Source organism: Stegodyphus dumicola, chromosome 4 (assembly GCF_044657685.1).
Source record: "Stegodyphus dumicola isolate Sdum_Otavi_A_Nest chromosome 4, ASM4465768v1".
Lineage (NCBI taxonomy): Eukaryota > Metazoa > Arthropoda > Arachnida > Araneae > Eresidae > Stegodyphus > Stegodyphus dumicola.
Window position 1 is genome coordinate 76915322 of NC_140771.1, and position 72089 is coordinate 76987410.

The 72089-nt window shown below is 31.7% G+C and overlaps 2 protein-coding genes across 2 annotated transcripts; both read right to left on the bottom strand.

Annotated features, from left to right (window-relative positions):
• Positions 1–18456: 18456 nt before the first annotated feature.
• Positions 18457–37924, bottom strand: LOC118179483 (nuclear factor NF-kappa-B p105 subunit-like). Its single transcript, XM_085814253.1, has 5 exons — positions 37808–37924; positions 28115–28292; positions 26424–26615; positions 22246–22493; positions 18457–19147 (listed from the first exon to the last, which is right to left on the bottom strand). Exons 1-5 carry the CDS (start codon positions 37808–37810, stop codon positions 18581–18583), a joined length of 1188 nt encoding a protein of 395 aa, XP_085670379.1. The 5' UTR covers positions 37811–37924; the 3' UTR covers positions 18457–18580.
• Positions 37925–52931: 15007 nt separating this feature from the next.
• Positions 52932–57913, bottom strand: LOC146997584 (uncharacterized). Its single transcript, XM_085814351.1, has 3 exons — positions 57680–57913; positions 56826–57020; positions 52932–53724 (listed from the first exon to the last, which is right to left on the bottom strand). The coding sequence occupies exons 1-3, from the start codon at positions 57911–57913 to the stop codon at positions 53194–53196; spliced, it is 960 nt and encodes a 319-aa protein (XP_085670477.1). The 3' UTR covers positions 52932–53193.
• Between the last annotated feature and the right edge of the window lie 14176 nt (positions 57914–72089).

Sequence of the window (72089 nt, forward strand, 5' to 3'; positions counted from 1 at the left end):
GAAAGAGTTACAGAAATGATAATTACTTATGCCAAAGTAAGAAAAGATATATTTATAATTTATTTAAATCTTTTATTAAAGAGACAGAGTCGTAGGTAGGGTTTTATAAATTATAAAATTTTTTAAAGTTTGAAAACTAACAGCCTCTTAATGAAGAAAGAGTTACAGAAATGATAATTACTTATGTCAAAGTAAGAAAAGATATATTTATAATTTATTTAAATCTTTTATTAAAGAGATAGAATCGTAGCTAGGGTTTTCAGCACCCAGGGACAACTGAAGATATACCTCCCCCTACTGCTTGTCAAGGATGGAAAATATTTAATTCTAAAATGTTGTAAAATCAGTTTGGCGCCCCTTGGATTCTGCGCCCGGGGACAGATGCCCCCCTCTAGCTACGTCCCTGTAAAGGGATAGTAATAATCAATTACTCAAATATATGTTAAAATCTAAAATAAACCTAACACTTATAAATGTAATAATTACTTAACATGATCTTTCAAAATATATTACCTATGTTCCTTCTGATTAACATTTCTTACATGATAAAATATTTCTCAGATTGAATTTTTCTTTAAAACTTAAATACATATTTTGAATATAATGCTACTCATGATATGTCCCCATATACAGTGGCTCCCAAAAGTGTTCCTACACTTGTGATTTTCATTGAAATAAGGCTCTATCAATTAATTAAAAGTAAACTTTCTGAATGAGATTTTAATAATACGATCTATAATCTATACGTAACAAAATTACATGAAACATTTTTAAAATATAGCAAAACTTTATTTTTAAGTATTTAATATTAAAAAAATGACAAACATATTATTTCACAAAAATCTTCGTACACTTCAAAAAAATCTTGACATAATAGTAAATATTTTCATTTTTCATAAAATTAATATTTAGTAGGATATCCTTTAGCATCCACAACAGCTTATAAACGTCTGGGAATAGATTTTACTAGTTTTTTTGTAACTTCTGTATCAATGTTCATTTATTCTTCCATTATGACTGTTTTGAAACGCTTTTCATTTTGATGTCGTGTTTCCATACTCTAACCTCCAGTTCTTTCCAAATTTGTTCTATGGGGTTTAAATCTGGCGACTGAGTTGGTGATTTCAAAACCTATGGACAATTATAGAGACACCACAGCCGAACGTTGAGCTTAGGATCGTTATCATGATTAAAAATAAAGTTGTTTCCAATACCCAAATTTTGGGCTGATAATTTTAAATTGTCTCTTAAAATATTTAAATTAAGAGAATGATTCATTATGCCATCAAGAAATACCAAATTAGATAGTCCTGATGCTGCCATGCACCCCCACACAAGAACACCTCCACCGCCATGCTTAAATGTTCCAATTAAGTTATTAGATTGAAGTTCCTCATTTTTTCTTCTCCATACAGTTATTCGACCATCAGAACCCAAAATATTAAATTTCCTTTCGTCAGCAAATAGGGCATTATTCCAGTACGTTTCGGGTGTATTTATCATCGATTTTTTGAATGAAAGCCTAAGCTTTCTGTTTTTCTCACAAGCAGAACGCCCATGTAATCCAGCTATTCTGAGAACTCGTCAAACAGTTTCAGGTAAAATTGAAGGAGGAAACTTTGCATTAAATTCTGCAGAAACTTTTACAGCACTCAAACATGGGTTTTCCACAAATTTTCTAATAATAAATCTCTCATCACGTTTAGTTAACTTTCTGGGTCGACATTTTCTTACCTTGTTTTCAATCCAATTTTCTTCTTTAAAGCATTTTATCGCATACTGCATTGTAGAATGGGATAAATGAACTAATTTAGCGATATTTCGAATTGATTTACCACTACTATGGTGAAAAATTATCAATTTTCAAATGCTGTTTGTAATTTCTTTACGACTGCGACCCATTTTTCAATAATAAATAGAATATTATGAAGTAAAAAATAAAAAATTAAAGCAAATGATTTTTTAAATGCCACCACAATGCAAAAATTTAAAAAAAGCGGCGAACAATAATTCTAATTTTGATTTTATCTAAATATATTTCAGTGTACGAAGACTTTTGTGAGATAAAATGTTTGTCATTTTTTTATTATTAATTTCTTAAAAATAAAGTTTCGCTATATTTAAAAAATATTTCATGTAATTTTGTTACAAATAGATTATAGATCTTATTATTAAAATCTTTACTTTTAATTAATGGATAGAGTCCCATTTCAATAAAAAATCATAAGTGTACGAACACTTTTTGGAGCCACTGTATATATATATAAAGGAAAATATATCTCATTTAGTAAGTGTTTGTATATGTTACAAATTAGACAACAGAAGCAAAGGAAGATGAAATGAGTTAAATAAAAACTGTTAAAATGAATAAATTATTAACTTTTATGCATCCACTTGATGTTTTATAAGAAACAATACAAATCTTAACAGAATTATTTAATAGGTAAATATATACATTTATAGTTACAGAGTTATTAATACTGAACTATATAGGGTAAACTAAGAATAGTCATTATTAAATTAGGAAAAAAATATTATTATTTTATTGTTCACTTTCAACCAAATAGAATCATTATTAAATATCATGAAGATGTAATAACACAGGTGCTGAGATATGAGCACTCCATAAGCGAAAAAAAAGCACTTCTACCTACATTGCTATCATATCATATAAGCTCCTGCTCAGCTGAAGGAGATTCCCCCCCCCGTATATACTTAATACATATCTTTATTATAATGCGAGGACGCTAACTATATGCAGTGCTAGTAACTGCCAATAGCTCGACGCCATAGTCAAGTCATAAAAAAATGCACCATAAGTACACTCTGTTGAAAAATGAACTGCCATTTTTCTGTATTTAATACCCCCCACTAATCACATATGAAGTTTGCTGCCTCAGTAATTACGTTTGACCACATGCACAATTAATTACACATAAGCCGCCATAACGAAATATCGGCGATCAAGTATCACGCTAGTAAATAAATACAGCATATCTCACGATAGTTCGTCCATCTCTGCGCATGCGCTAGCCACACAATTTCGCCAAAACCTGATTAAATCGCCAAATTTAGTCGCGAGTTGCGTTTCCTATGGAAGAAGTAAAAATACGCGGCAGGACTTGAGTATAAGTTGGCCTTGTGTAAACGAACATCTGAGGTCGAGGCTTGCGCGCTTTGGCTAGCTGCCAAATTCGAACAAGTCAGTTAACAGCACAATAATTTCAAACTGTGTTTTATTTTCAGAAATATTTTCTTCACGGTTTTGTAATTCACCGTCGGAATTAAATACTGGAGAGCTTCAATACAGAAAGAGAATGACGTGTAAAAATATAATGATGGCAGTTTATTTTTAATTGAGGAGGAGAAATCTTAGTGGTAATGCCGAATTTCTGCTTCTTTTGTTTGTGAATATCTGCTTGCAACGTGCTAACATCGTCTATATAGTTAAATAGTGTTCTGTTTTCGTGTTTTATGACTTTCCGGTGATTAAATTTATATTTTCCAATCTTCAGTGGCTCCAGCAGTGCAATATTTGGATACACGGATTATCGTTATATTTGGATACACAGATTCGGTTATAACGTCCTAAGTGCTATAGTCGATTAATATCATTCATATTAATCGATTATTGTGTTCATGATGCAGGTTGGTGCTCAGACTTTGCGCATATAATCGAAAAAAAAAAGTGTTAAGGAAACACTAGCATTACTATGAAATATTGTAATCTACAATTATGCCATACTTAATTGTATAGTATAACACTAAATATTTTTTTATTACTTGTCGTTTGGTATCTATTTTCCAAACACTGTGTAATTCGCGTTTTTTTTTAAATATTGCCGTTACGTATGTCTATTAGATTATCTCAATAAATGAATGTTGGAAATTAAGTTTTGTTCTTTATTAAATTTAAGTATATTAAGTAAGTCATTTAAGTATATTCTTCGCTTACATTTGTGCTTGTGATAACAAAGCAATTAATAATAAATAGAAACAGAAAGTTTCATCCTGTGCTATTTAACGAAGAGCTTACTCTAACATACTTGCTTATTGTCGTATACTATATTATTTAAATTATTGCTGTACAGTATCAAAAGGAAAGTTATTGATTATAAAAAGTGCCTGAAATGATCATCGTAATCTAGCATTATTCTAAAATGTAGAAACTAAAAATAGGTAAATACATTTATATATGATCGAAAGAAATGGTGTTAAAAACATCAGCATTACTAGTAAATACTGCAATCCATAATTATTGCACTTTTAATTGCTTACTATTTAAAAAACACAAATATTTTTTTATTAATTGGAAATTTTAGTTCTGTTACCTTCCTACTGCTATTTTTACTTTCAAACACTACTAGTTCATGTTTTTTCTTAATAGTGCTGTCATGTATGTTGTTTGTTAGGTTATTACTTCATTTTAGATATGAATATGGGAAGTTATTAGATTTAGGTATATTTTTGATCACATTTATTAACTACTTTCTACTGCCTTTCATTTGCATGTATTGGAGATATAGAAGTTAATGGTTATATTTTTTACTGTGAAACGCGAATAAATTTATACTTAAGTTCAGGTAAAATACTGATTATGTTACCTTAAGAACCGCTTCCTAATTTATCATGACAGGGCCAATTTTTAATTTCTCTGAGATTTAACAGAAATAAATGTGATAATTCTGTTTTGTGCTGATCAACACAGCATTTTGATAGTAGGATGTAATTATTCCTTTGACTGCTCAAAAAGTCCTTTCGGTTTTCATCCGCAGAGAACCCATTGGCGCTTCGGGAAAGAACCCGTTGGCGCCGTTGCATTTTTACTCGCCAAGGTCGCGGTTCATCGACGATGAGCCGAGCCGTAAGCATGATATTTTGAAAACGTGATTTTTAGTGCATGTAAATTCAAGTTAGCAGATAAAACAATATATTAAGCATATGGTAGTAAAAATTCACAGATAATAAGCATGTAGGTGTAAAACTAACCGGTTAAACGTGATATACGAAAATAAATTTGTATTAAATTCAAGTTAGCACAGAAAAGAATATATTATTAAGCATAAGCCAATATATAAGCATTTACAACGGGCATAAAAATTCATTTAAAAAATATAAATTAGTATTAATATACTGAAATTTACCGGTTAAACGTGATATATGAGAAAAATTTCTCATAAATTCCAGTTAACACAGAAAACAATGTATTCCTTACACCAGCAGTGGTTTGCTAATTTTGATGACCATGGTGATGCATCAAACTATTCTGTCATCTTAGATAATCAGAAATATTTTTTAATTTCAATTTAATCATCTATTTATGTCTTACCTGCCATCCTTTGAAAGATTATTGTTAGAAAAGCATTAACAATATATTATCTTGTTAAAATTTTACGCCATAAAAATTGATTTATTCTCATAATTTTAGATGTCAATAATATAAATAAAAGCATTACTTGATTATTTAAAATGCACATGCACATTTTTGCGGTCTACGAAAACAAATTATTTTAGACCTTGGAAACCTCATGGTTCTTAGAGCTGTTAATAATTAAGAACACAACGTGAACAGCCGTGTTACAAATTAGCATTCACCCCTCCTTTCATCCCGAACCGAGAACCGGCATCTATCTACGAAAATATTTCTATCTATTCGTTGTTAAAAAATTCAGAAAAAATAATAATAAATAAGAGAAAAAGGTTTAATCCTAGTATCCGGTGCACACGGGATTTGGCGACTTTATGATTAGCAGTAAAAACGGGACATTTACGATGAGTAGTAAACTGGTCATTGAAAGAATATATATAGTTATACATAGTATTTACTATGTATATAGTGATAGTACAAAGCGTTTAGTATATACCTAGACGTTCTTTGGGTCATTTTTGGTGTTGGCGATAATTTTCAAAATCGCGCCAAGGCTGCACCGTATACTAGGATTTTACCGAGAAGAATAATATAAATCTGCAAATGCGAAAAACGACAGTGATAATTCAACAAAATAATGCAAGAGGAATGATTGCAAACTTCGAACAAGCGAATAGGATAAATCCGATCAGTTTGAGCTATTATCGCCAAAGTTGGCGATGTTTACATTTACCGGGTTTTCTGCGGAAGTGCTTCCAGTCCTTTGTTGAGGCATACTACATATCAATACGAAAGTCACATGCCCAATGTATAATATATTTTTAAGATTTTTCAGCTATTTCATTTAGTAGGTCCTAGGATCTATAAATAGTGTTTAAACATTGCTATGAAGGCAGTAAGAAGTAAAATGTATATTCTCAGAAGTGACTACTGAAGATTTTTCATAACTGAGCCTTAGTAACAATAATTGTTGCATGAACTAGAATTATTTATTATGCAAATGTTATGCTTTTACATTATAAACTGTGTAAAATTATGCTAATTTTAAACTTTAACTGATGAGAGAGCAGTAAAATATGTTTATTAAATACAGAAATATTTAAACTAAGTGATTCAAATTAAGAAGTAATAAAACGAATTAAATAGTGTTTTTATTTAATATATTGATGATATTATTTATTTAATATATTGATGATATTTATTTAATATATTGATGATATGCAGGGTAAGAAAAATATTTTTAACTTGTAAATTAAATATAGCATAAATTTGTAATTGTTCAATGAAGAAGCAATGGTGAAAGCAAATGCATGTTTTATGTTACATTATATATAAATTTGCGATTTATTTTTGACGACCATATTTTGGATCCACTTATTTTTTCTTACCCACAGCTATTTGTTCTTTATTCCAGATTAAGCCTCATATTGCTAATTTTAAGTCTAATATTTTATTGAAAGATTGTGTTGATTTATAAAAAGGTTTTTTATTCAAAACATAGCATTTTGTCATACAAGAAATTATTCAAATAGGTATATATTGTGTCTTTATGTAGTATTAATATCTCTAATCTAATTGTCAAGTCTAATAATTCTATTCATTTTCTGGAAGAAAAAGCAATTAAGGAAGAGAGAAACGCAGAAGGCAAAATTGTAGAAAGCCAAACAATTAAAAATATACAGTGCAAACTAGAATACTAGAATTTTTGAAATATATCTATTTGTCAAGAAAGGGGGGAGGCATTAAATTAAGAAATATAATATTTTTAATAAGCTCTTATAAGAACTCCGACTTTTAATACAGTATCGAAATTTTGAAAAAAATATAAGTGTCTTTAAATATTAAATTCTAAGGAAAGAAAGCAAAGTTTTGCTTCTTCTGGACAGGTGTAATACTCATAAGTCTTTACAATGTGTAAAATGCTTAGGAAATGACCATATGATCACTTTTGGATCATACATTCATCTAGTCATCTAATTTGCATTTGAAGGCATACGCTATGTTTTACATAAAAATGTAAGTAAATAATGTAAATCATAAATGCATCACAGTTATATAACTTCAATTATAATTAGATATAATAGTAATCATTGAAAAAATTTCATATGATTATGTTGAATATTATCAATAATTTAAAAATTTCGAAGATTCTGGTAAGATTTTAATAACTTGAAGAGTATAACTTCTTACTGGATAAATAAAACATTCTGCATTTTTTGTATACTCTAGTTTACAGTTATATAACCTCAATAGGATGAGATACAACCTCACTAAGAGGAGAAAATTTCGGCTGATCTTTGGAATATGTTAACAGGCAGTTTGGCGACATTTTGGAGGCGATAAAGATTACTACCTAGGACTTTGGTAATAATGTGAGAAGTACTCAGTTCCGATTACACATTATTTTGTGTGAGGGAAATGAGAGATCATGAGATATGTCATGTGACATTAATGGACGAATTACAGTTCTTTAATTGGAAAAGGGGGGTAAAATTTGGAAAAATATCTGTAGTAATATATTATTTTGTATTAAGCTTCATTGTGTGTTGTGTGAAATAGTGTTGATTAAGTTTCGGATTGCATGGCGCTATGTAAAGTGAATTCTAAATTTTTAATGTGTTTATCTGATAATAATAATAAGTTGAGATTGTGTGAAAGGAAGGATATTACAGATAAGTTTGAATGGCGGTGCAAGAAATCTGGTGAAAATTGACATTTTGTGAAACGGAGTGTAAGGAAGGGTACGTGGTTTGCTGAAAGTAGTTTGAGTATGGGTAAAATTCTATTAATTTCTTATTACTAGGTGAATAGACTGCCAGTTGACTACTTGATTTCGGATTTAGAAATTAGCAGTAGTACTGCAGCCGATTGGTACTCTTTCTGTAGGGAAGTGTGCGTGCCACGTAATGAAGATTCTGAAGAAGATTAGGTAAGTTAGTATTTTTAATCATTTGAGTATATTATTTTTATGCATTGTTCTAAATGTAAGGAGTAAATAAATTAATATGGTATTATGGAAAATTGTTATTAGCAATGATTTAGTTTAAAGTAATTAGGATTGTAATCTAATTTTTATTAATTTAATGTATGTGCTTATTTATATTTTAAGTAGTGTTTTTAAATTTAATTATATTTTAATTTAATGATCATGATTTTGTGAGTTATGTGTTTGTAGTATTTTGGAATATGTTTGAGTAGAATACGTTGAATATTTTCATGCATTTTCGTGAAATTTTTTTAATTTATGAGAAAAAAGCAGTGTACATGGATATAGTGAAGAGTGTGCGCAATGCCATTTTTGTGCAATTTTGGGATGTTTTTTTAAGTAAAAATAAGTCGACGTGTACATGGTTTAGTTATATTTTAATTAAATGATAGTTATTTTGTGAATTATATGTTTGTAGCAATTTGGTATACATTTCAGTTGAAGTAAACATGTATGGAAATAATTTAAATATTTGACACTAAGTATTTGTAACTATTTTTAATGTTTGCGGTAAAAATTCGTTGGTAACGTTTATAATATAATACATAATTTAGAGGTAAAAGTTTTTAGATATTTTATTTATTTAATATGTGGAAATTTTCATCCTTGGAAAGGGTATATACTTTTTCACGATCAGGTAATTTCGTATATGTGCTTTTTTTACAAAAACTTGCACGAAAATGCAGGAAAATTTTGTGAATCTTTAAACTCGGTAAAAAGCACATATATGAAATTACCTGATCGCGAAAAAATATATACCCTTTCCAAGGATGAACATTACCACGTATAAAATAAATAAAATATCCAAAAACTTTTACCTCTAAATTATCCATTATAAACGTCACTAACGAATTTATAACACAAACTTTAAAAATGGTTGCAAATACTTAAGTGTCAAATATTTAAATTATTTCCATGCACGTTTACTTCCACTGAAACGTATACCATACTGCTACAAACATATAATTCACAAAATAACTATCATTTAATTAAAATATAATTAATCCATGTACACGTCGACTTATTTTTACTTAAAAAAAATCCCAGAATTGCACAAAAATGGCATCGTGCACACTCTTCACTATATCCATGGACACTGCTTTTTTCTCATAAATTAGAAAAATTTCACGAAAATGCATGAATCTTTAAATTCAGTAAAAAGAACATATATCAAATTACCTGATCGTGAAAAAGTATATACCCTTTCCAAGGATGAACATTTGCACGTATAAAAAAAATAAAATATCCAAAAACTTTTCCCTCTAAATTATCTATTATAAACATCACCTGCCAATTTATAACGGAAACATTAAAAATTGTTGCAAATACTTAGTGGCAAATATTTAAATTATTTCCATGCACGTTTACTTCTATTGAAACGTATTCCAAAATGCTACAAACGTATAATTCGCAAAATAACTATCATTTAATTAAAATATAATTAAATTAAAAAACACTACTTAAAATATAAATAAACACGTACATTAAATTAATAAAAATTAGCTTCAAATCTTAATTACTTTAAACTAATTCATTGCTAATAACAATTTTCCAATAATACCATATTAATTTATTTCCTTACATTTAGAACAATGCATAAAAATAATATCCTCAAATGATTAAAAATACTAACTTACCTAATCTCTTCAGAATCTTGAGTGCATAGCGGATAAATGCTTTTTATGGATTTAATAAAATCATTGAATGATTTTTTCTGGTAATTTTTCCGCCATACTTCCTCTGCTAAATAAAAAGCAAAATTCTCCTATCATAATACTTCCAAACAGCTCTGTTTAAAGCACCCCAGGTGCCCTCAATCGTATTCGTATATCCATTTTCACCAGATTTCTTGCACCGCCATTCAAACTTATCAGTAATATCCTTCCTCGAATTCACTCTACATAGGGCCATGAGATCCAAAAATTAATCAACACTGTTTCACACAACACACAATGAAGCTAAATACCAAATGCTAAACGCAATAAAAATTTCAAATTCACTTTACATAGGGCCATGGGATCCAAAAATTAAGGAACACTCTTTCACACAACACACAATGAACCTAATACAAAATGCTATAAAGAACTGCAGATATTTTTCCAAATTTTCCCCCTTTTCCGATTAAACAACTGTGATTCGTCCATAAATGTCACACGACATATCTCATGATCTCTCATTTCTCTCACCCAAAATAATGCGTAATTGGAACTCAGTACTTCTCACATTATTGCCAAAATCCTAGGTAGTAACCTTTATCGCCTACCAAAATGTCGCCAAACCGCCTGTTACCATATTCCAAAGATTAGCCAAACATGGTTGTAGTTACCTGTTCTTTAAAATAGGAGTTCATCTTTCTAAACATTTAGAAAGTAATCCAGAGTTGCGTGACATGCATTTACATCTTTAGTGACATTATATTCATGGCACTTTATTATGCTGCATTCATGTCACTCTGTGGCTTTATATTAAAGTTGAAATGAGTTGTTACACGAATGTCGCAATGCAACTTCACAACAATTTCACATTGTAATTTCATGAAAACGTTTGCAATGTGACGTTGCAAAAAGCGGACATTAAGCCATTCCTACAACATTAGTGTGACATTGAGGTCGTCACAATGCGACAGGTTTGCAATGTTGCAGCGACATGCCGTGCTGTTGGGAGAAGACCGAGCAATCGTCAGAGCGGCACTCACAGCCCAGATGCATCATTATCGCCGATTGTACGTGCAACTAGTGCTTCAGGGACCGCAAGGACCTTTCATAGACAGCTCACAGAAAGGGGGCTGAGGTCACGGCGCCCCTTGCGCCGACTACTATTGATCTCTGTACAACGTCAAGCCCGTTTGCAGTGGTGTCGGGCTCATTCGCACTGTGTGGAATAGAATAGTCTTCAGTGATAAGTCCCGCTCTGAACTGAGCCCCGATGATCAGCGAAGGTGAGTCTGGAGACGCCCCGGACAGTGGTGTGATACCAACTTGACTGTCTTCCAGCAGACAGGCCGACAAACAGGAGTGATGATTTGGGGTGCCATTTCATTTCATAGTAGGACCCCTTTGGTTGTCGTCCGTTGCACCCTTACAACACAGCAGTACGTCAGCGAAGTTCTAAGGCCCGTTGTGTTGTCCTTCATGTTACGCCGCCCTGGGCTTACATTTCAGCAAGATGATGCCCGCCAACACACTGCACATGTTTCTACTGCTTGCCTTAGTGCTTACCGAACATTACCTTGGCCAGCAAGGTTGCTGGATCTCTCTCCTATTGAGCAGTATGGGCTAGTTGAACAAGTACACCTTAAAAATGTGGTGGGCCAATTGCCTTTGTTGATCACACTTAATCACTAATAATTACACCAATCACACACAAAAAACGGTATTCAAGAGTGTAGAATCACTTTGTGCAAATTTCTACAAAAAATCAGCTTTTTGTATCCAATATTTCCGCAGATAGATGGGGACTTTTTTGAAGAGCTCGACAAAACGACGTCCTGATCCACACTTTACAAGGATTCTAAAATCCTACCAATAGGAAAAAACAAAAATTACAGGGAGTGACATGGTGGACAAGGGAACTTCGACAACGTCAAAAATGCAGAGCCTTTCCAAAAGTACCACGGCCAGCATAGCAGCTAACACCGCCAGTATTCTTCTCCAGGCCCTCTTCGTAACAGTGACAAAGACACGGATATGCCTACTCAATGCACCATCAGAGAAGACACCACCGGATACTGCCTTTAATTCCAAAGAGATTTCGCAAATTTTCAAATATCTCCCACGGAAAAAAGCCCCAGGCCCTGATGGACTTGATTGATTATACAATAATCAAAGTGACAAACCATGTATTAATATGTAATTGTATTTTTTGTTCATAATTTTTTGTGTGTGTTGTATAATATGGGTGTAGCTCCGAGCTTCGCTCCTCAGGCCGGCTGGACTGCGTGACAAATAAACCTAGAGCCATCCAATTTTGTATAAAGTAAACTTCCTCCGAATATGGTCACGTAAAAGCCCAAATTTGGAATTTGTTTTCTAATCGATTTTGTCTTTTGTAACACTTAAACGAATTTTTGATAACAAACAAAACTATTTCAAAGCGAGCTACAGCAACACCATACGAAAAAAAAAAAACATTTTTATCTCCACGCGCGAAACTGTGTATCGGAAATTCTAAAGATATTTTCATTTTAAAGTTATTTTGCGATATTGCTGCTGAATCGAGTTTTATGGTTAAAGTACGAAAAACATGATATTTAATAAATAACGGTAACACACAAAACGTTAAAAAATGCCCTTTTGGCTGTAATGTAAAATCTGAAAGCTTTCAGATATTTTTTTATTTATTCTCTTTTTGCAAGGTAATTAATTATAATTTATGCAACAGCATTCATAAATCTTTCAAAAATATTCCCTATATTGCCTATGCGACAGTCTATCTCTTGCTATGAAGCGAACAGACATTTTCTTCAATGGTAGATTTTAAATGAGTTCAGCTCGGTGGTTTGAAAAAATACACCTAAAACTAACCGTGCATGCATGTGTCCGGTTGTTAGTACACGCCTGTGTGCAGACATGAAATTTTTTCTTCTTTATTGTTGCAGATGTACAGACGGTATAGTGTTTAGGGAAGCCTGACTGCTACACCGAAGGGCCTGGATTCGAATCCCGGAGAAGGCATGGTTATAACCATCCATCCCTTCATAGAAGGCGATGGTGGCCCACTATTAGGTGCCTCCGTAATAGAGAGACCACCACATCTAGCCTTGTATACATTAATGGACTGTGTTACACTGTAACTGTTCGCAGTCTGCAATTGAAAAAAAAGAAAAAAAAAAAAAAAAAGTTGCAGATTTTTTTTTTTCTTTAACAGTGCAAAACACTGGACACTGTTTAAGCCTCTGTTTGAGGGCTGCTTTAAGTGGAACTTGGATTTTGCTCTTCCGGTTTATATAGATTTAATTCTAAGAAAACGGCTGTCAAATTTTATTTTCTGCTCAAAATATTTTGTAATAAAAGAGTCTGATAGTGGATTAAAGATTCTAACGCTATCAAAAGCTAGTATAAGAGTCTTTTGAAATCTTTGTAATTATTCTTTAAATTTTATGCAAATTGCACTGAATCTTGTTTGCTTCAGTATCTCCACCATTTATTCTTCGGTGGGCTATTTTATTGAATAGCCAGTCAGATAGTCTTTTTATTGTTTTCAAAATCTATAGATTTTCATTTGTGAAATGCTTTGCTGTTGTAAATCTATAATAGGGAAGCCAGGGGACTGGTTTTGACAGTAAATAATAACAAGCAACTTATCCTGTGGTTTTAAAATTTTTTATCAGAATTTTCATTTATCACTATTTTTATGACAGATGCCTTTTAGAGATGGACGATCCGCTCTGGAACCTATTCACTTTAAAAAACAAATGATTAGGGCTCAGACAAAAACGGAACGGCAGTTCTGTGACGGCTAACTGAGAGATGTTGCTGTGGAGCCTTACTCTTAATGTAAACATTAGCATTCTTTCCTTTATTATTTACTGAAAACGTCTCTGACCTGGTTTTTATGTGTGTTATGCATGTATATATATGTGTGCATTGGGTTTGCTTCTGTTCCATCTAGTATTTTAAACACAAGACATTAAATATACCGTTTCATCTCAGCGAAACTGTCTACCCTTGTTTTCAAATTGTTGTAGCTTATTTTTCCCATCTGGCACGGCGAAGATCTGTTTAAAGCAACGATTCTCAGGCGGTGGTGTGTAAGAGAAAAATAGATGATACGTAAAGAAGCAAAGTATTTTTAACTATTAAATTCAAAAATTAAGTAGCCCAACAACCTGTTTAGGTTTATCTCTAACACTTGTACATTTATGCGATCTGAGCAATGTTCAAAGCCTGTTGTTGCTTCTGTTTTCACAAGCATTCTTTTAGCCATAGACATAACATTTATCATAAATTATGTTTTGAAATGAATAATAGAATTGGATGTTGTATTTAATAAGAAATAAAAATAAGTTCCTATAAAAATATAATAGTATCTCATTAATTTATATAAGAGGAGTCGATTTATTCTCATGTCTACTTTTTATGTTGCCACTAATTCCGGCATCACATTGCTCTATTTTGAATTAGAATAATTTTTTACTTCGATTTGATGTCTCTAACAGCAGTTATTTTATCTCCTTGTTGCTTTGTGTTCCTTACTTTTCTACGTAGTTTGAGAATATCGTCGTTTATTTTTGAAGAACTCATAATTTATTGTGCATTTAAATATTTGTGAAAAATTAACGAAACAAAAGTAGATTTTCGAAATGGAGAAATGGCCAGGTTGGATTAAGAGGAAAAGTGATGATTCACAGGTGATGGATACAGGACAATCTACTAGCAGTACTACAGTCAAAAGTCGTTAATTCGGACCTCAAAGCTAAAAACTTTCTGTGCATGCGCCGCATTGACACATGCGCATAGGCGTTTACGTGTGAGCGTAAGACCTTTTACGTCTGTGCATATGCGTGTGCGCAAGTGCAGAATATGTTTTCACGTGCGCATTTTATGTATAAGCTAAAATTATCTAATTATCTATTTCAGTTAATGTTGATGATTGCATTGGTCCTTAATTTTCGAATTGGATCCGGCTTATTATTTTTTGCAGACTGTAAGAGTAATACTATTAAAAGTAAACTTGAACTTTCGATTATGTCAAATAGAATTTCCAATTCCAGAGCTCCCAACGGATCGTACAAAACGAAAGTATGTTTCGATGTCCATCAAACAAAAAGTAGAATTGCTGAAAAAAATGGATAAAAACATGAAGAATGTGACAGAGAGGTTAGTGAAAACGAAAAAATTTTGATTGACAAGTTAGTCGGTATTCTCGGCACAGCAATTAACGGGACTTGAACAGCGGAACTTTGTAACTGATTAAGAAATTATGCCTGTTTATAGAATTAAAAAGAAAGTATTATCACATAAACCGAAGCAACTTAAACAAATTACATTGAAAGAAATGTTTAATAAAGTAAACAAATAAATATTAAGCTTTTTTTTTTTTTTTTTTAATTTTGATACCCTTTAAATCATAATTGTTCTTTATTTCATAAATTACGGTTTCATATTTTTAATTTTAGAATTTCTGCATGCCATCTTACAAGATTTAAACTGATGACCTATAATCCGGAATTGCCGAAGTCCCAACGAGTCCGGATTAACGACTTTTGACTGTATTATAAAATAGTTCTTTCTAGCTTCCTAGAGAGTCCGCGAAAGGCATGACAAAAGTGAGAGGTCCTTAAATGAATTTCCAAGGGAAAATCACAGAAATAAATTTCATGGAATGTTTTGGAATTCAAGTATTATAACTTAAATTTGGATAATTAAAATGGTAACAATTTTTAATCTAGTGTTTTTTTACGTGTGCATATTTAATACAAATAGCCAATAGGTTGTGCAAATGGCAAAATATATATTGTTTTAATATTTCAAGTGAGAAACTGAAAACTACTCATTTAAAATGTAGTACAGGTACTAAAAATTTTTAATTTTTATTTAGGTGGTACGAGATAGTCAAAAGGTTGAAAACAAACTGCTGGTTAAATTATGTAGATTATATGAACTAGTTCTTCAGACTTTCAGCTGTCAGCACTCGACGCTAATCGCAGACCTGTGTCCATTCGAGTCGTGATTATTCCCTTTTTTATTGCTCCTGCATAGCCGCAAATCTGGGTCCTACGGAATGTTGACTATTTGTACTTTTCGCTTCCTCGGAGCTGTTACTTTGAGTTTCATTTCGATTCTTTAAACACTGTGTCGCAGAATAGCTATCTGTATTAGGTATTACCTTTCTTATTCAATATTACTGTAATATTTATGTAAAATAATAAATTATGCTTTTATTTATTTACTTATTTTATTAACATCTTGCGAACAAGAGCTGTGAATTTCTCTTCAGTCTTCTTAAGAATTATTATATAGTATTTATAAACATAAATTCTTCCATCTAATGTATTTTTTCAAGGTTACAAAACAAAATGGGGACCCCCACTGAATAGAAGAACCTTAGCAATATTTGCTTTCTTTTTGTCAAATTAGAAAAAAGGAAATCGCCGATACTGTCAGCTGACAAGTTCCTGTTCTCTGGGATCTGCCTCCTATCTAAAAATTTTCAGTCTGTACTTTGTAGTAGCAACAAAATATCAATTACAGTAATAAAATAATGTAATCTCTAACGAAAGTGAGTTTAGTTTTCAATATTTTTCAACTTTTACCACTTTTTTATTCCAGATTTTTATTGTGCTATGTACAAAGGTTTTTTTAGGAAATCTTAAAAGTACAGTTGAAAGAAATCAGCCCAGGAAGTGAGCGGTTTGGTTGAGTTGATTCCTCCTCGTTCATTTCTCTCTGCTTCCCCCCCCCCCTTGATCCACGCCAGTTCCGAGCGCATTCATGAAAGTCATTGTTAGTGACCAATGACTTATTAAAAGAACTGATTCACTTCAGTGAGTGAACAAGTCCCTTCTAATACCTTAAAGGAGAGGATTTATCCATCTCTAGTCCTTTTACATAAGTCCAGCCAATACCTGTTGAATTGAATACTGAGAGCATTTTGTTTCACCATTAACTACCTAAAAAATATTTCGTAAATTTTTGTTTAAGGTAAGATTTTTGGTTTTTCCTAAAAAATTTTATCTATTTATTTTTCTATACATTAAATTTTAGAACGGTGTTTTAATTTCTTCTATTAATAGTAATATTTTTCATACATGTGGAAGCGCTAAGTTTTGCAGCCATCAAAGGGCCCTACACGACACGCAGAACATTGCTTTCTTACCTGAAAGACGATGCCAACGACAAGAGAGACTAGTCGAACCACATGCATGTGGTGGCTATTGATTTTTGTTCTGATTCCGTTAGTGCAAGAAGGTGCCAATTAACTGTAATTAAGCATCAAGTGATGCAAATTTGTGTTTAAGTAGCCCGAAGAAGCGATAAACAACTGCCTTATTTTACTCTAATCTGCTGTAGTTACTATACGTTCTGTGGGTGAAAAGAACGATCCTCATTCTTTACCGAGTGAAGGTAGTTAACTTCTCCACATAAATCTTTAAATTAAGTCCGAACCGTACGATGGGGCAAGTTGTAACATATTGCAGCTTGCGCCGAGATGTCCATGTAGTTTAATATATATTTTCTTTAAATAATAGTTTAATTCTTTCTTCTTTAAATATCAGCATTCAGATTATTCGAATTACTTTATTCTATCTAGTTTTCTTTCCCAAAATAGAAAAATTGATTTTTGACCATCAAAGAGGAAACCTCTTTTTAAGTTTTAACTTCGGAAACAGTCTAATAGTGGCCGATGCAAAAGGAATTCTGCCGTTGTAACTCATACACCCAAAACCGAAATGTTGGTAAAAGAAAATGAAAAAATAATAAAAAAAAAGAAAAGATGAAAAAAATCAACATAAATAAATAAAGAAAGAAAGACATAAAATGAGGAAAGGGAGGAATTTGAGCTCAGATACAAAGTGTGAAACACATAAGCGGTTATGAGTTGACTACTGTCAGCGTTGCTGATGAAGAAGAACGGGTGTAATGCTCAATTTGCAAAATGTGGACACAGTTTTAATTGTATGTTAACAAATAATCTATCCTATGTTTGTGTTGACTTCATTTCTGATGAAAACTGACTTTTATGTTGATTGGTTAAATAATTTAACTTTTGTTTGCTATTAACCAATTGACATCATTCATTGTCGTTATAGCAAGTAATAATAATCACCAAATGTTCATCGTTACTCTTTGTTTCAAGTCTGCCAGAATTTACCTAAGTAACTATACTAGTACACATTAATATAATATACTATATATTTTTATACTATAAAATACAGCAATTATAGTTGTGGAATAATAAATATATTTAAAAATACAAACATTTTCCCAAAAAGTGTTAAACACTGTCTCTAGCTCCACTACACGCACTTCGTTATTATTGCTTGTTTTTGTTGGCTTAGTAGAAAAACTTACGGAAAAGAGCAATAAATATTATTTGAATGACAAACAATAAATTAAAAAAAGTTCTCGTTTATGTGAAAAACGAAAATGGACATTTAAGATATATCAACCCTTTTATTAAATATTTCATCTTATACAAAAAATTTACACATAATTAGAATTGAGGTAACGAGTCCTCTTTTCTAAGACTTTATGCATAAGCCAAAAAATCAATGCATTTTTCCATCAGTCTTTAAGCTGTAGTTCTTTAAGCAGTAACGAGGGTAATCTCAGTTTAATAGTATCTTTCTCCACATTTCTTACGTGTTTTCTAATTGTTATGTTGCACAAGTGTTCCAACGTAAGGCACATCTTTGATGCATAAATAACGTAATTAAACAACTCAAGATTTTGCTCATTGAGTAACTGCGAACTTCTCAACAGCTCGATGACTGTTTCCCAATTTTGGGCCCTTAAACTAGCGCCGCAAATAATAAGTAGATTAACCAATCTCATTCTACCATATAAACACGCATAGAACATTGGAGTAAAACCCACTACATCATGTCTGTCGATGTCACTTCCACAAATAAGTAATTTGCGAACCAATTTTTCTTGATTTGTTTCAATGGCAATGTGGAGAGCTGTTCGACCATCGGAAACAGCAGCATTAACATCACATCCACGTTCTATCAACAGCACACATAAATCTCTGTATGAACAATTTTGTCCTATATTTGAATTTTCTTCGGAGGCAGACATTTCTATAGCAGCTATCAGTGCAGTTTTCTCAAAAATGTGGGTATGGTTGATCTGCGAAAGAAAGAGGATATAAGATATCACATAATTCAAAATATTTGAATAACAAGAGTTAAAAAAAACTATCCCAAATAGTTAATGAACCATAAAATCACTATTAAACACTCATACAGAAAACTAATCCCTTCACCTGAATGAATGTTTAAAGATGCAAAAGTAAATGAAAGAATGTCAAAAGTTTAAAATCACTTAATCCATTATTGAATTAAGTAAACTACTGAGGCAACATTTCCCGTACTAATCATTATGAACATGATTTTTTATAAGAAATTACGTATATATAAATTATTGACAAAATTTATTACTTTTTGTCTATAATTTATATATATATATATATTATAGGCAAAAACGTAATAAATTTAGTTTAGTTAAATTAGTTGTGAATTTATTACTAGATTTATTACTTTTTTCATTATTAATTAATATTTCAGCAGCATTTTGTGTGGAAATGAATTGGGATATCTTTGTTGTAAGAATTTCTATGATACTATACATACATATGTATATACTTGTGTGTGTAAGACATAAAACATGACGAAACGTTATTAACAAATTAAACTTAAATGTAACAAATTGGAATAGTCCTTTAAAGTCCTCATTGTAATCCTAAACAACCCCCTTCAGTATATCTACAGTGAATCATTGAAGTCTACAATGAGTCTTTTCCTGCAGTTTCTCAGCATTTCTGCAAACGTTTGCCCAATCGTAGTCCAAAACTCAAACAACTCGCTTGCTTGCTGCAAAGTCTCTCTCTTCACAGTACTTCTTTTTCCTACTAAGACGTAAGCTGCATATACAAAACTGTGGAGTGCGTACATTTAGATTACAATGATATGGGTTGTCATTGCCTACTTCGCTGATGTTTTCATGCTACATTTTAATATTTCATAATGGCATGCACATAAGTTTAACTCATTCACCAAACACGTAAATCTTTAATTGAGCCCCCTTTTGTTCTTACGTGTACTGTATCTTCTATTTTCTTTAATATATTGTTTAGCCTAATTTCAATCTTATGATCAAGCTGAAAAGTCACTAAACATTAGTAGTTCGACCCGGGTTTCTAATCCCAGGAATTTCCTAGCACCTTTCTTTTTTTATACTTATTTACTGTGTAAAAATGTCTTATAAAAATTTCAGTTCATGAAGCGAAAATATTTTAAAATTTATTTTTTAAAAATATTGCAAAAATTTTCATCTTCACCTTAGCATATCTTTTTACAAATCCCTTTAATAAGGAAAGAAATCAACTAGGATTCGATGATTGATACCTTGCCCCATATTATACGTAACTTTTTCCAAAGGCATAGAGTTTATATGGATATCAGTAACTTAAGGATTATTTCTCCATCTAATTTTTTTAACGTGTTTATTCCAGAATTTTCTTTTCACACTGTAGCACTTAACTTTATGAGTTTTCTAAAATCATTCAATTCCTGTAGTTATGATAACTTTGCATACCTTCTAACAAGTAGTTATATTTTTAACCACTGTATTTTAATTCCTGTTGACTATGAGTGTACAATTATTCACTTGTTTCACGAGTGCAAATATTTATTTTGTACGCAAATCTACGTAAAATAGCAATAAAGCTTGAGTTATGCGGAGCTTCTGATCGATTGCTTGTTTCAGATTGAATGAAATTAAGCTTAATGTTACTGTTAATTAGCTTGTTATTAATTTAATTGTACATTTCTAATTAATTATATGTTCAGATATTTCCAAGCATATTACACAAACTTTTGCATACCAAATTTTAGTTTTTAGTTATTAGCTTTTATTTATTGAGAGTACTGATTGATTATATTAATTTGGAGTACTGTTTATCTAATTCTTTTGTTCTAGATAAATTTTAGTAAAAACGTCTTGGCATAACAATTTAAACTTATTTGCAATTTATACGTCAGTGTTCCAAACGCATAGTAATATTGTTACAATGGATTTCATGCTAAGCTTTTTTTAAATTTAACTAATAATTTCTGAAAATATTTACACGATAACTTTAATTAACAAAAAATATTTCTAACACACTTTGATTCGGAATAATCTTTTGCACGCCATATTAAATTTTTGAGTCTAGTTCAGACATCTTGACTATTATTGATGCAATTTATAAAAAAATATAATTGGTATGCTGTATAATTATTTAATTTATGATATTATTATAATACTCTTTGCTCTAATATTGTAATTAATGAAAGATGTTTGTAATGCTAATATGTATGTTTACCAAAACTTTTATTTTCTTTGTTAGCTCTCCCATTTATTACTTTCATTCAAGTAATTAACCTGCTTGTTAGATATTCTTTACTTGTTCTTCTGATTATTGATATGTAAATCTATTTCTTTATTTTTATTTTCCTCGTGGCTACAGTTGACTTCGAAAAGTTAAATTGTAACCCTGTAGGCAATGGGGGATAGAAATTTTGATTCGCGCAGTTGGACTATAGCGTTACGAGGAGAGGATTTTCATTCGCTCAGTTGAAGCCCACGCGTTCTATGTACAGTTGAAAAGAAAATGTATAAATATATTTCAATATAAATGAAATGAATTCGCTCTTTCCATGCAACATACAATTTATAAATATTTTTTTTTTTTTTTTGTTGTTGTTGTTAAACTAGGAAACAAAAACATTTGACACTTTAGGTTAATACCATGACGTCATGACTTATATTTAATATAATATAACAACTTTTACTCAATATCAATACAAGAATTAATGTGAAAATAACATATCGTGCCAATTATCCTAACCCGAAACAAAATTTAAAAGACATTTTAAAAGTATAGATGACAGCTTTACTCCTAAAATTAGTTACATTAATTTCTGCAGTTTCTTTTAAATATAAAAATTAGTGAATTGCTGAAATTCGTGCCAGAAAAATAAGATTATATATTTATTTAGAAAAAAATTTTTTTTAATTCAATACTAAGAATAAACTGGCTAAAGTTGCTCTGATCATCATTAAATTTACATGTCAAAATGTAAATTTTGAATTGTGTAGTGGTATGCAAAAAATTTATATATTTTGCTTAAAAATTAATACTAAATATTTTTCATTTAAAACACTGGTTTGATTCTGTTACTTACGTTTGCACCGGCATCTAAAAGAAGAGATGCAATTGGCGTTGCGTATTCTGCAACGTTAAATGCAGCATTTAGGAAAGGATCATATCGCAGGTCTTCGTGAACAACCACACTACTGCCTTTTTGCAAGAGAAACTGAATAACATCTGGAGAACAATATCTACAAGCTTCGTCTAAGGGAGTCTGTCCAAGATTGTTAGGCAGGTTAAGAATATATGCTGGTGAGCACTCCGTTAATAACTTTATAGTTTCTGAAAAAAAAATTGCATACATTAGCTTTGATCATATAATAAATTCAAAAACATGAAAAATATCATCGATAATAATATCACATGTGAATTGGGTTCCTTTTTATGGAGTAGCAACATAAAATTTAGAAATGTTTTATGCATTAGCCTCAACTTATATGGGGAGGAATTGCCAAGTAAGTGCACCTTTCATAAACAAAATGGGCATACTATTCTATATCTCAAGTTCTACTTTGCTGAATTACGATATTAAACTTACTTTTTTCATGTCTCGAAACGTTGATATGTAGCATTGTTCTAACATAGGTATAAAATCGTACTTTTTCTGAAATTGCATACCGATTTTTTTCCATATTTCGATTCTACGATTCAGATTATGCCTAAAAAATCACACGAATAGTTTTTAAAAAATTAGCTCTCAATGTTTCAGCAGGGCAATTTTAATTGAAATTTCTATGTATTTATTAATATCTCTTTTTTGATTAACCCTATTTGATTCTTTTTCACAGTTCAAGATTTAGGTTCAATCCAAATAAAATTCGCAGTTATTTTCTGATTTGTTTTTGAAATTTGTATTTCAGAGTAATTAAAAAAATTTTCAGAACAATTTTTCAATTATAATCCATCAAATTTTTGCCATCATCTTAAAGTAGATGCATTTCTAGGCATACCTGCAAAAGATTGGTTTTTCATTCAAAATTTCCAAAGATATACAAGAATTTATACATTGTGTACATATTGAAATGTGGCATATTTGTAATAATATCAAATGTGATTTACGCACGTTGTTAAAATTATTTGAAAGTATGAACGATGCATCCCCTTTTTACGCTTGCGCATAAAGAAAAAATCTGATGTGTACACCACATGACTTCCTTGTACGGAATATTAAATTATATGCATTTTTTCTTGCATTTTATTTAAACTTATTGAATTAAACGTACTTCTCCGACAGCGCATAAACCACAATAGAATAAATGCATTCTTTAAAATTCACTTTGTTTACCATAGCGACACTCTGGCGCTAGGTTTACTTAACAGTATTATATTTCATTCCTATTATAACTCAGAATGCATAAAATGTATATCATTTAAAGAATTATCTAATCATTGCCACATGCTCTATTCAAATACTATAATAAAGCTAGAAATATGTATAAAAGAAATTAAACAAATAAAACAAAAAAGAAACCATTTTTCACAGACGATTGAGTATTTCTCATTTAATTTACTCAGTTCTTACTTCGCGAGAAGGCAAAAATACATAAAAACTCAAAATATCTGTATTAAAAATTACGAAGTAAATATCAAACGCTTATTTCCTCGAAAAAATTCCAGAAAGAATTAAGCATGATTTAATTGGCAATAATAAATGAATGCGTTATCTTTGTTGTCGCGAAGCTAAGTTTCTCTAGATTGGCAACAAATCCTTCAAATGTAAATATCAAAGGCCGCCATTAAAAACAGGCTTAGCGGCAATTAAACAACTTTAAAATTGCTGATAATTCTAAAAATATTGCACACAGATTTACTAAAGGCATAAAATCCTTAACCGGAAGATAAAAACAACATAATTCAATCATTTTTAAAGAAAAAAATGTACAATTTACAAACATATAAGAGTAAAGAAACTGAGATCGTTGAGCCGGGTAACAAAGTGGATATATATACGATGGTTGAAACTTTAATAGTGGCAACTATTTATTTATAAGGAATACAAAAGTGTTTCATGTCGCCATGTTTTACAGTCCTTCAATATAGTCGCCAGCATTGTGTACAACCCGTTTCCAATGATGTGGAAGTCGCAGAATACCTGTAGCAGCACCTGTTTTGTTGATAGTTTGAATGGACCGGTCTACTGCCACAAGAATCTCAGGAACAGTTTGGAAGCGAGTGCCACGAAGCGGTTCCTTCATCTTAGGAATTAAGTCATAGTCACAAGGGCATAGATCTGGGGAGTATGGTGGATGGTAAAGCACTTCGCAGCCCCATCACTTGAACAAATCAGTCACAGCTTGCGCTGCATGCGGCCGAGCATTGTCATGCAAAATGAGAGGAGAGCTCTGCAGAAAGTGTCGCCGTTTTTTTCTCAAAGCTGGTCGGAGATTGTGCTCCAAAAATGAGTAGTAATACTGCGCAGTGATGGTCTGCTGTGGGGGAACGGTATGCGTTAGGATGACACCATCACAGCCGTACACGAGAATCACCATAACTTTCACATTGCTGGGATTCTGACAAAATTTCGAACGTCGTGATGACCCGTGATGACGCCATTCGTTTGATTAGCGTTTCAGTTCTGGCTGGTACGATCGGGCTTAAGTCTCATCCAATGTAATGATACGGCGTAAAAAAGCATCTCCTTCGCGCTCCAGGTTGATTCGGGCAGCATCGTATTGTAGCCGTTTCTGCATTTCCGTCAATTGATGTGGAACCCATCGTGAAGCAATTTTTCTCATGGACAGGCGTTCGTTCAAGAATGTGCAGCACAGTCGTATGCGCTAATCCTGTTTGTCCGGCCAGCTGACGAATCGTTTGGCGGCGATCACTGTCCATTAAAGCGGCAACAGCTTGCATGTCTGCATCGCTGACATTAAGACGACCTGGCCGCAGCATGTCTGCCACGTTTTGGCGTCCTTCATTGAATGCTTTCACCCATCTTACTACGGTTCTGTAAGGCAATGCAGATTCCCCGCAAGCCTCTTGAAGCCCTTGATGACACTGTCGTGCTGTACGACCTCTGGCACATTCAATTTTTATCCAACATCGTTGTTCTTGTTTTGAAAACATCCTGACAACACATACTTTAGACCGCGAGCTAATACAAGGATCCGTTCTTCGCGTCACTCTGCATGCGCATGACGTAGGCAGGACGAGTCTTTTTGCTGAGAGGTAAGGTAGGTATGTAATTTACGTGTGGTATATGCGATATTCTTTGGTTTTGTTGCGCAGCATTTTTTTCAGCTGTGTTGCCACTATTAAAGTTTCAACTCTCGTATATAAATATATTTATATATGTTTGGTGCGGTTGATTGCAACCAAAATACGAGGTGCACATCTACATGTTATAACAGTTCTATATACAAAATTTCAACGTTCTGAGGCTACTCGTTTTTGAGTTATGCGAGATATATACGTACGCACAAACGTATGTACGTACTTACAGACGCCACGAAAAATTCTCCTCAGAATTAATTTTAAAGCAGTTTTATAATTTTTTGAAGGAAAAGAGTTTTTTATTCTGTCCTTACATACAGATATCGCGCAAAAACACCCTGCACACACAACACTATTCATACTGCGTTTTTTCCTCTGTTTACACCCTTGCGGTTTCAGATTCTCGCTCTTAGACTTCCTCAGAGGCACACGAACAAAAATGCATGTTCACATCTTTAGAGATTAAATTATCTGAATTTTTCCAAAGAAATCAAGTTTTCAGCCATATTTGCGTTAGATTTGAAGAAAACCTCTAAACCAGTTCATTTTCCACGATTTGAACGCTGCTCGAACAACTACAGTTTAATGATCTCACTGCTCAGCAGCTGGTACGCTCCATCTATGTTGGTGAGTAAATGCCCTTGTTAAAGTTGTTTGATTACTTTCTTGTATGATTAAAAAATGACTCCTTTACAAATAAATAATCCATATTATAATTTGTTTTATTTCTGAGCTTTTTGAATTCGTATTTTCTAATGGAGATATTTTAAAATAACATATGATAACATAAATTACATGCAAAATGGCAATAAGGTTAAGAAAACTGAAATTTCTTATTGATGTAAGTATAATAGTAACAGTATAACATTCCACAAAATTAATTCTTTACTCTTCTGTTAATTAGGTACTCGGTATATTAATTGCTCTTCCAACGTACGATTTATTTCATTGTGTTAATGAGGGGAAAATGTAAACATATTCAAAATATTTTAACCTTACCTATAGAATTTTCTTGGCAAGCAATATGCAGAGCTGTACGTCCTTGTATGTCAATGCTGGTTACATTTGCTCCTTTTTCTAGAAGCAACTTAGTTAAATCGTAATCAAAAATAATTACGGCCAGTTGGAGGAGAATGTTCCCCAAGGCGTCGTCATAATTGAAACTCCAGTAATCGGGATATGTGAAGTTTTCTGAAAATAAAAATTGCCCAATATGAAAACATCTAGATAGTACGTAAATATGAATTCATACATGATTTATTAAAAGATTATAAAAAAGTTCATATCAAAGTACAGCAATTTCTGAAGTCTTTGTAGCTCTTTTACATAAATATTACATTAGAAAGGACGATTTTACGATACTTTCTTTTGTTCCTGATCACAAACATTTATAAGAAAATGTTATTTAAGATCTGTAAAATTATTAACACAAATAATATTTTTGTCTTGATTTTATGGGGGGAAAAGAGAATACCTCTCCCCCTCACACACAAAAGGAAAATGGAATAAACTCGAGAGGCACAATTAGAGTTTTCTTAATACAAAATAAACTCACGGAATCTTCTTATAAAAATTCTAAATGAGAGCAGTTCATCATGTTCATGCAGAATGTATTTTCATATTACGTGCAAAAGTGTATTAGAATAAAATATAGAATTTTTTTTTAAATCGAATATCGGGCACTTCCCTTTTTGCTGCATTGGCCACTCCTAAGGACAGAAGTGGTGGTCATTTTATTGTGGAGTAACCTAATATGCGGCCACCGTTACCTATTATGAAGGATCAGACAACTTATGTTTATGCCTTCTCCGGGTGTGAAATGTGTAATTTTTGCCAAAGGATGTCTAGCGAAATATTGTATATCCCGTTATTTTCAGGTTTTCATGAAATATCAGCTGCTTGTTCAAAATGTCCAAATATACGTGTGTGAGTTTATTTTCAGAAATTTTTTAATAGACAATTTTCCTTTTTAAAATAAAAATCCTTTTGAATAACTTTTTCGAAAACAGATTTAAAAAAAAAGTGTTCAACACTATACCCAAAAGAAAAACAAAGATTATTTTGCTAATATTTAGTAATTGGTATTTGCATTTAAAACTGGAAAACGCAAGTGTCCAAAAACAAATGTGAGTGCTATAAATCAAATTTATTAACTAAACGAAAATCCAAAATTTAGGTTTCGTAGAAAACAAATTTAAAAAACATTATTTTTAAAAAGTGTATTTAATTAAATGCATGTAAAAGAAATTAGTAAATTAAGCTCACAATTAAATTTTTGAGACCTTAATTTCATTTTTTCATTAAAACTCGAAAAACATTATCTGAGCAACATTTCCACATTTTTAACTTTTTCTAGAATGCTTCTGATGCTAGATGAAAGAGATAATTTTAAAAATGAAAATAGATGAACACTAAACGTGGACCATTCAATTCACTCTCAAATGGTAAAGAATGTAGCCTTCAAGGCTAAAGCAAGTTGAGAACAAGTGATGAAAATGTACTAAAGTTGCAAAAATCACAAATGTTTCTGCTGGACATCAGGGAGTTGGTAACAATCTCAAATCTTGATTATTAATTTTACTTAAGAAACTGCTTTCATTAATTTACAGCAACAAATATATTTTTAAATTTATTGGCTCTTTTGCATCATGAAACATTGTAAACTACATATGCAAATCAATTCAGTTTACCTGGTACAGGACATTTAAATCGTAAGAACAGACTCCGAGCGGATTGTCGAACATTACCAGTTGTCGCTGAAATGAAGATATAATTCGCATGGGACCCTCTTCTTAAATACTGTTTGATAGCTGTAGTGTCTCTATTCTTCAAAGCATGGATCGCTGCGTCAACAAGATTCTTTATAGCCTGCAAAAAGTGATGTGTTTTAAAAAAATGGTTTCATTTACATTAACTAAGAAAAACCTGTTATTGATAGATAAACCTACAAAATTCCCTTAAATCTGAACCAATAGCAGCAAAAAGAAATAGATGGCTCACGTCACTATTATCTGGATATACACACTTTATCTTTCTTGTTATTGTTTACAATCCATATTACTTTTAATATGCTACCATATTAAATAAACAATTTCATGCATATTATTGAACATAGTATATCACTAATAATAATGTATTTAATTACCTGTTTTTATTTTATTATTAATATACTATTTTGAAGTAATGAACATTTTTATGCCTTTATTCCATTATTAACTGAAATAAAATGTATCAAAGAATTCGTTTGCTTATACTTAGCACAAGTAGAATGCCCAACGTATTTCTAATTAGACCATATTTACTTATGATGCAGTAGCAATACGTAGAAGAAATCTGAAAGTATGGGTCACTATTTAAATGAGATATTAGGAACTCCAGAAGAATTACTTTTGCGGCTATCTAATTAGCATTACTTTCAACATTTATGTTCATGAATAGATAATGGAGGTTTTTTTTTTTTTTTTTTTTTTTTTTTTTTTTTTTTTTTCACGGCAGTCTTTGAAACCCAAAGGAATAATCTGTGAAAAACTAGGAATTTAATTCTTGATGAATTTGGGCAAACAGAAATTTTCGCGCATTCCTCTTACATGCGAACAAGAATATAGATTGACATATTGCTGCTCCTGGAAAAAGGATTGAGCTATCTATATCTATAAAGAGCGTATTCTTTCTTACTGTTTTCCTGGTTCTTTTTATCACTTCTAACAAAACACGCATGCGAATATCAATTCATACCAGTGTAGTTAACCGAACTTTAAAATACAGTCAAAAGTCGTTAATTCGGACACCCATAATCCGGAATGATCTGTAATCCGGACTTCAAAGCTAAAATCTTTCTGCGCGTGCGCCGCGTTGACACATGTCATAGGCGTTTACGCTTGCGCATAAGACCTTTACGACTGCGCATATGTGTGTGCACAAGCGCAGAATACGTTTTCATGTGCGCGTTTTATGTATAACGAACGGTATATGCTAAAATTATCTTTTTCAGTTAATGTTGATGATTGCGTTGTTCCTTAATCTTCGAATTATTTCCGGCTTATTATTTTTTGTAGACTGTAAGAGCAATTTTATAAAAGTAAACTTGAACATTCGATTATGTCAAATAGAATTTCCGATACTGGAGCTCCCAAAGGATCTACAAAACGAAAGTATGTTCCGATGTCCATCAAACAAAAAGTGGAATTACTGCAAAAAATGGACAAAGACATGAAGAAGGTGACAGAGAGGTTAGTGAAAACGAAAAAATTTCGATTGACAAGTTAGTCGGTATTCTCGGCACAGCAATGACGGGACTTGAACAGCGGAACTTTGTAACTGAACAAGAAATTATGTCTGTTTATGGAATTAAAGACAAAGTATTATCTCATAAAACGAAGCAACTTAAACAACTTACATTGAAAGAAATGTTTAATAAAGTAAACAAATAAATATTAAGCTTTTTTTTTTTCTAAATTTTGATACCCTTTAGATCATAATTGTTCTTTATTTCATAAATTACGGTTTCATATTTTTAATTTTAGAATTTCTGCGTGCCATCTTACGAGATTTAAACTGATGATCTATAATCCGGAATCGCCAAAGTCCCGACGAGTCCGGATTAACGACTTTTGACTGTATGTTAAGGACCCATGCAATAAATACATAACTACTTCTTGACTTCGAAAATAACTTAAAATGTGATTATAATATCTTAAATGGCTAACTAGATTGTGTGTGTCTGAATAGTTACAATTTTCTCAATGGAATTTCTCTAAATTTATTTAGCTAACTATAATTTACTTATACGTAATAATGCAATTTAATGTTAATATATGAAAATAAATTTAGTGAAATTATACATGAAATTTTACTGTGCATTCTACTGCCCGAATTTTAAACTACATTATTCGAAGAATTCATGCAAATTAATTTTTTTTAATAAAATGTGCTGAATATGTTCCAATCTACACGTCTAACCACACATGATAAACAACTCACCAGACATCCTACGTTTCCCAAAATGCTGGCAAAGAATCATCGTTTCGGTAAATATGAGCAAAGGAATTTAATTATTGGATGATGACATAGTAAGCTGAGTTTTCTCCACTAAATTTTGATAAGCACGTATGAAGATGGATAATAAAAGTATTCTATTCTTTTCCTAATGATAAACTCTAAAGTATAACGATTAAAATGCAGTTCTCGGGCTTTGTATCTTCACATTAATGCAATTCTCCAATTGTAAAGCACAATTCATGTGCTTAGAATTCAAACGTATTTGATAAGACATGCAAAATTTCTGCAGTTAAAGAATTACTGAAGTTCTCTTATAGGGTCCTTGTTTTTTTTTTTTTTTTTTTTTTTTGAAAAAAGAAAGAAAAGCAAAGCTGGAGAAGAATTCCCAGCCGGGACTCGAACAGTGATTTGCTCGAATACATGCTGAGTATATAAAGAATTATTTTCAATCATATTTTACCTCGGGTGCCAGTGTAAAGTCATTAGATTATTTTGAAGCAGGATAACATGAAAAATGAACAATTGCCTCGCCGTGCTTCGAACCTGGATTTCTCAAATACGCACAGAGTGTGTTACTATTACACCACGAAGGCATTCTGGAAGGACGGAGATATTATCTTACAGCTTAATTTTTTTAAATATACAGGGACTACTTTTACGTAACTTATCACTCAAAAAACGTATCAAACGAGAAGCTGTAGTTATCGAAAACTTAAGCTATAATAATCGTTAAGAGTAATGTAAGAACAAGTAGTGTGGCAAAAAAAACAGAACATGGATTAATGCATTTTCTTTTCTTTCATCCTTCCACAACCTAATATCATTTTTTACTACTATTTTCATCTTGCTAGCACTTGATATTATTTAATATTTGCAATATAATTTTTTATTCGTTTCTAATGTATTTTATTCCATTCAACTTAACCTTTGCTATAAATCACTCTATTTTGCGTATGTGTTTTTAGGTGTGGTGTATTTAATTATGGCAAAGCACACGAGGGCTATCTGCCTAAAGGGAGGGATGCCTTTCGTGGAGGACTTCCTAAGGAAAACTGGCTCGTATACACATTACACATGGGGAAAACCACGAAAACACCCATGCAGCCAGCCCGTTCGCGGGATTCGAACCTCAGACCGAACTACCAGTGTTCAGTGTCTTTACCGCTCGGCCGCTGGTGGGCCGTATGTGTTTTTAGAATCTTTTTATTTCTTTTCGACCTTTCATGGTGCTCTGCCTCTTCGAAATGTATGATCGAGTATTATACCATACTGGATTATTATGCAATACTTCACAGGTGCATTAAAGAAGTTAAACAATAAAGAATCTGCATAAATGTGTGTATGTATCTCGGATTGTAAAAGACGTTGGTACCTACAGCAATAAAATTTCGAATAACGCAATTCCTCACCAGAACACGGGTACATGGAAGAACGAAATCTGAATTTAATTTATTACCTATTTAATATTTTGTAAAAAATTAACGAATTTTTTATTTACAAAGTGAACGATCTCAAAACGAACAATAGCGACACTGTTCGGGATAAAAACTTTCGCACCAGGGCGCGAGTCTGTCTATCGGAAATTCTAAAATATATAAGACATGCTGATTTTAAATATTTTTTAGTATTTCTGTTGAAGTCAATTTTATGCGTTTTATGTGAGAAGAACATATTTAAGAAATAAAGCTCAAAATGTTAAAAAAATGCCCATCTAGGCGTAAATATAAAATTTTAAAGCTTCCAGATTTTTTTTATTTAATTTTTTAAATTTTTGTTTACCACTTTTCTAAATAACTCTCTATCCAATATTATACTTTCATTGAAGTATTGAGAAATGAACTAATACTAACTCTAAACTACATTTGCAAATGTTATTTTTATAAATATTAAACATTTAATAATTAGCTACTATTTGGTATGTGCATCACGAAGAGAGAAATAGGCTATGCATTGAAACCTAACACTGGTAAAAGTAATTAATTTTAGACCATATGCATTATCCTAACGTATATCAGAGCAGATATATTCTTTGTGCATATACTACAAGGTAAACTCATTTTCCACTTAAGCCCAATTTTACATTTTCTTTCCATCAAACAAGTAAGGTTCGAAAAATAAAGAGAACTCCCACACAAAGGAGACGCTCATTGCAAGCAAGCAATAAAGTAAAAAAAATATGCAGTACCGTATCCTGAATAACATTTTCTTCCGTATAAAATAATTCCCCATGTTTCAACGTGATGATAAATATCCTTTAATTAATATCAAATTTATAGAGGGGTTGGAAACTATACCATATGTTTTAGATTAAATTCTGTCATATTAAAAATTTATCATTCTATACCTCATGGAGAAGTTTTTACAGTGGCAATTATTCCAAAATTTCCTGCAACGCGAAAGCATATGAAGAAATTTTAGCTTTAAGATACTAAAATATCGTAAAATGATATAACTCATTTATTAACAGAAACTTCAGAACTTTGAACAAGAAAAGCAATTTAAGAACATTTTAGATGTTTTCCTCTTACACGCTTTTGATATTAAAAGAATATTACAAATTCAGACAGTAAACAAAACTACAAAACGGTCTCATTTTTTAAAACATAGCCTTTAATTATGCCCGCAATTTTCGAAACAAGCGGAAAATTAAGGGTCTGTAAAACAAAATTACCAATTGCAAGTAGCCAGCATATGACAGGTTTCCACCAATTATGTTTTAGCGATATTGTCAGTGGTAGGGTACGAACTGTGCCAAATCTGATCGAAGATCTCCGTCCCCCTCTTATCTAATCCACGAACTGCGCAACGTTTCCTGTCCCCTATTTCTTTCACAAGAAGATTGGGTGCTACAATAAGTCATTTATCGCCATTAATGGAACATTCTATAGAGACTGCAAACCTTTATTTTTGTTTATTAATATTGTAAAAATTGTGCATGCAAAACAAATATTAATTTAAAGTCTTGCATGTGCTAAAGTAAAAATAAATTTCTTTTACACTCATTTTAAAGTTTTATGATGCTTAAAGGAATGATGAGCCAGATCTTTTTTATTCTCTGTAAGAAAAACTTTCCAAGTTGTAGATTTTAGTCGCTGATATATATATATCAGTTTTCAATAGTAAAATTGATAGATTAATGACATACACAAAACTGATACATAATCAACCTATCAAATATCGGATTTGTAGCTCACCTTAAATAAGTTTCTTGTCTAGATAAATATTAACAAATCTTAGATAGCAAAATGGTTTTAATTTTTAAATTTACCATTTTAGGTAAACAGTTCTAATTTAATTAAAAAAGTTATCTTTATTAAATCTAAAAATCGGACTTCTTAAGTAATTCTAAATTCACACTAATATTACTGCAATATGTTCCCGTTATTAAGCTTTCCATTTTTAGTCATTAAAGTTATTTTAAGGTTATTTAACTTTGTTACAAATTCCATATTTTAATACTAGAAACATTTAAATATTTATTCTGTTTTCCACCTGATGTACTTTGGCATACATCTAATACACATTTAATTAATGAACTGATAATTATGAGCGTCAGCAAAATTTTCATAATTAAAAAAAAGTCAAACTTCCTTGTATTCATATCCTGTGATTTTCAGTTCCCTTTTAATCCATTCCTTTTTCACATATTGTTGCACTGTACTCAAGTTTTCATGTATGTAGAATATATATACTTTTTATTGTATTTATGCCAATTTATATTTAAATCATAATTTTTACAAATTCTTTCATCAAACTCTATTTAACTGAAGATGTTTCTAACGCCTTGGCAAAGCTTAATCTTCAGCATGTAGATTATTTTCTAACCTAGTTTCAGGCTGAATTATTTGTAAAATTAATTAATTGAAATTATTTGTTAACAAAGATGGTCGCTAAATCACGCTAATAATATTTCTAACTGTTGTAATTTATAACGCAACGACTTCATGTGATTTATAATATAATTCATTTATAATTTTTTTCAGCAGTATTGAAATTAATAGCAGATACTGATAATGTTATACATTTAGATTACAATGATTTAGATTGCCATTGCCTTCCTCACTCATGCTTTTATGCTACATTCCTAATATTAATAATGGCATACAGGTAAGTTTAACTCATTCATTAAACATGTAAATCTTTAATTCAGCCCACTTTTGTTCTTACATGTGCTGTATCTTTTATTTGCTTTAATATATTGTTCAGCCTAATTTCAAAAGGTCTTCAAGCAAAAAAGTCACTGAACATTGGTAGTTTGACCCGAGTTTCTAGTCCCAGTGATACCCCAGCTCTTTCTCTTTTTGTACTTATTTACTGTGTACGAATGTAGCATAAAAATTTCAGTTCATGAAGTAAAAATACTTTTTAAATTGATTCTTTAAAAATATTTAAAAAATTTTGCCCTTAGCATACCTTTTTACAAATCCCTCTAATAAGATTTGGTTTATTTAATTATGGCAAAGCACACTAGGGCTGTCTGCCTAAGGAGAGGGATGCCTTCGAGGAGGACTTTCTAAGGGAAACTGGCTCATATACAGGTTACAGATGGGTAAAATCATGAAAACATCCATGCAGCCAGCCCGTTCGTGGGATTCGAACCTCGGACCGAACTACCAGTGTTCAGCGACTTTACCGCTCAGCCGCTGGTGGGCCCTCTAATAAGGAAAGAAACTAACTCGGTTTCGGTGATTGATACCTCGGTGCAAATTATATGTAGCATTTTTCCAAAAGCATAGAGTTTATATTGGATATCAATAAATTAAAGATTATTTTTCCAGTTAATTTTCTGAACATGTTTATTTCAGAATTTTCTTTTCACACTGTAGCACTTAACTTTATGAGTTTTAGTCATTCAATTTCTCTAGCTATGGCAACTTTGCATGCCTTCTGACAAGTAGTCATATTTTTAACCACTGTTATTTTAATTCCTGTTGACTATCAGTACATTATTCACTTGTTTCACGAATGCAAATATTCATTTTATACGCAAATCTACATAAAATAGCAATAAAACTTCAGTTATGCGGAATTCCTGATTGATTGCTTGTTTTAGGTTGAATGAAATTAAGCTTAATTTTGCTGTTAATTAGCTTGTCATTAATTTAATTATACATTTCTAATTAATTATATGTTCAGATATTTCTAAGTATATTATTACTCAAACTTTTGCATCCCAATTTTTAATTTTTGGTTAAAAAAATAAAACTTTTATTTATTGAGAGACCTGATTGATTATATTAATTTGCAGTATTGTTTATCTAATACCTTTCTTCTAGATAAATTTTAGAAAAAACTTCTTAGCATAATAATTTAAATTTATTTACAATTTATACGTCAGTGTTCCAAATACATAGTAATGTTGTTATAATAGATTTCATGCTAAGCTTTTTCTTAATTTAACTAAATTTAATTTCTGCAAACATTTACATGATTACTTTAACAAAAAATATTTTTAGCACACTTTAACCCACTTTGATATGGAATAATCTTTTGTACGCTAGTGAACTCTATTAAATTTCCCAGTCTAGTTCAGACATCTTGACTATTGTTGACGTAATTTCTTAAAAATATAATTGGTATGCTTTATAATTATTTAATTTATGATATTATTATAATAAATGAAAGATGTTTGTAATGCTAATATGTATGTTTAGCAATACCTTTTATTTCCTTTATTAGCTCTTGCATTTATTACTGTTATTCAAGTAATTAGCCTGCTTGTTAGATATTTTTTACTTGTTCTTGTGATATGTAATTCTATTTATTTATTTTTATTTTCCTCTTGGCTACAATTGGCTTCGAAAAGTTAAATTGCAACCTTGTAGGCATCAGGGGAAAGAAACTTTGATTGGCGCAGGGTGACTATAGCACTACCCGGGGGGGTTCATTAGCGCAGTTGGAGTACACCCTTGTCAGTAACATATAAATTACTTATGACAATAAATTACAAATATTATGATGCTACGGACAAAACCACGTGGTCTGCCTGGTATATTTATAAACAGGTGGTTGGAATTACCACGTGGCAAAACTTAACGATGTAATAATGCAGTAGCAAATTTTTAGCAGTGAAAAGGGGATAATATAATAAAAAATTATATACTGTATTGGGCTGTCACTGCCAACAATAATTTATTCCAAACCGTGTTTTTTTTAATACTTCAGAACACATAATTGTTCATTGTGCATATTTTAAAACACAATCAAGAAATCCTTTCATCAACGCGGTTTAATGGCCTGGCAAAATAAAATATTCTCCTAAATGACGCAAACCTCTTTTATAAGTAATTTAGTGATATCAATACATTCGTATAAAAAAAAATTAAAATATTCCATGCTTAAATAAGCACGAAAATTTTCAATGAATTAGTGGTATAGCAAAATTTTCACTGCTGCATATTTCACAATTATATTTTACACCTTGACTTTGTGAGTGATAACTTCTTAAAATAGTAAGCTAATAATATAGTTAAAATTTTATTTAGCGATTAATTTTTAATTTCTTTAGAATTTTTATTTATTTATTAATTAAATTTCTTTAGAATTTTTGAAGAAAATTTAAATAGTTATAAATATTTAGAATTTTCAATAGTGTAGAATTTTATTTAATTTAAATTTATTATTTCTCTATTTTTAAATTATAAATTATTTTCTTATTATTTGTAACTTCAAATTCTTTTTAAAGCATTAGACAGTAATTCAAATTTTAGGTTGAAATTTAAGTTTCAACTTCGAGACTGAATAACGTAGAAAATTTTCAAGAATTAGTGTTACCTTTTTTTTTTTTTTTTTCTTTTAATTTAAAAATACCTATGATTTCAAGCTAAATGGAAACATCTTGTAACTTATTGCTATTTTATACAATTTGATTTTTGTACTGGTATTTAAAAAATATAAAAATTTGTGGAGTAGCAAAAGGCTTCTAAAGAGAGCTCCAAAATTCATTCTATGACTATTTAAAAACATTCATTTTATGTAAGGTAAGTAATGTTTACATTGAGATGCTATTTTAGGTTAGAAGATCCGGGTTTCTGGCACTCAGACACCTCATAATTTAATATACTTTTTCTTTTTAATCAGCGATACCACACGTATCTTAGTTATTAGAATTTTTCATTTGGAAATCCAATAAACAAAATTAATCGGTGGAATAAAGTTTCCTTTGATCAATTTACTAAATAAATCTACTGCATTTGATTAGAAATTATACATGAATGCTAAACTTTCTTTTCTAAAATTTCCGTGACTAATAAGGACAGGTATATTAAGTAATAGAGACATCATTAAATATTAATGTAAAACTATAGCAAAACTCAAAGTGACAGCCAATTTCTACACAGACACATGTATTTTACTAAAAAAAAATGTAATATGTAAAAACATACCATTCCGATTTTCTTGTGTGAAAATTATAATCTGCTTATGACACCCTTGAATGGTAACCAGACACGTTACTCGGCAGAAGTTAAAGTGCGAACTGAGAAACTTTCCAACACTTTTTTAATTTTCATCACAAGCGGCCAATCAGGCATGTTACAGTACGCATGGGCACCTGACGTTCCAACGTCCAATCCGCGTCACGTATCTGAGCCAGGACTTAAAAGAGAAGGGCTAGCTCATAGAGCTTTTTCCCCTGAAACAAGCAGTGAGTGATGACGTAGCAATGGATGTACTCCAACTGCGCTAATGAAAATCCCCCCCCCGGGTCGAGCTATAGTCCAACTGTGCCAATCAAAATTTCTTCCCCCTGCTGCCTACAGGGTTACAATTTCACTTTTCGAAGCCAATTGTAGCCAAGAGGAAAATAAAAATAAATAAATAGAATTACATATCACAAGAACAAGTAAAAAATATCTAACAAGCAGGCTAATTACTTGAATAACAGTAATAAATGCGAGAGCTAACAAAGAAAATAAAACGTATTGCTAAACATACATATTAGCATTACAAACATCTTTCATATATTATAATAATATCATAAATTAAATAATTATAAAGCATACAAATTATATTTTTAATAAATTACGTCAATAATAGTCAAGATGTCTGAACTAGACTGGAAAATTTAATAGAGTTCACTAGCGTGCAAAAAATTATTCCATGTCAAAGTGTGCTAAAAATATTTTTTGTTAATTAAAGTAATCATGTAAATGTTTGCAGAAATTAAATTTAGTTAAATTTAAAAAAAGCTTAGCATGAAACCTATTATAACAACATTACTATGCATTTGGAACACTGACGTATAAATTGTAAATAAATTTAAATTATTATGCTAAGAAGTTTTTTCTAAAATTTATCTAGAAGAAAGGAATTAGATAATACTGCAAATTAATATAATCAATCAGGCCTCTCAATAAATAAAAGTTTATTTTTTTAAACAAAAATTAAAAATTGGGATGCAAAAGTTTGAGTAATATACTTGGAAATATCTCAACATATAGTTAATTAGAAATGTATAATTAAATTAATAACAAGCTAATTAACAGTAACATTAAGCTTAATTTCATTCAATCTAAAACAAGCAATCGATCAGGAGCTCCGCATAACTGAAGTTTTAATGCTATTTTACGTAGATTTGCGTATAAAATAAAAGATGTGAAACAAATGAATAATGTACTGATAGTCAACAGGAATTAAAATGCAGTGGTTAAAAATATAACTACATGTCAGAAGGTATGCAAAGTTGCCGTGGCTAGAGAAATTGAATGATTATAGAAAACTCATAAAGTTAAGCGCTACAGTGTGAAAAGAAAATTCTGCAATAAACATTGTAATGTCTGATACCTCCCTCCCCCTGGTATTCGAGGGAAAAAGTTGTACAACTCCCTCTGGCGATTGATTGCCGCAGGGCAGAGTCAGTTAGGGTTTGGACAGCGTCGGAGGTGACTACACGATTATCGCAGGCGTGTACTCATCGTATGTCTTAATAGGACTACACGATAATATGCAGGCGCTTTCTCTCCAATTGACTTTAATTAATGTTAATCTCATGTAAATATTTTGTAATCTACTTAATACTTCTTATATATATATATATAAATAAAATAATGTGTGAGAAGAAAGAAGTCCCATTATTGGATTAACACTACGGATGACAGCAAACTACAGAACCTTTCAATATCAACCATCACAAACATGTTAAGAAAATTAGATGGAGAAATAATCTTTAATTTATTGATATCCATATAAACTCTAAGCTTTTGGAAAAATGTTACATATAATTTGCACCGAGGTATCAATCACCGAAACCGAGTTAATTTCTTTCCTTATTTTTTCTTATTAGAGGGGTTTGTAAAGAGATATGCTAAGGTAAAGGTGAAAATTTTTGCAATATTTTTAAAGAATAAATTAAAAAAGTATTTTTACTTCATGAACTGAAATGTTTATGCTACATTTTTACACAGTAAATAAGTACAAAAAGAGAAATAGCCGGGGGATCACTGGGACTAGAAACTGGGGTCAAACTACCAATGTTTAGTGACTTTTCCGCTTCATCATAAGACCTTTTGGAATTAGGCGGAACAATATATTAAAGAAAATAGAAGACACAGCACGCGTAAGAACAGAAGTGGGCTGAATTAGAGATTTACATGTTTAATGAATGAGTTAAACTTACCTGTATGGATTAAAAGGGAACTGAAAATCCCAAGTTATGAATATAAGGGAGTTTGAGATTTTTTTTTTTTAATTATGAAAATTCTGCTGACGCTCATAATTATTAATTAAATGTGTATTAGAAATTAAATGTATGCCAAAGTACATCAAGTAGAAAACGGAATAAATATTTAAACGTTTCTAGTATTAAAATATGGAATTTGTAACAAAGTTAAATAACCTTAAAATAACTTCCATGACTAAAAACGGAAAGCTTAATACCGGAATATATTGCAATAATATTAGTGTGAGTTGAGAACGACTTAAGAAGTCCAATTTTTAGATTTAATAAAGAGAATTTTTTTAATTAAATTAGAACTGTTTACCTAAAATGGTAAATTAGAAAGTTAAAACCATTCTGCTATCTAAGAAGATTTGTTAATATTTATCTAGACAAGAAACTTTTTTATTTACCAATCAGATATTTGATAGGTAGATTATGTATCAGTTTTGTGTTTGTCATTAATCTATCAATTTTGCTATTCAAAACTTATATATATAGCGACGAAAATCTATAGCTTGGAAAGTTTTTAATTCTTACAGAGAATAAAAAAAGATCTGGCTCATCATTCCTTTAAGCATCATAAAACTTTGAAATGAGTATAAAAGAAATTTATTTTTACTTTAGTACACGCCAGACTTTAAATTAATATTTGTTTTGCGTGCACATTTTTTACAATATTGATAAACGAAAATAAAGGCTTGCAGTCTCAATATAATGTCCATTAATGGCGATAAATGACTTTTTGTAGCACGTAATCTTCTTGGGAAAGAAATAGGGGACAGGAAACGTCGCGCAGCTCGTGGATTAGATGAGAGGGGGGGTCGGGGATCTTCGATCAAATTTGGCGCAGTTCGTACCCTACCGTAGCAATGATGCCACTGAGCGCGGAGATGCAATTGAGAACATAGAAATTAACGTTTTAAATTTGAAGAACCAACGTTTAAAATGAGCTGTGTGTGAAAGATAGCTATAATTTGGAAGAGACAATGTTACTGCAGTATGCATTTTACACTGAACATTAAAAAATTTAATAGTACTTACTCAATTTTAAAATAATAGATAAAATGCGTTACTCTTAGCATAAAGTTCCTTTTTTTTTTTTTTTAGAAAAGAATTTGCAGGGATTTTTTTTTCTTTAAATGCCTGTTTGTAATCATTTCTTTATCTGCATGTTAACTAAGAGAACTGTACTACTGCTTCTAAGATGACGATAATAACAGCTATTTAAAATTAATCAAAAAACAACCTTAAATTGGCATAGTTTTAAACATTTATGGTTATATATGGCAAAATTTCTGCTAATCTAAGTTTGAGTTTCAGCCTAATTGTAAATTTTACAGTGGTATATTTTTCTCCCGATTCAATATAATAACATATATATATATTTAGGTCTTAGGTTTACATCAATATTTCATTTAAATAAGTACATGTAAGATTGTTATCTTAATTTAGACAAAACAACTTTACTCACAGTACCTAAAAAAATTATTTAATTTTTCAAAAGTGGGAGTTAAGGGAACAGGTCTTCTTATGCCAATTACTTTAATGTTATACTTTATATATATTTTATCTAAAATGCTAAGCTAGCGCAAAATCGAATCAATAATAACAGAGGATACAATAAAAATAACTGTAACAATAACTTAACAGAATTAGTTCTCATTTGAAATATGCTTTACGCTATTAACTTCTATATGTCATCTAGAAATATTTCAAATCAAAACATATTATATATGCTTACTTGCACAGTCGCAACGTAACTACCAGTTGTTGAAACAATATTTATTGGCTGCCACATTCGAAGCAGTCCATTTGTTTTGCCTTTTGGGTTGCTTTTCTTTGGGAAAAAACATATGCATTTCTATTTAAGAAACGTATTTTAATAAAAGTTTGCATTCTGCAAAATAAACGAATTGCTTCTCTGTTAACTTCAGGATAATGTTTCTCCAGTTTATTAATTAAAGAGCCAATTACATGCTTCCCTTTATAGTAAGTTGTACCATGAACTGCACAAAATATGTTTTCGAACTCATAAACTGTATTCATCCATGAATGTGAAGGTGTAGTCAAACCTCCTAAGGACAATAATTTAATTAAATATTGGTTCATCAGCACTATTTTTAGATATTGTTCCCAATGATGGGTCTTTGTCTCGCACACGATAGGCAATATAACCTGCAACATATGTTAATGCTTCTTTCTCGGCGGTTGAAAATTGTCTGTCGGAATTCAGTTCTAATTCCCAAACCATAGGAGAAGGTTCCTCTATGAAATCCAAATCCAAATCATCAATAGTATTTAACGGAAAAGCATCTTCCTCCTCAGTTTTCAAAGCCCTTTCAAGTATTTCTGATTGTAATATGAATCAATATTTCTGCTTTCTTTAGTCATGCATACTTTTGAAGATAAATTTGACAGTTTATTAGCGAGTATTAATTGCTTTAAGCGGCGTATAACTTCACTAGGTGATGGATGGTCATTAAACCTACTAAGCCCTCGAATCTGACTAAAGAGACTTTCAAGTGCATCCTGAGTTAATCTAGAGGTTAAAATATATTTAGCATCATACGATGATTTCAAATCCTGGTGTAGGCCAAAAAGAGAATTTATTGAAATTATTGTTCCTTTTTGGAAAGCAGTAAGTTGGCTTTTCCCTGAACTCTTAATCCACCAATGACTTTCTTCATTAATTCCAAAACTTGAATTTGTTTTTCATGATCATATAATCCAAATGCTGCTTTAAGTATTTTATCTGATGGAGGGTATGGCTTAGTTCTATTCATAATATCGAAAAAATTTTCGATTAACTCAAAGAAGTCGGATGCTTTTTGATTTCCTGTGAGGTGGAGTATACTTTTTGCGGTATTGTTCTTGAAAATAATGTTTTCTCTGGAGCGACTTTTTGTCTCTCGTTTCCCTTGACCATTAAATAATTTGGTTTTAGTTTGTGACACAATTTAATTTCTCCTGAATCTTTATTTAAAACCTCTTTAATAATATCAACATTTAAAAAAAGTTCCATTTTCTAAAACAAATCCTTTATCTAAAAAGTGGTTTCTCAGTAATTTGAGGCAGTGCGCTAAATTTGCAAAAACCCATATTTTTTTCGTTTGCAATACTGGATTTGGAAACTGAGAACTATTAATCGAAATTTGTAACTCTTTCCACAAAGTACTGGATCCTCCTAAATCAAACACTATTGCTTTCACTTCTACTCCAGATGATTGAATATGTCTTATGAGTGAAAAAAGAAGTTCTTTCTTCATTGAAGTGTTAAAATAAAAAAAAATATTGGTTGTTTCCACTGCGAAATGAGACCTCTGATTAAAATAAACTGCACTTTTTGAAAAGGACCGAGAATTTTGTCCAGTTTAGAATCATAGCAGTGTTTAGAATCTATGTGCATTTCGTCGAAACTGAGAACGTATATTTTTTCTACAGAATTCAAATATTCGCATCTTACAGCAAGAACATCACCATGAATTCCTGGACTACATGAAAATTTAGCGCACCATCTCTTTAATGTGCTAGTGCTAGGCAAAAAAATTCCCATTTTTTCTTTCCAAAAATCGTAGCTTTTAAATGGCAGAGCTCTTATGACAATGCAATCTTCACTAGTGCACCTTATTTTTTCTTTCTTTTCTAGCAATGCGTTAATCTGCGTCTTTGTAAAAATATGCTTTAGACGTTTTTCCAAGTTCTCCGATCTGTGCTGTTTTTTCCTAAATTTTGCTGTTTGGGATTTTAATTTCTGAATTTCCGATACAAATTTCTTTCTAGATGTCGTCCACCTTCTTTGTCGCTGAGCAAACATTCTAAAATTTTTCTTTTCTCTATTTTTCAATATTTTATTACAATTTTCTAAGGATATTATTTTGTTCTTCAAATTATCAATACATTCTTGTTTATCTTTACACTTAGAGCATTCAGGGATATTTTCATTATCATTTCTGAATTTTATTTCAAAATCATTCACATTTGATTTATTATTGTCAGCTTCAATTTCGTTCTCGGCCTTAAAATAAATTTTCTTTGGGCTTAATTCGTGTAGTCTTTCAAAAGCACTCTGCATTAGTTTTCTTTTCAAATGTCTTCGATTTCTTGGTGTTATTTCGTTTACTGCACACAATAAATTTACTTTTGGCACTGTATTGCATTTCAACAGCTTCTTTTTCGGCAATCCAAGCAAGCGATTTCTCAAGTCATCTTCATAATCACTGCACAGAAAATGTTCGCTGTAAATTTTTGCGTTTTTCACATTAATAGAATCTTATCTTCGACATTTACGTATCCATTCTTTCGTCAAAAGCAAAATGTCCTTTGGGAAAACATGAAATACAGTACCTCTTCCTTTCGTATTTATGTAAGTGTTACGGCGCGTTGCTACAGCACAAGAAGCCATATTACATAAAGGATACATTAAATATAGAATTTAAAAGGAAAACTGACTGAAACTATATATATACACAAATTATTTTAAATATTTGCATTATTAGAAAACAAATATGTATGATTAAAATTAATTTGGGATATGCGACCTCCAGAAAATCGTCTCGCAACTGAATGAAACTATTTATCCCTGTATCTGAGCTGTCTCGCGTATGTCAGGTTTGCGATGATTTTCACTAATCTGAAGCTGCACCCAGCAAGCTCTCTAACGACTTGAAGTCTTTTCCAGTTCTTCTGTCGACACTGCCTTTATACGCTGAACCTCATCGCCGAAGAATTCTTCATTTTCGCTTGATTCCTGACCGTTGTCCGGAAGCTGGTCATTTTGTAAGAAATCAAAAATGGCTTTATGGCTTTAGGTCTGATGGAATCTCGGAATAACGAAAAGGGTTATCTATCCGATGCATATAGCCTCAAGTATGGCGAAGTCAATGCACAAGACATTTATCATGATTACTGCGGCTGAAATACTGCTTTTAAGTAAGCCAATGATTTCATTTTAATTTAAAACTGCGAAAAATATAAATTCCAACTAAATTTTAAATCGCTGTAAACTCGCGTGAACTACACATTCAAAATTCGGAAAGCAATCAATATGTATGTAAGCAGATTCATTTCGTGTGCTTAGTGCGTACGTGTTGTTAGTATCTAATTTGAAGTGCACGGGTCAAGAATGGGATTACTTATGAGGATAGGATTGACACAAATTAAATTAAGAGTTCCTGGATGAAACACCATTGCTTATAAATTCGGAAGCAGGTTTCGACATCTCACTCTGACAGAAAATACTGCCCAATTTAATTTCAAACTACATTATTCGATGAATTCGTCCGAATTAATGTTTTAGACAAAAACGAGGTCAACACGTTTAAATCTACACGTCCTATCGCACATGATAAACAACTCACCAGACATCCTACGTTTTCCCAAATGCTGGCAAAGAATCATCGGTAGGGTTTCGGTTGATCTGAACAAAGGAATTTAATTATTGGATTATGACATAATAATCTGCGTTTTCAACCCAAATTCCACTAAATTGTGATAAACACGTATGACAATAGAAGATAAAAGTATTCTATTCTTTTTCTGATGATACACTCTAATGTAAAATGCAGTTCTCGGGCTTCGTATCTCAAAATTAATGCAATTCTACTATTATAAAGCACAATTCATGCTTAGAATTCAAGCATATTTGACAGCGGATGCAAATTTTCTGGAGTTAAAGAATTACTAAAGTTCTCTTGAAGTGTCGGATTATTATTATTATTATTATTATTATTATTATATATATATATATTTTTTTTTTTTTTTTTTTTTTTTTGAGGACGAGAAATGAAACATATAACATATGCAATTCCCTGCCCGGAACACCGAACAGTAGATTGCTCGAATACATGTTCAGTATATAAAGAATTATTTTCAATCATATTTTAGCTCGGGCGGCAGTGTAAAAAATTGTAGCTTTTAAATGGCAGAGATATTCTATATTTAAGTCATTAGATTATTTTGAAGCATGACAACATGAAAAATGAACAATTGCCTCACCGGGCTTCGAACCTGGATTTCTCGAATACGCACTAAATGTGCTGTTACTGTTACACCACGAAGGCATTCTGGAAGGAGAGAGATATTATCTTACAGCTTAATTTTTTTTTAATCTACCGGGACTACTTTTACGTAACTTAGCACTCAGTAAAAAACGTATCAAACGAGAAGCTGTAGTTATCCGAAAACTTAAGCTATATTAATCGTTAAAAGTGATGTAAGAACAAGCAGTGTGGCGAAAAACAGAACAGGGTTTAATGTATTTTCATTTCTTTCATCCTTCTACAACCTAATATAATTTTTTACTACTATTTTCATCTTTCTACCACTTGCTATTTTTTACAATTTGCAATATTTTTTTATTCATTTCTAATGTATTTTATTCCATTCAACTTAACCCTTGCTATAACTCACTCTATTGCGTATCTGTTATTTAATAATTTATTTACATATTTAATCATGACTCTAAACAGTTTGGTAATTATAAAATTATTTATCTCGTAATTGTTTTTAGCATCTATTCATTTGTTTTCGACCTTTCATGTGTCTCTGCCTCTTCGAATTGTATGATCGAGTATTATACCATACTGGATTATTTTGCAATACTTCACAAGTGCATTAAAGAAGTTAAACAATAAAGAATCTGCATAAATGTATGTATGTATCTCGGATTGTGAAAGGCGTCGGTACGATTTGGTATGAGCATCAATAAGAGAGAAATAGGCTATGCATTGAAACATAACACTTGTAAGAGTAATTAATTTTAGGCCACATGCATTATCCTAACGTATATCAGAGCAGATATATTCTTTGTGCATATACTACAAGGTAAACTCATTTTCCACTTAAGCCCAATTTTACATTTTCTTTCCATCCTACAAGTAAGCTTCGAAAAATAAAGAAAACTCCCACACAACGAAGACGCTCGTTGCAAGCAAGCAATAAAGAAAAAAATATGCAGATCCGTATCCTGAATAACATTTTTTTCCGTATAAAATAATTGCCCATGTTTCAACGTGATGATAAATACCATTGAATTAATATCCGAATTTACTAGAGGGGTTGGAAACTATACCATATATTTTAGATTAAATTGTGTCACGTTAAAAATTTACCGTTCTATACCTCATGGAGAATTTTTTACAGTGGCAATTATTCCAAAATTTCCTCGAACGCGAAAGCATATGAAGAACGTTTAGCTTTAAGATACTAAAATATCGGAAAATAATATAACTTATTTATTAACAGAAACTTCAGAACTTTGAAGAAGAAAAGCATTTTAAGAACATTTTAGATGTTCTTACGCTTACGATATTAAAATAATATTACAAATTCAGACAGCAAACAAAACTACAAAACGGTCTCATTTCACAAAATATATCCTTTAATCATGCCCCGAATTTTCGAAGCAAGTGGAAATTAAAATTCTGTGGTAAAAAATTACCAATTGCAACTACCCAGTATATGACAGATTTCCACCATTTATATTTTCGCGATATTGTCAGTAACATTTAAATTACTTAGGAAAAAAAATTACAATATGGTGCTACTGAAAAAACCACGTGGTCCGCATGCTATACTTTAGGACACGTTATTATTGAATGCCCATATTTCGATGAAGACCACGCTCTAGCAGTCATCAAAAACCCTAGTGAATTCAAATAATGCTTTCATTAATGCGATTTTGTGTCTTTGGAAATATACTCCTACGTGACGGAAATATTATTACTCGTGCATAAGAGATGTACTGAAATCGATAAAAATTCACATAATAATAATTAAAATATTCGTTGATTAATCAAGAACAAGAATTACCACATGGCAAAACTTTTATGGTTTAAGTACGGAAAACATGATATTTTATAAATAACGGTAACACGGAAAACGTTAAAAAATGCCCTTTTGGGTGTAATGTAAAATCTGAAGGCCTTTCAAATTTCTTTATTTATTCTCTTTTTGCAAGATAATTAATTATAACTTATGCAATAGCATTCCTAAATCTTTCAAAAATATTCCCTATATTGCCTATGCTATCTGTCTATCTCTGGCTATGATGCGAACAGACATTTTCTTCAATGGTAGATTTTATGAGTTCAGCTCAGTGGTTTGAAGAAATACACCTAAAACTAAACTGCATGCATGTGTGTGTCCGGTTGTTTGTACACGCCTGTGTGCACAAATGAAATTTTTCTTCTTTATTGTTGCAGATGTCCAGACGGTATAGTGGTTAGGGAAGCCTGACTGCGATACCGAAGAGCCTGGATTCGAATCCCGGACAAGGCATGGTTATTACCGTCCGTCCCTTCATAAGAGGCGACGGTGGCCCACCTATTAGGTGCCTCCATAATAAAGAGACCACCACATCTGGCCTTGTATAGATTAATGGACTGTGTTACACTGTAACTGTTCACAGTCTGCCATTGGAAGAAAAGAAAAAAATGTTGCAGATGTTTTCTTTTCGTGAACAATGCAAAACACTGGACACTGAGCCCGTGTTTGAGGGCTGCTTTCCGTGAAACTTGGATTTTGCTCTTCCGGTTTGTACAGATTTAATTCTAAAAAAACAGCTGTCAAATTTTATTTTCTGCGGGAAATATTTTATAATAAAAGAGTCTGATAGTAGGTTAAAGATTCTAACGCGATCAAAAGCTGGTATAAGTTTTTTTTTTTTAAATCTTTGTAATTATTCTTTAAATTTTATGCTAATTGCACTGAATCTTGTTTGCTTCAGTATCTCCACCATTTATTCTTCGGTGGGCTATTTTATTGAATAGTCAGTCAGATAGTCTTTTTATTGTTTTCAAATTCAATAGATTTTCATTTGTGAAATGATTTGCTGTTGTAAATCTATAATAGGGAAACCAGGGGGCTGGTTTTGAAAGGAATAAATAATAACAAGCAACTTACGCTGTGGTTTTTTAAATTTTTTTATCAGAATCTTCATTTATCACTATTCTTATGACGGATCCCTTTTAGAGATTGATGATCCGCTCCGGAAACTACTCACTTTAATGAATGAACGATTAGCTCTCAGACAAAAACGGAACGGCAGTTCTTTGACGGTTAACTGAGAGCTGTTGCTGCGGAGCCTTCCTCTTAATGTAAACATTAGCATTCTTTCCTTTATTATTTACTGGAAACGTCTCTGACCTGGTTTTTATGTGTGTTATGCATGTATATATATGTGTGCATTGGGTTTGCTTCTGTTCCATCTAGTATTTAAAAAACAAGACATTAAATAAACCGTTTCATCTCAGCGAAACTTGTCTACCCTTGTTTTCAGATTTTTGTAGCTTATTTTTCCCATCTGGCATGGCGAGGATCTGTTTAAAGCAGCGATTCTCAGGCGATGGTACGCAAGAGAAAAATAGATGGTACGTAAAGAAGCAAAGTATTTTTAACTATTAAATTCAAAAATTAAATATCCCAACAACCTGTTTAGGTTTATGTCTAACACTCGTACATTTATGCGATCTGAGCGATGTTCAAAGCCAGTTGTCGCATCTATTCTCAAAAGCATTCTTTTAGCCATAGCCTTAACAACATTTATCCTAAATTATGTTTTGAAATGAATAATAGAAATGGATGTTGTATTTAATGAGAAATAAAAAAAAAAGTTCCTGTGAAAAGATAATATTATCTCATTAATTTATATAAAAGGGGTGATTTATTCTCATGTCTACATTTTATGTCGCCACCAATTCCGGCATCATATTGCTCTATTTTCAATCAGAATAATTTTACACTTCGATTTGCAGTCTCTAACAGCAGTTATTTTGTCTTCTTGTTGCTTTGTGTTCCTTACTTTTCTATACGTGATTTGAGAATATCGTCGTTTATTTCTGAATATATTGTGCATTTAAATATTTGTGAAAACATATTAAAACAAAATTAGATTTTCAAAATGGAGGAATGGCCAGGATGGACTAAGAGGAAAAGTGATGATTCACAGGTGATGGATACAGGACAATCTACTAGCAGTACTATTATAAAATACTTCTTTCCAGCTTCTTAGAGAGTCCCCGGAAGTCATGACGAAAGTGAGAGATCCTTAAATGAATTTCCCGGGGAAAATCACAGAAATAAATTTTATAGAATGTTTTGGAATTCAAGTATTATAACTTAAATTTGGATAATTAAAATGGTAACCAATTTTTAATCTAGTGTTTTTTTACGTCATATTTAATACAAATAGCCAATAGGTTGTGCAAATGGCAAAATATATTTTTTTAATGTTTCAAGTGAGAAACTGAAAAATACTCATTGTAAAATGTAGTACAGGTACTAAAAATGTTAAATGTTTGTTTATCTGGTACGAGATAGTCAGAAGGTTGAGAACAGCTGGTTAAATTATGTAGATTATATGAACTAGTTCCTCGGACTTCCAGCTGTCAGCGCTCGACGCTAATCGCAGATCTGGGTCCGTCGCAGTCGTGAGTATTTCCTCTTTCATCGCTCCTGCATGGCCGCAAATCTGGGTCCTACGGAATGTTGACTATTTGTTCTTTTCGCTTCCTCGGAGCTGTTACGTTGAGTTTCATTTCGATTCTTTAAATACCGTTTCGTAGAATAGCTATCTATATTAGGTATTACCTTTCTTATGCAATATTACTGTAATATTTATGTAAAATAATAAATTATGCTTTTATTTATTTACTTATTTTACTAACGTCTTTCGAACAAGAGCTGTGAATTTCTCTTCAATCTTCTTAAAAATTTTTATATAGTATTTATAAACATAAGTTCTTCCATCTAATGTATTTTATCAAGGTTGCAAAACAAAATGGGGAACCCCACTGAATAGAAGAACCTTAGCAATATTTGGTTTCTTTTTGTCAAATCAGATAAAAGGAAAGAGGAAATCGCCGGTACTGTCAGAAGACAAGTTTCTGTTCTCTGGTATCTGCCTCCTATCTAAAAATTTATTTTCCGACTGTAATTTGTAGTAGCAACAAAATATTAATTACAGTAATAAAATAATGTAATCTCTAACAAAAGTGAGTTTAGTTTTCATTATTTTTTAACTTTTACCACTTTTTTATTGCAGATTTTTATTGTTGTGCTATGTAGAAAGGTTTTTATAGGAAACCTTAAGAGTACAGTTGAAAGAAATCAGCCCCGAAAGTGAGCGGTTTGGTTGAGTTGATTCCGCTAATTCCGAGCGCATTCATGAAAGTCATTGTTAGTGAGCGATAAATCGTTAAAAAGAACTGATTCACTTCAGTGAGCGAACGGATCCCTTCTGATACCTTAAAGGAGAGGATTTATCCATCTCTAATTCTTTGACGTACGTCCAGTCAATACCCCGCCGAATCGAATACTGAGAGCATTTTGTTTCACCATTAACTACCTAAAAAATATTTCGTAAATTTTTGTTTAAGTTAATATTTTTGATTTTTCCTAAAAAAATTTATCTATTTATTTTTCTATGCATTAAATTTTAGAACGGTGTTTTAATTTCTTCTATTAATAGTAATATTTTTTATACATGTGGAAGCGCTTTGTTAGACTTAAAAAGTCAAAAACGGATAGCCCGAATTTTTGTCTCACTTTGTCTCACTCCCAAGTGCCTAAGGGAACAAGCGTCCCTCCAACCCTGATGACAATAATTAATGAATGACCCTCAATAGCGCGGGAAGTTTTACGATCAAGAACTCTTCTTGATGTTTTACGATAACGGCGACCTTACACTGGTCATAAAGTAATAAGAAATTTGTTACCAGTTAGAAAGTTAATGGAAGAGGAAATAAGAATTTGTGTTTTAGACGTTGTTTAAGAAATAAAAAAAAAAGAAAAAAAGAAAAAAAAGAAAAAAAAGAAAAATACAAAAAGGAGATTTTTATAGAATAAGTTTTTATTTATAACTCAAATGATTAATAAATTAAAAAAGAAAAGTAATTTAGCTATTGTTTTGCTATCGGTAGGGATTCAGGAATGCAGGTATGCACATCAAGTGCATGTGTCTGTGTATTTATATGTGTGTAAACACATGTATATGTTCATATGTATATATATGCGCATACATGAACACATACATCCGTATTTACATGCATACATACATACATTTTTTAATCCGATCCCGATAACAGAAGAGTACCGTAATTTATTATATAGATTAATAGGAATAAGAGATTAAATAATATTCTTTACAAATTTATTACAAATTTACATTTTTTAATCCGATCCCGATAACAGAAGAGTGCCGTAATTTATTATATAGATTAATAGGAATAAGAGATTAAATAATATTCTTTACAAATTTATATCATGAATAATAAAAAAAATCGCGCCCTATATATATTTTTGACATTGAAAATCGACTGTTTGATTTCGTTATTTAAGTGTCTGCACTTTTATAATCCTTGGTATAAATTGCACATAAATATAATAAGAAGTTTAATTAATCTCTTGTTCCCATTAAAATATGCCATAAATTATTTTTGGCCTTTGGCTTATTAAGAATTTTATAACTTTTGAATAAAAGCTTATGTAATAAATCTTTTAAAATTTTATCTTCTTAATCTTAATAACTCATTTTCAATGAAAATTTTCGATTGAAAAATCATTTTTCAAAAATGAATAAATTTTTTTTTACTTCCAATAAAGTAAATGAATGACAATGAATAATTTTTTTTTTATACTTCCAATAAATGTCTCAAATAATCGAAAACATTTTCTGACTTTTCACTCAGAAATCATAAGTTATGTTAAAAATATCATACAAATTTCAATTAAACTGACGTAAGTCAGTGCAAACGTTAAAGTTTTGACTTTTCTAGTTTGTCTTGCAAATGAAAATATGTGCAAATATCGTGTCAAAAACTGTTAAAAACTGTCTCTGCGTCCGCTACACACACTTCGTTATTATTGCTTGTTTGTGTTGGCTTAGTAGAAAAACCCTTACGGAAAAGAGCAATAAATATTATTTCAATGACAACCAATAAATTTAAAAAACTCCTCGTTTATCCGAAAAACGAAAATGAACATTTAAGATATATCATCCCTTTTATTAAATATTTCATCTTATACATAAAATTTACACATAATTAGAATTGAGGTAACGAGTCCTCTTTTCTAAGACTTTATGCATAATCCAAAAAATCACAATACATTTTTCCATCAGTCTTTAAGTTGTACTCGTTTAAGCAGTAACGAGGGTAATCTGAGTTGAATAGTATCTTTCTCCACATGTCTTACGTGTATTCTAATTTTTATATTGCACAGGTTTTCCATCGTAAGACACTGCTTCGATGCATAAATAACGTAATTAAACAACTCAAGATTTTGCTCATTGAGTAGCTGCGAACTTCTCAAAAGCTCGATGACTGTTTCCCAATTTTGGGCCCTTAAATTAGCACCGCAAATTATGAGTAAATCAACCAATCTCGGTCTACCATATATACACGCATAGAACATTGGAGTAAAACCCTCTACATCATGTTTGTCTATGTCATTCCCAGAAATCAGTAATTTCTGGAGAGCTGTTCGACCGTCGGAAACAGCAGCATTAACATCACATCCACGTTCTATCAACAGCACACATAAATCTCTGTATGAACAATTTTGTCCTATATTTGAATTTTCTTCGGAGGCAGACATTTCTATAGCAGCTATCAGTGCAGTTTTCCCAAAAATCTGGGTATGGTTGATCTGCGAAAGAAAGAGGATATAAGATATCACATAATTCAAAATATTTGAATAACAAGAGTTAAAAAAAACTATCCCAAATAGTTAATGAACCATAAAATCACTATTAAACACTCATACAGAAAACTAATCCCTTCACCTGAATGAATGTTTAAAGATGCAAAAGTAAATGAAAGAATGTCAAAAGTTTAAAATCACTTAATCCATTATTGAATTAAGTAAACTACTGAGGCAACATTTCCCGTACTAATCATTATGAACATGATTTTTTATAAGAAATTACGTATATATAAATTATTGACAAAATTTATTACTTTTTGTCTATAATTTATATATATATATATATTATAGGCAAAAACGTAATAAATTTAGTTTAGTTAAATTAGTTGTGAATTTATTACTAGATTTATTACTTTTTTCATTATTAATTAATATTTCAGCAGCATTTTGTGTGGAAATGAATTGGGATATCTTTGTTGTAAGAATTTCTATGATACTATACATACATATGTATGTATATACTTGTGTGTGTAAGACATAAAACATGACGAAACGTTATTAACAAATTAAACTTAAATGTAACAAATTGGAATAGTCCTTTAAAGTCCTCATTGTAATCCTAAACAACCCCCTTCAGTATATCTACAGTGAATCATTGAAGTCTACAATGAGTCTTTTCCTGCAGTTTCTCAGCATTTCTGCAAACGTTTGCCCAATCGTAGTCCAAAACTCAAACAACTCGCTTGCTTGCTGCAAAGTCTCTCTCTTCACAGTACTTCTTTTTCCTACTAAGACGTAAGCTGCATATACAAAACTGTGGAGTGCGTACATTTAGATTACAATGATATGGGTTGTCATTGCCTACTTCGCTGATGTTTTCATGCTACATTTTAATATTTCATAATGGCATGCACATAAGTTTAACTCATTCACCAAACACGTAAATCTCTAATTGAGCCCCCTTTTGTTCTTACGTGTACTGTATCTTCTATTTTCTTTAATATATTGTTTAGCCTAATTTCAATCTTATGATCAAGCTGAAAAGTCACTAAACTTTGGTAGTTCGACCCGAGTTTCTAATCCCAGGAATTTCCTAGCACCTTTCTTTTTTTATACTTATTTACTGTGTAAAAATGTCTTATAAAAATTTCAGTTCATGAAGCGAAAATATTTTAAAATTTATTTTTTAAAAATATTGCAAAAATTTTCATCTTCACCTTAGCATATCTTTTTACAAATCCCTTTAATAAGGAAAGAAATCAACTAGGATTCGATGATTGATACCTTGCCCCATATTATACGTAACTTTTTCCAAAGGCATAGAGTTTATATGGATATCAGTAACTTAAGGATTATTTCTCCATCTAATTTTTTTAACGTGTTTATTCCAGAATTTTCTTTTCACACTGTAGCGCTTAACTTTATGAGTTTTCTAAAATCATTCAATTCCTGTAGTTATGATAACTTTGCATACCTTCTAACAAGTAGTTATATTTTTAACCACTGTATTTTAATTCCTGTTGACTATGAGTGTACAATTATTCACTTGTTTCACGAGTGCAAATATTTATTTTGTACGCAAATCTACGTAAAATAGCAATAAAGCTTGAGTTATGCGGAGCTCCTGATCGATTGCTTGTTTCAGATTGAATGAAATTAAGCTTAATGTTACTGTTAATTAGCTTGTTATTAATTTAATTGTACGTTTCTAATTAATTATATGTTCAGATATTTCCAAGCATATTACACAAACTTTTGCATACCAAATTTTAGTTTTTAGTTATTAGCTTTTATTTATTGAGAATACTGATTGATTATATTAATTTGGAGTACTGTTTATCTAATTCTTTTGTTCTAGATAAATTTTAGTAAAAACGTCTTGGCATAACAATTTAAACTTATTTGCAATTTATACGTCAGTGTTCCAAACGCATAGTAATATTGTTACAATGGATTTCATGCTAAGCTTTTTTTAAATTTAACTAATAATTTCTGAAAATATTTACACGATAACTTTAATTAACAAAAAATATTTCTAACACACTTTGATTCGGAATAATCTTTTGCACGCCATATTAAATTTTTCAGTCTAGTTCAGACATCTTGACTATTATTGATGCAATTTATAAAAAAATATAATTGGTATGCTGTATAATTATTTAATTTATGATATTATTATAATACTCTTTGCTCTAATATTGTAATTAATGAAAGATGTTTGTAATGCTAATATGTATGTTTACCAAAACTTTTATTTTCTTCGTTAGCTCTCCCATTTATTACTTTCATTCAAGTAATTAGCCTGCTTGTTAGATATTCTTTACTTGTTCTTCTGATTATTGATATGTAAATCTATTTCTTTATTTTTATTTTCCTCGTAGCTACAATTGATTTTGAAAAGTTAAATTGTAACCCTGTAGGCAATGGTGGAAAGAAATTTTGATTCGCGCAGTTGGACTATAGCAGGACGGGGAGAAAATTTTCATTCGGTCAGTTGGAGCCCACCCGTTTTACGTACATTTGAAAAGAAAATATATAAATATATTTCAGTATAAATGAAAACAATTCTCTCTTTCCAAGCAACATACAATTCATAATTTTTTTTTTTTTTTTTGTTGTTGTTGTTGTTAAACTACGAAACAAAAAATATTGACACTTCAGGTTAATACGCATGAGGTCATGACTTAAATTTAATGTAATATAACAACTTTTACTCAATATCAATACAAGAATTATCGTGAAAATAACATATCGTGCCAATTATCCTAACCCGAAACAAAATTTAGCAGACATTTTAAAAGCTTTACAATGACAGCTTTACTCCTAACTAATTACATTAATTTCTACAGTTTCTTTTAAATATAAAAATTAGTGAACTGCTGGAATTCGTGCCAGAAAAATAAGATTATATGTTTATTTAGAAAAAAAAATTAATTCATTATTAAGAAAAAAACTGGCTAAAAATGCTCTGATTATCATTAAATTTGCATGTCAAAATGTAAATTTTGAATTGTGTATTGATCTGCGAAAAATTTATATATTTTGCTTAAAAATTAATACTAAATATTTTTCATTTAAAACACTGGTTTGATTCTGTTACTTACGTTTGCACCGGCGTCTAAAACAAGAGACGCAATTGGCGTTGCGTATTCTGCAACGTTAAATGCAGCATTTAGGAAAGGATCATATCGCAGGTCTTCATGAACAACCACACTACTGCCATTTTGCAAGTGGAACTGATATCTACAAGCTTGCAAGGGCAATCGATCTACAAGGGCAACGATATCTACAAGCTTCGTCTAAGGGAGTCTGTCCAAGATTGTTAGGCAGGTCAAGAATATATGCTGGCGAGTTCTCAGTTAATAACTTTACAGTTTCTGAAAAAAAAAAAAAAAATTGCATACGTTAGCTTTAATCATATAATAAATTCAAAAACATGAAAAATATCATCGATAATAATATCACTTGTGAATTAGGTTCCTTTTTATGGAGTAGCAACATAAAATTTAGAAACGTTTTATGCATTAGCCTCAATTTATATGGGGAGGAATTGCCAAGTAAGTGCACACACCCACACACACAAAAAAAAAGGGGGGGCGCATATTTTTCTATATCTCAAAATATACTGGGCCGATTGACGAAATTAAACTTGCTTTTTTCATGTCATAACCTAGGATATATAAGGGCGAGTCAAATGAAAGTGAGCCAACCCCTCCTCAGCAAGAATGGTTCGGTCCATCATCTGCGGCGCATGCGCGTAGCACAGAGACAGCCTTCGTTTACGAAAGTGGCGCGAAAGTGTGAGGTTAAAGTTCTTTAAGGCGCTCTTACACTGGGTTGAAGACGGTAGCGTGACATAATGGACGCTCCAAAAGAGGAACAGCGTGGTGTGGTCAGGTTTTTGACAGCTTAAGGTGTTTTCCAACATGAAATTAGTCGCCGTATGACTGCTGTGTACGGTGAACATTGCATCGCATTGGTCACTGTGAAGCATTGGAGCAAACGGTTCAGAGAAGGACGTGAAAGTTGCAAAGACGATCCAAGACCGGGCCAAAGCCACCTTGCAATCACCCCCGACACAATTGCACAGGTTGATGAGCTGATTAGACAAGAACGGAGGATAAGCATCGATGAACTGGCAGAGCGTGTGAACATCAGTCACGGTTCGGTTCACACCATAATTCATGATCATCTCGGTTATCGGCTTTTGTGTGCTCAATGGATGCCCAAGATTTTGAACGACCGCCAGAAGACGGAGAGGTTCGGCGCTGCTTTGACTCATCTCATCCGGTATCACAATGAGGGTGACGACTTCTTGTCTGCAATTGTGACCGGAGACGAATCATGGTGCCACCACTACAAACCTGAAACACGCCGGCAAAGCTTACAGTGGAAACATTTGAATTCACCACCCCCGAAGAAAGCAAAGGCTGTCATTTCCTCGGGAAAGGTGCTATTGCATTTTTTTCGATCGTCAGGGGCCATTACTGATTGAATTTGCTAAACGTGGAGAGACTATCAATAGTTCGCGATATTGTGCAACGCTGGATCGGCTGCGTGTCGCAATCAAGAACAAACGACCTGGAAGATTGACGAATGGTGTGATCTTGCTACACGACAATGCTCGTCCCAACGTCACTGATGTGGTTAAGACACAACTGGCAAAGTTCAAGTGGGACACGCTGCAACATCCTCCATACAGCCCAGATTTGTCGACTTTCACATTTTCGGGAAACTGAAAAAACATCTCAAGGGTACCAGATTCGTGTCGGACGCCGCCGTGAAGGAGTCGGTTACAGACTTTTTGAATCGACAGCCCAAGGAGTTTTATGAGACGGGGGTCACGCGGCTCATTTGTCAATGGGATAAATGTCTCAATGTTCATGGAGACTACCTTTAAATAAAGTACTCTGTTTGTCATATATTCGCATTGGCTCACTTTCATTTGACTCGCCCTTATATATTACTTTGACATGTAGCATTGTTCTAACATAGGTATAAAATCGTACATTTTCTGAAATGACATACCGATTTTTTTCCATATTTCGATTCTACGATTCAGATTATGCCAAAGTGCCAAGTTTTGTAAAAAATCACACGAATAGGTTTTAAAAAAAATCTGATGTGTACACCACATGACTTCCTTGTACGGAATATTAAATTATACGCATTTTTTCTTGCATTTTATTTAAACTTATTAGATTGAATTAAACCTACTTCGCCGACAGCGCATAAACCACAATAGAATAAATGCATTCTTTAAAATTCACTTTACCATAGCCACACTCTGGCGCTAGGTTTACTTAACAGTATTATATTTCATTCATATTATAACTCAGAATGCACAAAATGTATATCATTTAAAGAATTATCTAATCGTTGCCACATGCTCTATTTAAATACTATAATAAAGCTAGAACTATGTATAAAAGAAATTAAGCAAATAAAACAAAAAAGAAACAGTTTTTCACAGACGATTGAGTATTTCTCATTTAATTAATTCAGTTCTTACTTCGCGAGAAGGCAAAAATACATAAAAACTCAAAATATCTATATTTAAAATTACGAAGTAAATCTGAAACGCTTATTTCCTCGAAAAAATTCCAGAAAGAATTAAGCATGATTTAATTGGCAATAATAAATGAATGCGTTATCTTTGTTGTTGCGAAGCTAAGTTTCTCTAGATTGGCAACAAATCCACTAGTCTCCTGTTTCAAATGTAAACATCAATGGCCGCCATTAAAACAGGCTTAGTGGCAATTAAACAACTTTAAAATTGCTGATAATTCTAAAAATATTGCACACAGATTTACTAAAGGCATAAAATCCTTAACCGGAAGATAAAAAACAATATAATTCAATCATTTTTAAAGAAAAAAAAAATATACAATTTACAAACATATAAGACTAAAGAAGCTGAGATCACTGAGCCGGGTAATAGAGTGGATATAGTATATATAAATATATTTATATACGTTTGGTGCGGCCGATTGCAACCAAATGTACGTACCTACGTTCGTACAGACGCCACGAAAAATTTTCTTCAGAATTTATTTTAAAGTAGTTTTATAATTTTTTTGGAGGAAACGAGCCTTTTTTTCTGTCCTTACGTACAGATATCACGCAAAAGCATCGTTAAATTGCATTCGATAGCGGTCAAAATGGATATTTTCGTTGAAATATGCTGCCTGAAACTTTTCGCGATTACAATACTTCCTTTTTACTTCGTACAAGGAAGTAATTAGTTCTCAATGTTTCAGCACCGCAATTTTAATTGAAATTTCTATGTATTTATTAATATCTCTTTTTTGATTAATCCTTTTTGATTCTTTTTCACACTTCGAGATTTAGGTTCAATCCAAATAAAATTCGCAGTTATTTTCTGATTTGTTTTTGAAATTTGTATTTCAGAGTAATTAAAAAAATTTTCAGAACAATTTTTCAATTATAATCCATCAAATTTTTGCCATCATCTTAAAGTAGATGCATTTCTAGGCATACCTGCAAAAGATTGGTTTTTCATTCAAAATTTCCAAAGATATACGAGAATTTATACATTGTTACGTTTTGAAATGTGTCATATTTGTAATAATATCAAATGTGATTTACGCACATTGTTAAAATTATTTTATCAAATTATTAATATCAGTTGTGTAAAAGAGATACAAACATTAAATAATAAAAATTAAGGGGGGAGGTTTTGGACAAAATTTCAGATTTAAAGGACCAAATTCATTTCCAAAGAACTTAAATGCTGCTAAAGGAACGAAATCCATATGCCGCTTACATCAGTGTGTCTGTATGGTTGAAGAACATCATTTTCAAAGATTTTTGAAAGATGTGTAGATATCACTTAATTCGGATAATTAAGAGAAATGCCATATGTTTTCACGGGCCCACCAGCGGCCCAGCGGTAGCGTCGCTGAACACTGGTAGTTCGGTTCGAGGTTCGAATACCGCGAACGGGTTGGCTGCAGGAGCGTTTTCGTGGTTTTCCTCATGTGTAACGTGTATACGAGCCAGTTTCCCTTAGAAAGTCCTCCACAAAGGCATCCCTCCCTTAAGGTAGATAGCCCTCGAGTGCTTTGCCGTAATCTAATAAAACGAAACCAAACCAAGCCATATGTTTTCACACATGTATCTACTGACGGGAGCCTTATTTGCACAAATTCCAAAAATCGTATTTAAACATCAGAGTTTTCCAAATATATGTTATGTACTTTGTACATAGATAGATAATTTTAGTAAAATTATGCAAAAAATTGTTGTATTTTTCTGTATAACGTAGCATGAAAAGCTGAGGGAGCAAATGTTCTGCTGCAAAAAGAAGAATACAGGGGAAAGTATCACTGAGTAAATGGCTGTCTCACCAATTTGGCGAGAAATCGCCAAAAGTTGCCAAACTTGGCAATCGTTTGGCGACATTGTGTTCCATCCCTGTATAATTGTAATCGGTATTGTAGCTGAATAACTGTAATTGATACTCTGCATAACCGTAACCGTATTTGGCTCTCATATTCCTTGCAGTAATTTCGGAGATGCAGAAAGTACTGGAAATACCTCGGTAGTTGGGTGAAAAGTATGTAGACCGGAGAAAGCATCTGCTCTCACTTGTTGCAGTTGTTAGCTTGGAGTGACTTTGGAGAGCTTCGCCTTTTAGATGGGTTTAGCATTCTGTTGTGTTTAACGTACCTAGTAGTTTCAAGTGTAACTACAGATTATGCTCTGGGATGTTGTGAAGAGCTGTATCAGTATTTTTGTGTAAACTTTCAGAACTCTGAAGTCTTTCTTTTTATATAATGAAGTTTATTAACCTATCATGGGACTTGTGTGCATTCAGTGTATTACGAAACCCTACACACACAACACTATTCATACTGCGTTTTTTCCTCTGTTTACACCCTTGCGGTTTCAGATTCTCGCTCTTAGACTTCCTCAGAGGCACACGAACAAAAATGCAAGTTCACATCTTTAGAGATTAAATTATCTGGATTTTTCCAAAGAAATCAGGTTTCCAGCGAAGGAGAAGGAGCTTTGTGGAAAGCCATATTCGCGTTAGATTTGAAAAAAACCTCTAAGCCAGTTCATTCGCCGCGATTTGAACGCTGCTCGAACAACTACAGTTTAATGATCTCACTGCTCAGCACCTGGTGTGCTCCATCCATGTTGGTGAGTAAATGCCCTTGTTAAAGTTGTTTGATTACTTTCTTGTATGATTAAAAAATGACTCCTTTACAAATAAATAATCCATATTATAATTTGTTTTATTTCTGAGCTTTTTGAATTTGTATTTTCTAATGGAGATATTTTAAAATAACATATGATAACATAAATTACATGCAAAATGGCAATAAGGTTAAGAAAACTGAAATTTCTTTTTGATGTAAGTATAATAGTAACAGTATAACCTTCCACAAATTTAATTCCTTTTCTCTTCTGTTAATTAGGTACTCGGTATATTAATTGCTCTTCTAACGTACAATTTATTTCATTGTGTTAATGAGGGAAAAATGTAAACATATTCAAAATATTTTAACCTTACCTATAGAATTTTTTTGGCAAGGCAATGTGCAGAGCTGTACCTCCTTCTATGGCAATGCTGGTTACATTTGCTCCCTTTTCTAGAAGCAACATGTTAAGTCGTAATCAAAAATAATTACGGCCAATTGAAGCAGAATGTTCCCTAAGGCGTCATCATAATTGAAACTCCAATAATTAGGATATGCGAAGTTTTCTGAAAATAAAAATTGCCCAATAGGAAAACATCTAGATAGTACGTAAATATGAATTCATACATGATTTATTAAAAGATTATAAAAAAGTTCATATCAAAGTACAGCAATTTCTGAAGTCTTTGTAGCTCTTTTACATAAATATTACATTAGAAAGGACGATTTTACGATACTTTCTTTTGTTCCTGATCACAAACATATTTTTTATAAGAAATATATAATTTTTATAAGAAAATGTTATTTAAGATCTGTAAAATTATTAACACAAATAATATTTTTGTCTTGATTTTATGGGGGGGAAAGAGAATACCTCTCCCCCTCACACACAAAAGGAAAATGGAATAAACTGGAGAGGCACAATTAGAGTTTTCTTAATACAAAATTAACTCACGGAATGTTCTTGTAAGAATTCTAAATGAGAGCAGTTCATCATGTTCATGCAAAATGTATTTTTCATATTATGTGCTAAAGTGTATTAGAATAAAATATAGAATTTTTTTAAATCGAATGGCGGACACTTGCCTTTTCTCGGTGAAAAGTGTAATTTTTGCCAAAGGATATCTAGCGAAATATTGTATATCCCATTATTTTGAGGTTTTCATGAAATATCAACTGCTTGTTCAAAATGTCCGAATATACGTGTGTGAGTTTATTTTCAGAAATTTTTGAATAGACAATTTTCCTTTTTAAAATAAAAATCCTTTTGAATAACTTTTTCGAAAACAAACAGATTTTAAAAAAAGTGTTCAACTCTATACCCGAAAGAAAAGCAAAGATTATTTCGTTAATATTTAGTAATTGGTATTTGCATATAAAACTGGAAAACGCAAGTGTCCAAAAACAAATGTGAGTGCTATAAATCAAATTTATTAACTGAACGAAAATCCAAAATTTAGGTTTCGTAGAAAACAAATTTAAAAAACATTATTTTTAAAAAGGGTATTTAATTAAATGCATGTAAAAGAAATTAGTAAATTAAGCTCACAATGAAATTTTTGAGACCTTAATTTCATTTTTTCATTAAAACTCGAAAAAAGTTATCTGAGCAACATTTCCACATTTTTAACTTTTTCTAGAATGCTTCTGATGCTAGATGTAAGAGATAATTTTAAAAATGAAAATAGATGAACACTAAACGTGGACCATTCAATTCACTCTCAAATGGTAAAGAATGTAGCCTTCAAGGTTAACGCAAGTCGACAACCAGTGATGAAAATCTACTAAAGTTGCAAAAATCACCAATGTTTCTGCTGGACATCAGGGAGTTGGTAACAGTCTCAAATCTTGATTATTAATTTTACTTAAGAAACTGCTCTTATTAATTTACAGCAACAAATATACTTTTTAATTTAATGGTTCTTTTGCATCATGAAACACTGTAAACTACATATGCAAATAAATTCAATTTACCTGGTACAGGACATTTAAATCGTAAGAACTGACTCCGAGCGGATTGTCGAACATGACCAGTTGTCGCCGAAGTGAAGATGTAATTCACATGGGAGCCTCTTCTTAAATAGCGTTTGATAGCTGTAGTGTCCCTATTCTTCAAAGATTGGATCGCCGCGTCAACAAGATTCTTTATTGCAAGAAGGAATGTGTTTAAAAAAAAAGGTTTCATTTACATTAACTGAGAAAAACCTATTATTGATAGATAAACCTACAAAATTCCCTTAAATCTGAACCAATAGCAGCAAAAAGAAATAGATGGCTCACATCACTATTATCTGGATAGACACACTTTATCTTTCTTGTTATTGTTTACAACCCATATTACTTTTAATATGCTACCATATTAAATAAACAATTTCATGCATATTATTGAACATAGTATATTACTAATAATAATACATTTAATTACCTCTTTTTATTTTATTATTAATATACTCTTTTGAAGTAATGAACATTTTTATGCCTTTATTCCATTATAAACTGAAATAAAATATATCAAAGAATTCGTTTGCTTACACTTAGCACAAGTAGAATGCCCAACCTTATTTCTAATTAGCCCATATTTACTAATGATACAGTAGCAATACGTAGAATGAATCTGAAAGTATGGGTCACTATTTAAATGAGATATTAGGAATTCCAGAAGAATTACTTTTGCGGCTATCTAATTAGCATTACTTTAAACATTTATGTACATGAATAGATAATGGAGGATTTTTTTTTCGCGGCAGTCTCTAAAACCGAAAGGAATAAGCTGTGAAAAACTAGGAATTTAATTCTTGATGAATTTGGGCAAACAGAAAATTTTCGCACATTCCTCTTACGTGCGAACAAGAATTTAGATTGACATATTGCTGCTCCTGGAAAAAGGATTGAGCTATCTACATCTATAAAGAGCGTATTCTTTCTTACTGTTTTTCTGGTTCTTTTTATCACTTCTAACAAAGCACGCATGCGAATATCAATTCATACCAGTGTAGTTAACCGAAATTTAAATATGTTAAGGACCCATGCAATAAATACATAACTCCTTCTTGACTTCTAAAATAACTTAAAACATGTGATTATAATATCTTAAATGCCTAAATGGATTGCGTGTGTCTGAATAGTTACAATTTTTCATGGAATTTCTCTAAATTTATTTAGCTAACTATAATTTACTTATATTGTTACGTATTCTGTATATAATAAAATAATGCAAATGATATACGTAATAATGCAATTTAATGTTAATATATGTAAAAAAATTTAGTGAAATTATACGGGAAATTTTACTGTGCATTCAACTGCCCGAATTTTAAACTACATTATTCGAAGAATTCGTGCAAATTAACTTTTTAAATTAAAATGTGATCAATATGTTCCACTCTACACGTCTAACCACACATGATAAACAACTCATCAAACATCCTACTTCAGACTTGCCAACTCTCCCGATTTAGGCGGGAGACTCCCGATTTTCGACCGCTCTCCCGCCAACCCGATTTACAATATATTTCTCCCGACTTTTTCTTATTCTTAAAATTTCTCACGATTTTTATGGAACTTGGCTTAATACTTTGTTATGTGAACAAAAAAAGTGATTTTGGACGTCCGAAGCAAATGAATTTTCTCTAGATTATATCTAAAACAAAACCTTGCGAATTAGATAACTTCTGCTTTGTGAGTGAGAGCATATACGTATCCAGAAACGTCCTTCTCCAGTTCTCCAATGGGCATCGTGCTCCACTGCGTGTCATCTGGCATATATTAGCCAATGAGGACAAAACAAGCTGTTATTTGGATGTTCTTTAGTTATTTCGGTCATTTTGTCCTGAGTTGTGTGAGTACACGTGCCTTTGGGAAACAGTTTTAGAAATTATCATCTTTTGTTATGTCTGCGAGAAAATTGAAATACTCGTTTACGTTTCAAAAATCGTACACAGTTGACTTTCCTTCAATTATTTCCTCAAGGAAATGTAATAAATTTGCGATGTGTACCGCCTGTCGTTGCGATTTTTTGATTTCGCATGGTGGAAGGGCGGATGGTCTCAAACATGTGCGTACACAAAAACACAAGGGAAACATGAGCTGTTTTGAAAAAAAAAAAAAAAATTCTTCGGAAACAAAAAATCAAAAAGTTATTAATGCAGAATGTCTGTTCTCTGCCTTTTTACTGGAGCACAACCTGCCACTGAATGCATCGCATTACGCTGCAGCTTTATTTAGAAAAATGTTTCCTGATAGTGAAATCGCTAAGAAATACTTAAGTGCAAGAACCAAAAGAGGTGCAATTGTTAAAGAAATGGATTTGAAAAATAAATCTTCAGTTATTGATCGCATTAAAATAGCTCCGTTCTGCCTCTCTACGGATGAAAGCAATAATACCGATTCAAAACTGTATCCAATTGTTGTTTCTTTTTTTAATCCAGAGTCTTCAGAAATTGAGTGCAGTTTACTTTCTGTCCCCACTTTGGAAGGACATTTGACAGGCTTTAATATAGCACAGCTAATTATTAAAACTTTAAAAGAAAATGCAGTCCCTCTGGATAATTGCTTAGCACTAGGTGCCGATAATGCACCAGTATTGGTAGGCTTGAAGACTGGTGTTGCAGGTATCTTCAGAAAGAAAAATTCAGATTTGCAGATTATGAGGTGCACCTGTCACCTCTTAAATTTAGCAGCTGAAAAAGGAGTAGCTTCTTTACCAATAAATGTGGATGAACACATTGTTGATATTTATTATAATCTTGAAAGGAGTTCTAAAAAGGAGGAAAAATTGAAACAGGTCCAACAGCTGCATAATAGCAGTTTACAATTAGAAAACTTGGATGAAGTTATAAAATCAGCTAGGATTGACACCCAGTGGAGTTTAATTGGAAAACTGAAAGATGCTGATGGAATTTTAAAATATAGAGAACTGTCTAGAATTATGTTGGCCATCTTGACAGTTCCCCATAGTAATGCAGAGTGTGAGAGGATTTTCAGTGTTGTTGCGAAAACGAGGACTAAATTTAAATCCAATATTAGTGATGACACATTAGAAAACTTTTATTAGTGAAAGCAGGCCTACGCGGCAATTGCTATGAACAAAATTATGAAGTTTCTTTCTTAAAGAAAGCAAAATCTGCCACTGTTTATACCATTTGTACAAAAACTGATTAAAGGGTTTTTTTTTTTTTTTTTTTTTTTTTAAACGATGCAAGTAATAAAAATGTTTTTTTATGTGTAAGGAATTTTTGTGTTGCTTGCATTTAAGAATTAGTTACTATTTAAAGTTAATTCATTATTGAAAACTATATTTTCCTCATTTAAAAAGTCTTTTTAACATTGTGAAAAATCTCCCGATTTCTTAAAAAAATCTCCTGATTTTTGAGTGTCATAGGTTGGCAAATATGCTACTTTTTCCAAAATGCTGGCAAAGAATCATCGTTCTTTGATCATCAGATCTGAGCAAAGGAATTTAATTATTGGATAATGACATAAAAAGCTGAGTTTTCTACCGAAATTCTACTAAATTTTGATAGGCACGTATATGAAGGAGGAAGAAAAAGTATTCTATTCTTTTTGTGATGATAAACACTAATGTATAACGATTAAAATGCAGTTCTGGAGCTTTGTATCTTCAAATTAATGCAATTCCACAATTGTAAAGCACAATTCATGTGCTTAGAATTCAAACATATTTGACAGAACATGCAAAATTTCTGCAGTTAAAGAATTACTGAAGTTCTCTTATAGTGTCCTTGTTTTTTTTTTTTTTTTTTTTTTTCTAAACAAGAGAAGTGAAAGATATACAATTCAAGCCCGGCACTCGAACAGTGTAACGCTCGGATACATGTTGAGTATATAAAGAATTATTTTCAGTCATGTTTTAGCTCGGGCGCCAGTGTAAAGTCATTAGATTATTTTGAAGCAGGATAACATGAAAAAAGAACAATTGCCTCACCGGGCTTCGAACCTGGATTTCTCGAATACGCACGGAGTGTGTTACTGTTACACCACGAAGGTATTCTGGAAGGAGGGAGATATTATCTTACAGCTTAATTTTTTTAAATTTACCGGGACAACTTTTACATAACTTATCACTCGAAAAAAAACGTATCAAACGAGAAGCTCTAGTTATCGAAAACTTAAGCTATAATAATCATTAAGAGTAATGTAAGAACAAGCAGTGTGGCAAAAAACAGAACATGGTTTAATGCATTTTCTTTTCTTTCATCCTTCCACAACCTAATATCATTTTTTACTACTACACTCATGTCCATAAATTAAGGATAATGCAAAATCAGGCAAAGGAAGAGTAGAAGCAAAACAAATTTGACTTATTTGTAAAGCTTATTTATTAAACAAAAGGTAAAGAGCAAAAAAAGATGCTATATGTTTGAATTAAAAAAATTAGCGATTTTTTCTCCCTGGAGCAAATTACAAAAAAATAAACTTATTTACAAAAAACCAATATTACATGGTTGATATGATTATTAATACATTGTATGTCTCCCAGACGATGCAATACAGTCCGTACAACGCCTAGGCATGGTGTGTATCAAATTATCGATCTGATCTTGGGGGATATTACACCACTCAAAAAGCAATGCTCTCCGAAGTTCCGGTAGACATGTAGGAGGAGGTTGACGGGCTGTAACTCGTCGGCCAAGCATGTCCCACACGTGCTCTACTGGATTCAAGTCCGGTGAGAATGCTGGCCAGTTCATACGGGTGATATCCTCCGATTGAAGGCATTCGCTTACGATGTTTGCACGGTGAGGACGGGCGTTGTCATCCATAAACACAAATTGTGTGCCCATGGCGCCCCGAAACAAACGTACATGTTGTTCCAGAATGACGTCCCGATAGATTTGGCTTGTCATGGTTCCAAGTTGAACATGCAGGTCAGTTCTGGAACCCAGAATAATTCCACCCCAAACGAGCACTCCTGCACCACCGCAACGGTGTCGTTCAATGATGTTTTCTTGGTGGTAACGAGGACCTGGAGCTCTCCATATGAAAGTCCGGTGAGAATCAGACTGCAAGCTAAACCTGGACTCGTCGGAAAACATCACACAAGCTCACTGTTGCGGTGTCCACAATGCATGCTCTCTACTCCAGGCTAACCGCAGGCGACAGTGAGTTGCAGTAAGTGGAACGCATCTGACAGGTCTATCAGCATATAGACCAATGTGCCCTAAGCGTCTGTACACGGTCTGCCTTGAAATTGTCGTACGAGTGGCTGAAGAGAGCTGACGAGGTCTGAGGTCTGAGGAAGGTCTGAGGCTGTGCTCCGCCTTTTTCTTTTGGCAGTAACTGCCAAATACCGGTCCTCATTCGGCGTTGTAACTCTGGGGCGACCTGTACTGTAACGTCTACTAACATTACCATCATCTTAGAATCGTTGCCAAAGCCTGGAGATGACACTCTGGGTAATTCCAAGTTCTTCTGATACTTCCAGTTGTGTACGCCCACATTCCAGACGGCCAATAATTCTACCACGTAAAAAATCATCCAAATGCGTCCTTTGTGTCATAACTACTCGGTTATTGCACTGAAATGCTTATAAAGCGTCTGCGAACAATTTTACTTCTGTGCCTGTATTCCTTATATTATCACTTTCTTACACTCTCGTCATTGTGACGTACCATCGGTGTCATCTGGTTACTTCCTGAAATTTGCATACGATTCTTGAAGATGTGTGTAGTGATTTTACAGGTGATATATTTATTTTAGAGTTCGATTTCCGCGTGACTCCAAATTATCCTTAATTTATGGACATGAGTGTATTTTCATCTTGCTAGCACTTGCTATTATTTACAATTTGCAATATAATTTTTTATTCGTTTCTAATGTATTTTATTCTATTCAACGTAACCTTTGCTATAACTCACTCTATTGCGTATCTGTTATTTAATAATTTATTAGCTTATTTAATCATGACTCTAAACAGTTTGCTAATTTTAAAATTATTCATCGCGTAATGTTTTTAGCATCTTTTTATTTCTTTTCGACCTTTCATGGGGCTCTGCCTCTTCGAATTGTATGATCGAGTATTATACCATACTGGATTATTATGCAATACTTTACAGGTGCATTAAAGAAGTTAAACAATAAAGAATCTGCATAAATGTACTGTATGTATCTCGGATTGTGAAAGGCGTCAGTACCTACAGAAATAAAATTTCGAATAACGCAATTCCTCACCAGAACACGGGCACATGGAAGAACGAAATCTGAATTAGTTTTATTACCTATTTCATATTTTGTAAAACATTAACGACTTTTTTATTAAAAAAGTGAACGATCTCAAAACGAGAAATAGCTACACTGTTCGGGATAAAAACTGTCAATCGGAAATTCTAAAATATATTCTATAAGACATGCTGTTTTTAAATATTTTTTAGTATTTCTGTTGAAGTCAATTTTATGCGTTTTACGTGAGAAGAACATGATATTTATGAAATAAAGGTCAAAATCTTAAAAAATGCCCATCTAGGCGTAAATATATAATTTTAAAGTTTTCAGATTTTTTTTATTTAATTTTTTTTTTTTTTTTTTTTTTTTTTTTTTTTTTTTTTTTTTGCTTGGCATACAGAATATAAACAAGACTAAAATAACCCCAAGAAAGAAATTACCACTCTTCTAATTAACTGTCTATCTAATATTATACTTTCGTTGAAGCATTGAGAAATGAACTAATACTAACTCTAAACTACATCCGCAAATGTTATTTTTATAAATATTAAACATTTAATAATTAGGTACTATTTGGTATGAGCATCACGAAGAGAGAAATAGGCATGGAGGTAGGAAGTAAGATGGAGTAGCCCTAAACAGGTTTCTCCCGTACCCTGCTCTGAAGCACCGGCGATCCCTACGTGGTGACCAAAACATTGGGTCATTTACCATTAAGTTTAATGGGTTTTGACGCGATCGGATGTAAATATTTTGTAATTACGTCGTAAATATACATATAAATGTATATATTTTCTTTTTCTACAACACTTCAGTGTCCTAAGTATATGAAAACAACATATTTTTAAACATTTCATTCTGAACGTAATTAAATGCTATACTTTTCGCAGAACAGTTTTCTCAGAATGGTCTAATTTGAATGAATTATTTTCACAAGTTTTCGTTAATTACATTAGAAGAAAAAATTAAGGTAATTTGATTTTATTCTGTTAAGGTACAAAAATTAAGATCAAAGTTTATTGTATCATTAATATTAAAATTATGCTTTATTTCTTTTCTATTTATAGAGCTTCTTCCTAAAATACTTTCTTAAATATGACATGATTTTTTGGCTTCTGAAGCAACTTTTAAATCGAAAAATATAAGTCAATTTATAATTAATGCTCTATTCGGTTCATTTTTAATTAGAGAATTATTCAAAATTAGCGAAATACTTTAAATAGTACTTGACTTTCTCTGAACATTTCTGAAAGGGAATAAATTAAGGATTTTTTTAAAGTATTATTTAAAACTTGTAACTGAGTTATTATGAAATGTAAGGGGACTAATTCTTTTAATTATACTTATCAGATTTTTTTTACCATTAATTTCAACAATACATATTCCAAAACTCTTTATTACTTTCTTAAGTGCGCATCTCATAGCATTTGCTTTACAATGCCTTTTAACAGATTGCTTTCGAGTACGAACGATTCTTGCTTAAATAGTTTTATAACGCATTTGTCAACAGGATTTCAATTTATATTTACAATTCAATATTAAGGTTATTATATATTTAGATAACATTTATAATCATTATAAATTAGATACATTTAATAATTATATTTCTTCACAGTTGTTTATAAATGAATAAATTCTTCATTTCAAATACATTTATAAATAATTTAATGAATATTTATGTATTTTGTTAAAGGCAGATACATGCTTTTTGCAAACACATGCATAAATACCCATACATATTGCATATTCTTTATTTCCAGCATGTGCAATCTTTAATTTCTGTGCATTCACTATATTTTATTTTTGATTAACCCAAATAAGTAAAACGTGTAAGCCCAAAAGGATTATTTTTTAGATATATAAAATTAAAATGATGAGTTTAAAATGAGCAACAGTAAAGCCTCTCTTCTAAAAAATTTTAAAAGGTACATATTACAATAATATATGGATATGAAAAAAATTTATTTTATTTAAAACATTTTGGCGTTTGCAGCATAAAATAAAAGTAGCGAATACTCT

What these genes read in the sequence shown, in the direction of transcription:
- LOC146997584 (XM_085814351.1), bottom strand. Translation starts at nt 57,913, where the DNA reads ATGATCATGAATTATGGTGTGAACCGAACCGTGACTGATGTTCACACG. An exon ending in AATGCGATGCAATGTTCACC is followed by an intron (nt 57,021 to 57,679) that starts GTACACAGCAGT and finishes AGACTCCCTTAG; the next exon opens with ACGAAGCTTGTAGATATCGT. An exon ending in TTTTAGACGCCGGTGCAAAC is followed by an intron (nt 53,725 to 56,825) that starts GTAAGTAACAGA and finishes TTTCTTTCGCAG; the next exon opens with ATCAACCATACCCAGATTTT.
- LOC118179483 (XM_085814253.1), bottom strand. An exon ending in ATTTAAATGTCCTGTACCAG is followed by an intron (nt 26,616 to 28,114) that starts GTAAACTGAATT and finishes TTTTATTTTCAG; the next exon opens with AAAACTTCACATATCCCGAT. An exon ending in TTGCCAAGAAAATTCTATAG is followed by an intron (nt 22,494 to 26,423) that starts GTAAGGTTAAAA and finishes TTTTTTTTTCAG; the next exon opens with AAACTATAAAGTTATTAACG.